The following is a 71,685-nucleotide window of genomic DNA, read 5'->3' on the forward strand; positions in this document are numbered from 1 at the left end:
GAGGTGGGTCTAGGGCTGTCAGAGGTGGGCCTAGGGCTGTCAGAGGTGGGCCCAGGGCTGTCAGAGATGGGCCTAGGACTGTCAGAGGTGGGCCTAGGGCTGTCAGAGGTGGGCCCAGGGCTGTCAGAGATGGGCCTAGGGCTGTCAGACGTGGGCCTAGGGCTGTCAGAGGTGGGTCTAGGACTGTCAGAGATGGGCCTAGGGCTGTCAGAGGTGGGCCTAGGGCTGTCAGAGGTGGGCCTAGGGCTGTCAGAGGTGGGCCTAGGGCTGTCAAATATGGGCCTAGGGCTGTCAGAGATGGGCCTAGGGCTGTCAGAGATGGGCCTAGGGCTGTCAGAGATGGGCCTAGGGCTGACAGAGGTGGGCCTAGGGCTGTCAGAGGTGGGCCTAGGGCTGTCAGAGGTGGGCCTAGGGCTGTCAAAGATGGGCCTAGGGCTGTCAGAGATGGGCCTAGGGTTGTCAGAGGTGGGCCTAGGGCTGTCAGAGATGGGCCTAGGACTGTCAGAGGTGGGCCTAGGGCTGTCAGAGATGGGCCTAGGGCTGTTAGAGATGGGCCTAGGGCTGTCAGAGATGGGCCAAGGGCTGTCAGAGGTGGGCCTAGGGCTGTCAGAGATGGGCCTAGGGCTGTCAGAGGTGGGCCTAGGGCTGTGGCTGGGACTGACGGGACTCTCTTTGTGGTGCTGCTTGGTCTGGGCCTGTGTTGGGTGGGTGGGTGCTTGTCTCTTGTTGGTCTGGGCATGTGTCGGGTGGGTGGGTGCTTGTCTCTTATGCATCTGGGCCTGTGTCGGCGGGGCCTGCCTATACTGGGCCTGGATTTGGTGGGCCTGGATGTGCTGCATTTGGGCCGGGGTCTGGGGGGGTTGAGGGTGTGGTGTGTTGGAGCTAGATCTGTGTGTAGGCCTGATAGCACTTTCTCTACAGTTCTGTGTCTGCTGGTGTTGTCGGACGTCGCTCTGGGCCTGTAGCTGGTGGTTCTGGACCTGTTTTGGGAGGGGATCAACCTCTGTCAGGTAGGTGTGGGTCTGGTAGGCCTGTTTTGGGAGGGTATGAACCTCTGTCAGGTAGGTGTGGGTCTGGTAGGCTTGTTTCGGACGGGCCTTGGCCTGCTGAGTGTGGGATTGTGTCTGGTGAGGGTGTGGGGTGCTGGGGCTGGGCCCGGATCTAGGCCTGGGCCTGGGCCTTGGTGGTCTGGGCCTGACGGCAGCCTCTCTGCAGTCCTGTGTCTCTGAGCTGCTGCTGCTACTCATGTATACCTTCATCTCAGACACTATGTGGCCAGTGTATTCCTGCCTGTCAGTCTCCCTCACGACCCTTCCTCCTTCCCTCCCACTCTTTACACCTCCCCTCTCACTCCTTCCTCCCCGTCCTCCTCCCTTCCCCTGCCTCTTCACCTCCTTATGGGCCCTTTGAGGGGCTTCACATGTCCAATCCCTTCCCCCTCCACTTCCCTTATAGGGGGCCCTTTGTGGGGACTGTGAGATACACACTGAGATCTTACTGTCCTCAGGGGTGTTACAGTTCCCTATAGAGAAGACCTCAACTTCCGCTCTATCATTGTCTTCTCTATCTCCCTTTCTCATCCTCTCCTCCTTCCGCTGGCGGCTGGATGTTTGCTCCTGCACTCTGCAGACCTCACCGTCCTCCCTGTCTCGGTCCCACCTCTTTCCCCCTCTCATTCTCTCTCCCTCTCTCATCCTCTCCCCCTCCCTCCCTCCCTCTCTCATTCTCTCTCCCTCTCTCATCCTCTCCTCCTCCCTCTCTCTCTCCCTTGTCCTCTCCCCCTCCCTCTCTCCCTCTCTCATCCTCTCCCCCTCCCTCTCTCTCATCCTCTCCCCCTCCCTCTCTCCCTCTCTCATCCTCTCCCCCTCCTTCTCTCCCTCTCTCATCCTCTCCCCCTCCCTCATCAACTCCCCCTCCCTCTCTCCCTCTCTCATCCTCTCCTCCTCCGTCTCTCCCTCCCTCATCCTCTCCCCCTCCCTCTCTCCCTCTCTCATCCTCTCCCCCTCCCTCTCTCCCTCTCTCATCCTCTCCCCCTCCCTCTCTCCCTCTCTCATCCTCTCCCCCCCTCTCTCTCTCATCCTCTCCTCCTGCCTCTCTCCCTCTCTCATCCTCTCCCCATATTTATCCTGGTGGCTGCTGGGTGTTTTCTCCTGCTCTCTGTCCTCTGTCTCCTCAGAATCCTCCTCTGTGTATGTGGTCACATCCCGCTCTTCCTCTGTTTCCCCCATCTCATCTGGGAAATTCTTCTCTTTCTGCCCTTCCACCTCCTCCTGCCCCTTCTGCCCCTCCACCTCCTCCTTCTGCCCCTCCACCTCATCCTCCCCCTTCTGCCCCTCCACCTCCTCCTGCCCCTTCTGCCCTTCCACCTCCTCCTGCCCCTTCTGCCCCTCCACCTCCTCCTCCCCCTTCTGCCCCTCCACCTTATCCTCCCCCTTCTGCCCCTCCACCTCCTCCTTCTGCCCCTCCACCTCATCCTCCCCCTTCTGCCCCTCCACCTCCTCCTGCCCCTTCTGCCCCTCCACCTCCTCCTTCTGCCCCTCCACCTTATCCTCCCCCTTCTGCCCCTCCACCTCCTCCTCCCCCTTCTGCCCCTCCACATCCTCCTGCCCCTTCTGCCCCTCCACCTCCTCCTCCCCCTTCTGCCCCTCCACCTCCTCCTGCCCCTCCACCTGCTCCTGCAACTTCTGCCCCTCCTCCTGCCCCTTCTGCCCCTCCACTTCCTCCTGCCCCTCCACCTCCTCCTCCTGCACCTCCACATTCCCTTTCTCCTCCTCGTCTCCAGCCTTGGAGGCATGACATGGATTGTCACTGAACTGATGCTCAGATGAGATACAGGGATTTGTATGTGTCTCTAGTCTTTCATTATACATAACCATTTCCTCAGACTCAGGTCCGTACAGTGACCTGGTGTGTTTGCATTGTCCAGTGCTGCTCCCATCCCCCTCCAGGCTGTTCCCCTCCACACTACCCTCCACATAGGTACCATCCTGACCTTCTACATAGGAGTCATCCTTGGGGCAATAGGTACCATCCTCACATTCCACGTAGGTTCCGTCTTCGTGTTCTATGTAAGTTCTGTCTTCACATTCCACGTAGGTTCTGTCTTGGTGTTCCACGTAGGTCCTGTCTTGGTGTTCCACGTAGGTTCTGTCTTGGTGTTCCGCGTAGGTTCTGTCTTGGTGTTCCGCGTAGGTTCTGTCTTGGTGTTCCGCGTAGGTTCTGTCTTGGTGTTCCACGTAGGTTCTGTCTTCACATTCCACGTAGGTTCTGTCTTGGTGTTGCACGTATGTTCTGTCTTGGTGTTCCGCGTAGGTTCTGTCTTGGTGTTCCACATAGATGCCATCCTCAGTCTCTACATAACTTCCATCCTGAGGCTCAGGATAGTGTTTGTAGTACCTCACCTGCATACTCTGGTCTTCCACCTGTAGTACCTGATCAATGTCTTGCTCCACACCCTCCGCGTCCGAACCCACGTTGTCATACTCTGAGCAGCTGTCTTCCTCCTCCTCCTCTTCCTCCTCATCCATGCTGTCAGGGATAATGGTGTCACCGGGCTGGTTCAGCGGAGGCTCAGAGGAGACACTAGCTGTAGCAGGGACAGGAAGAGGTGAACCGGAGGGACTAATCAGACATGGCTGGTTAGGATTGGCACTGGTAAGGACAGGTGGTGGTTTAACAGTCCTGGGCTTGCTCTCCTGACTGGATGGGGAGTCAGAGGTGGGCATGGTGCTGGGGCTGTTTGGACTCTCTCTGCAATGCTGCTGGGGATGGGACTGGGCATCTGGCTGCTGAGGGTAGTTCTGGGCCTGAGTCAGGTGGCTGTAGGCTTGGTTTGGGTGGGCCTGTGTTGCACTCGCAGGGACAGGGACAGGTGCTGCAGGCCCAGGGGTCCTCTCGTCATTGTTATTGTCCAGCTCCTCAATGCTGGTGCTCTGAGAGTGCTGAGGATGGTCCTCACTCTTCAGACTCCGAGGCCCATTATGAGGTCCTTCAGTTGGGCCTTTGCTGCTCAGACTCATCAGTAGGCTCATCAGTCCTTCATCAGTAGGCTCCCCTGTGGATAAGGGGCCAAGGCAGGGCGGAGGGCCCTTACTCCTCAAACTCTGTGGTCTTTCTTTCTGAGGTCCTTCATTATGAGGTCCTTCATTAGACTCTTCTGTGGATCCTGTGGGTCCAGGGCAGGGTGGAGGGCTGGTGGCCAATATTCTCCTAATAGTCCCTGGCTTTTTCTCTATGAATCCAGCATGGCCAGGGCAGGATGGAGGGCTGGGCCCCAGGATTCTGGTGATCTTCTCTGACTTCCTCCCATGAGCCATGGCTCAGGCTGGCCCATCAAATCCCCCACCACACTATCCTCAGTCCTAAAATAAGACCGCAATGAACCCATGGTCAAATTATTATCGGAATTGCATATCGGGTTTACAAGCTAAATCTATGCCTAAAATCGTTTACTGGTTCTATTTACATAGCTAGACCAAATAAGAGTGTATGGGGAACGCATGCAATCCTCAAGTGAGCTCAAATGGGTTATTCGTCTAAAACTGCGTCACTACACATCTGCGTTCAATAATACCCGCCAAAACCACACACATCTAAATGCGAACTGTCCCTGTCCATGGTGCTGAACCGTACAACGGATGATTGATGCTATTTGCAGTCGGCCTTTTTTTTGTTGATCATTATGACGTTGCAAATGCTGTTGCAAATGCTGTTGCTATTGCGGATCGTATAAGATCTCGTGCGAGATTCTTCCATTGAACATTGCAGATAATCAAAATGATAAACGATTATGCCAAACTTTTGCCGCAACTGCAGGGGTAGCGTTAGAAATATGTTCTTTTGAGCACAGGACAGGAAAACGCACGCATTCGTTCTATCTCAACCTATTTCTTAAATCGGATCCGGGTTTTCATGCACTCAGCATCTTTTGTCTGTCTCCCATAAAACGCAGATATGTTTTTCTCATCCATTCTCTGAAAACCGCTAATCGTCACATTCAACCAAAGCGTTGTAAATCTATGGGCGACAAAAACAAACCGTTTACCTCTTATAGGCATAATTAACAACGACCTTGATTTGATTGATTTCTCATTGAGACTGCACCACGCTGGTGGTGTGCTATAAGCTAATCAGGCTGGTGGTGTGTTATAAGCTAATCAGGCTGGTGGTGTGTGTGTGTGCGTGCCATGATTATTTGTGCCATAGAACCAAATCTTTATGATAGAGACCTGAGATAGCGAGTTGCAAGCTGATCTGTTTCTATTAAAGTTTAATAATCCAAATAATATAAGCTGATATCCGACTTACCAGCATTGACTGATGATCAGGATCTTCGCTACTTTTTAAATTCTTGCCTGTGTCCGGATCAGAGATTTGCCTTAGAAAAAAAAAACGGGAATCTGGTGAATTTAGAAGAAAAGAGAAAGGCGCAAGCAGCCCTGGAACATGTGTAAGGAATACCCCAGGCAGGCATCTCTATTCTCTCCTCAGCCTCTGTATGCTTCAGTACGTGGGTTGGGAAACACTGTTGGGGGTACCGGAGGACCAGGGTTGGGAAACACTGTTGGGGATACTGGAGGACCAGGGTTGGGCTGGAGGACCAGGGTTGGGCTGGAGGACCAGGATTGGGGGTACTGGAGGACCAGGGCTGGGAAACACTGTTCTGGGTCATCTGATCTCATTAAAAGTATCCTTCATGAGACTGAACAGAAATCAGTGTCAAAGTGAGAGTCCTATAAACATTACGGCCATTTGTTTCCTAGGGGTTAAAAACATTTAATATCCAGATGCTCAATTAGCCCATGCATTCTGTCTATTTTTTGTATTTTAATTAGCATTTCTACAGAAGCGCTAGGCTACACCTCCTAGGCCTAGTATTTAAGACAATTAATAACAATGATTATTTTTTTTAATGTTGTGCTATTATTTTGTGAAAGCACACATTGACCTCCATTTTCAACCATCTATGAAAATCCACCAATATCGATGGGATGTGTAATCTATTCGCCTACTTTAGTCTACTCTAGATATGCATCTGACATCCTTTGGCTCGGTTGCACATGAACGCAAAACAGGCTGTTCATGTAACAACAAAACCCCCCGGGGCTACTCAACTAGCTTCATTTAATCTAAACCTCATAGTAATGTTTATTAACAATAACACAATGTGGAACCAGTATGACAGTTTCTCTGTCTGACGCCTGCAAAGAGAACTAGCTAGTCGTCTCAGGTTGTTGGAGATTAACCAGCGCAGTCGCACATTGCCCATTCTGAATGAAAGATCCGTGGTGAACGACACTGGTGACACTAGTAAGTGGATGGAGCTATACTATTAAAGGACTTATACCATTATGACGTCACTGTGACATTGTTCTAAAGAATATCTGGTACTGATGTATTTATGACCATGTTCATCAAGTATGTTTCTCTCACTGTCACACAGTACAGAAATATGTCTGAGTAGTAGTTGGGAACTGTAACTTTTGATTCTCTATCTCTCTCTCTCTCTCTCTCTCTCTCTCTCTCTCTCTCTCTCTCTCTCTGTCTCTCTCTGTCTCTCTCTGTCTGTCTCTCTCTCTCTCTGTCTGTCTCTCTCTCTCTCTCTGTCTGTCTCTCTCTCTCTCTCTCTCTGTCTCTCTCTGTCTCTCTCTGTCTCTCTCTGTCTGTCTCTCTCTCTCTGTCTCTCTCTCTCTCTCTCTCTCTCTCTCTCTGTCTCTCTGTCTCTCTCTCTCTGTCTCTGTCTCTCTGTCTCTGTCTCTCTCTCTCTCTCTCTCTGTCTCTGTCTCTGTCTCTCTGTCTCTCTCTCTCTCTCTGTCTCTCTCTCTCTCTCTGTCTCTGTCTTTCTGTCTCTGTCTCTCTCTCTCTCTCCCCCCCTCTCTCTCTCTGCCTCTCTCTCCCCCCCCCCCTCTCTCTGTCTCTCTGTCTCTCTCTCTCTGCCTCTCTCTCCCCCCCCCCTCTCTCTCTCTCTCTCTCTCTGCCTCTTTCTCTCTCTCTCCCTCCCCCCTCTCTCTCACCCTCCTCTCTCTCTCTCTCTCTCTGCCTCTTTCTCTCTCTCTCCCCCCTCTCTCTCTCTCTGTATCTTTCTCTCTCCCCCCCCTCTCTCTCTCTCTCTCTATCTCCCTCTCTCCCCCGCCCCCTCTCTCTCTCTCTCTCTCTCTCTCTCTCTCTGTCTCACGTTACATATTGGTGGTGGACACACATTTTAGCAAGTTACTGTCACGAGAGCGACAGAATGGAGTATCAGCACCTGTTTTTCTAAGACAAAACATAAAAACGACACCACAACAGGTGAAACACCACAACAGGTGAAACACCACAACAGGTGAAACACCACAACAGGTGAAACACCACAACAGGTGAAGCACCACAACAGGTGAAACACCACGACAGAAAATACTACTGCACTATTAGGTATTACTGCACTGTTAGGTATTACTGCACTATTAGGTATTACTGCACTATTAGGTATTACTGCACTGTTAGGTATTACTGCACTGTTAGGTATTACTGCACTATTAGGTATTACTGCACTGTTAGGTATTACTGCACTGTTAGGTATTACTGCACTGTTAGGTATTACTGCACTGTTAGGTATTACTGCACTGTTAGGTATTACTGCACTATTAGGTATTACTGCACTGTTAGGTATTACTGCACTGTTAGGTATTACTGCACTGTTAGGTATTACTGCACTGTTAGGTATTACTGCACTGTTAGGTATTACTGCACTGTTAGGCATTACTGCACTGTTAGGTATTACTGCACTGTTAGGTATTACTGCACTGTTAGGTATTACTGCACTGTTAGGTATTACTGCACTGTCGGAGCTAGGAATACAAGCATTTCGTGACACCCGCAATAACATCAGCTAAATATGTGTATGTGACCGATAGAATTTGCTTTGACTTGGTAGAGGGAAGAGCAGTCGATTGATTTTACCAGGGTCGATTAAACCACCATTTACTTCAAATAAAAGGCCTGCAAGAAATCTTTTTTTCTGTTTTATATTAAAAGCATCACTTATCTCATGTTTTCTCTCAGCAACATTGTTTAGACCCTGACACACAACTTTCTTAGACAGGGAGGCAAATGAATTTCCGCGCTTCAGTGCATTAAGCCTCGATCACACCGACAGTGTTATTGCATTTTGGTACACAGGAAGTACATTCATTTCCAATGGGACACTGTGTATTTCTATTTATTATGGACCCCCCCATTGGCAGCAGCTGCTCTTCTGGGGGTCCAGCAAAATGAAGGCAGTTTATACCATTTTAAAAAAAAACATTACAATACATTCACAGATTTCACAACACACTGTGTGCCCTCAGGCCCCTACTCCACCACTTCCACATATCTACAGTACAAAATCCACGTGTACCTGTGTGGGTAGTGCGTATGTTATCGTGTTTGTGTATGCCTGTGTCTGTGCCTATGTTTGTGTTACTTCACAGTCCCCGCTGTTCCAATAGGTGTATTTTTTTAAATCTGATTTTAAATCTAATTTTACTGCTTGCATCAGTTACTTGATGTGGAATAGAGTTCCATCCTTTTTGTGGCACCTGACCACATGACTGAACAGTAGTCCAGGTGGGACCAAACTAGGGCCTGTAGGACCTGCCTTGTTGATAGTGCTGTTAAGAAAGTAGAAACTAGAGCCTGTAGGACCTGCCTTGTTGATAGTGCTGTTAAGAAAGTAGAAACTAGGGCCTGTAGGACCTGCCTTGTTGATAGTGCTGTTAAGAAAGTAGAGTAGCGTTTTATTATGGACAGACTTCTCCCTATTTTAGCTGCTGTTGTAGCAATATGTTTTGACCATGGCAGTTTACAATCTAGTGCTACTCCAAGTAGTTTAGTCACCTCAACTTGCTCAATTTCCACATTATTTATTACAAGATTTAGTTGAGGTTTAGGGTTTAGTGAATGATCTGTCCCAAATACAATGCTTTCAGTTTTAGAAATATGTAGGACTAACTTATTAATTGCCACCCATTCTGAAACTAACTGCAGCTCTTTGTTAAGTGTTGCGGTCATTTCCGTCGCTGTAGTAGCTGACCTGTATAGTGTCGAGTCATCCACATACATAGACATACTGGCTTTACTCAAAGCCAGTGACATGTCATTAGTAAAGATTGAAAAAAGTAAGGGGCCTAGACAGCTGCCCTGGGGAATGCCTGACTCTACCTGGATTATGTTGGAGAGGCTTCCATTAAAGCTGTTAGACAGGTAACTCTTTATCCACAATATAGCAGGGGGTGTACAGCCATGACACATACTTTTTTCCAGCAGCAGACTATGATCGATTATGTCAAAAGCCGCTCTGAAGTCTAACAAAACTTAGCGACAGGCTGTCTCAGAAGCAGCAGATCTACTATTCTATTCTATTATGTCAGCTGGTAGAGGTGAAGGGCCCTGTCTATGTGGCTGGATAAACTGGGGGTCGGTGGAAAGGTGTGACACGTGGTGGTGACCGGGACCAGAGGGGCTCGGCTGGAATAAGAAGACCCTTTTAACACTACTGAACGGAGCTGCGCTGAGCTGTACTGTGTGATCATGCATCCATTTGTACCCTTTACATTTACCGAGCTGAGTTTTTACTAGACTAGCCTGGTTGGGCCCAGATGAGCTGCAGAGACTGGGAGCTGACATAGAGGTGTGTCACATCACTGCCATCGAGGCTTGAATAGGACGGATGAGCTTGGCAAACACCTGCCTTTGACCTTTGACCTTTGACCCGTCTCACTGAAGTACACACTCAGGTTCACAATTCAATGAAACTGACCTTAAACAGTTAGCACTTTAGAGTTTGTTGTAGGACAGACAGGGAGAGAAGAAGAAAAAAAACATGATGAATTCAGTGTTTCCCCTATATTAATTTAGCAGCGGCGCACCGAATTGAGGATCCTAATGTTTGGTTTACTCAGTGTATATATATTTACTTATTTTTATTCTGCAGAGACGGTCTTTTAAGCTGAGAGTGACAAGTTACAACATCAGATCGCCCGAGAAATCACAAAGGTAACTAGCTAGCTAGCTTGTAATCCTACTTTTTGAAACCTTACCTAATACACTATCTGCTACAATGTATCACTCCATGGTGATGGGGAAGAGAGACTCCTCATCAATATGACATTTGTAATGTCTTTATTGTTTTGAAACTTCTGTATGTGTAATGTTTACTGTTAATTATTATTGTTTATTTCACTTCTGTATATTATCTACCTCTTTTGCTTTGGCAATGTTAACACATGTTTCCCATGCCAATAAAGCCCATTGAATTGAATTGAGATATATAAATATATAAATATATATATAGATAGAGAGAGAGAGAGAGAGAGAGAGACTGAAAAGAGAGACTCCTCATCCCTAGGTCTGCGTCTGACGTCAGGACGTTAAACACTGAGAGAGAGAGAGAGCGAGAGAGAGAGAGGGAGGCGGGAGGCAAGGAAGAGGAGAAAGAGAGCTGCGATAAACATTGTCACAGAGTGAGTCTAAAGTAGGACAATAAAGGGGATCACGGTATCAATGCTCGAACAATGGACTTAGCAGATATGTTCATCGTCAAATTCCTCTATTTCATCTACTTAATAAATTACACCCAAGGTGAGTAGGAGCATTTTGCATGTATTCTGTAGAGCGAAGGAATAACGGCCAAGAAGGCTAGTAGGCTAGGTTAGCTAAGAAAACTTAACACAACGGACCAAGGCCTGGTCGTTGTGAAGATATCGTTTGTCCTTTTTTTGTTGACAAACCAACAAGCTATATAGTTGTCGAAATATTTTTATTTTAAGTTTGGCAAAAAGCTAGTTTTGTTTTAAAATGCTGGTTTATCATGATGGTTATGTGAAGGCTAACGCTAGCTAGCTCGCTGAGGTGCCATTTGTTGTGAGAATATGAAGAAGGATTCTGCGACCATCGGATTTTTCTTGCAATATTATGGAGTGTTTTAGGCCAATATTGTTTATGCACAACGTCAATAGTAAAAAAAAAAAAAGTGCAATTATGGGGCTGTCCCACTTTCTGTCAGTAATTAACTAGTTAGCCCGCTAATTTAGCATCAGTTTAGCAGCAACAATTAGCTAGTTAGCCGTATTGCTTGATGATTAAATCAAATCAAATGTTATTTGTCACATACACATGGTTAGCAGATGTTAATGCGAGTGTAGCGAAATGCTTGTGCTTCTAGTTCCGACAATGCAGTAATAACCAACAAGTAATCTAACTAACAATTCCAAAACTACTGTCTTGTACACAGTGTAAGGGGATAAAGAATATGTACATAAGGATATATGAATGAGTGATGGTACAGAGCAGCATAGGCAATGTATGGATTAACGTTCCTAGCTAGCTATGCCTTTTGACATCTTGTCATTTTTGCATTTTCTTTGTTTGTTGTTGGCCCAAAGTCAATGGATCTCGAAAGAGAACATATATTCGATCTTTGTTATTAACTTACTTACTAGCTAGCTATGTGGTAGCTAGCATCCTAGGAGGATCTAGGGACATCCTAGGGACATCCTAGGATATCAGGTAGACTAGTGGTTAGAGCTTTGGACTAGTAACTGAAAGGTTGATGGATTGAATCCCAGAGCTGAAAAGGTAAAAATCTGTCGTTCTGCCCCCTGAACAAGGCATTTAACCCACTGTTCCCCAGTAGGTCGTCATTGAAAATAATGATTTGTTATTAACTGACTTGTCTAGTTAAATAAATAAAATAGTAAAAAAAATAATATACGTACAATATATGTTGTAACTCTTCGATGGATACAGTAGAAAGATACAATAGTATACATGTGAATCCAACAATTTCCTGATTTTCATTGACAAGTTCGGATCAAGAAATCTATAGAGGCAACTCACTGTGTTGTTTTCAATGAGATGTCGTTCTTGTTCACATGACGCCACTGCATCATCCTTGCATCAGTTAGAAATCACCCTGCATCGAACTAATTGCTCAAAGAAGTGATTTTTAACAGCTTTGATTGAATGTTGTGTTTCATGGTTCACACACAGCCTGAGATGCATTCTTAAGGAGACTGACTACACCTCTACTCCTTAACGTCCTAGCATTTTTTTGATTTGATATCTTCGGAGGGTAGACTGGCGCTAGCAGCCAAAACAGCCAAGTACTCAATCTAAACGTGAATTGATTCCAAATAGCGATACAGTTTTAACCCTTTTAATTTCATATAATGCTAAATGTACTGTACACCAGTGGTGTCAGGTGGGATGACCACGCTCTAACCACCAGGCTACCCTGCCACCCCTCCACTCTAACCACTAGGCTACCTGCTCTAACCACTAGACTACCCTGCCACCCCTCCACTCTAACCACTAGACTACCCTGCCGCCCCTCCACTCTAACCACTAGACTACCCTGCCGCCCCAGGTGGGATGACCACGCTCTAACCACTAGACTACCCTGCCACCCCTCCACTCTAACCACTAGGCTACCCTGCCGCCCCTCCACTCTAACCACTAGGCTACCCTGCCGCCCCTCCACTCTAACCACTAGACTACCCTGCCGCCCCTCCACTCTAACCACTAGGCTACCTGCCGCCCCAGGTGGGATGACCATGCTCTAACCACTAGACTACCCTGCCGCCCCTCCACTCTAACCACTAGACTACCCTGCCGCCCCTCCACTCTAACCACTAGGCTACCCTGCCGCCCCTCCACTCTAACCACTAGACTACCCTGCCGCCCCTCCACTCTAACCACTAGGCTACCCTGCCGCCCCTCCACTCTAACCACTAGACTACCCTGCCGCCCCTCCACTCTAACCACTAGACTACCCTGCCGCCCCAGGTGGGATGACCACGCTCTAACCACTAGGCTACCCTGCCGCCCCTCCACTCTAACCACTAGACTACCCTGCCGTCCCTCCGCTCTAACCACTAGACTACCCTGCCGCCCCTCCACTCTAACCACTAGACTACCCTGCCGCCCCAGGTGGGATGACCACGCTCTAACCATTAGGCTACCCTGCCGCCCCTCCACTCTAACCACTAGGCTACCCTGCCGCCCCAGGTGGGATGACCACGCTCTAACCACTAGACTACCCTGCCGCCCCTCCACTCTAACCACTAGACTACCCTGCCGCCCCAGGTGGGATGACCACGCTCTAACCACTAGACTACACCTGCCGCCCCTCCGCTCTAACCACTAGACTACACCTGCCGCCCCAGGTGGGATGACCACGCTCTAACCACTAGACTACCCTGCCGCCCCTCCACTCTAACCACTAGACTACCCTGCCGCCCCAGGTGGGATGACCACGCTCTAACCACTAGACTACACCTGCCGCCCCTCCGCTCTAACCACTAGACTACACCTGCCGCCCCAGGTGGGATGACCACGCTCTAACCACTAGACTACCCTGCCGCCCCTCCACTCTAACCACTAGACTACCCTGCCGCCCCAGGTGGGATGACCACGCTCTAACCACTAGACTACCCTGCCGCCACTCCACTCTAACCACTAGACTACCCTGCCGCCCCGCCACTCTAACCACTAGGCTACCCTGCCGCCCCTCCACTCTAACCACTAGGCTACCTGCTCTAACCACTAGACTACCCTGCCGCCCCTCCACTCTAACCACTAGGCTACCCTGCCGCCCCAGATGGGATGACCACGCTCTAACCACTAGACTACCCTGCCGCCCCTCCACTCTAACCACCAGGCTACCTGCTCTGACCACTAGACTACCCTGCCGCCCCTCCACTCTAACCACTAGGCTACCTGCTCTAACCACTAGACTACCCTGCCGCCCCTCCACTCTAACCACTAGGCTACCCTGCCGCCCCAGGTGGGATGACCACGCTCTAACCACTAGACTACCCTGCCGCCCCTCCACTCTAACCACCAGGCTACCTGCTCTAACCACTAGACTACCCTGCCGCCCCTCCACTCTAACCACTAGGCTACCCTGCCGCCCCAGGTGGGATGACCACGCTCTAACCACTAGACTACACCTGCCGCCCCTCCACTCTAACCACTAGACTACCCTGCCGCCCCAGGTGGGATGACCACGCTCTAACCACTAGGCTACCCTGCCGCCCCTCCACTCTAACCACTAGGCTACCCTGCCGCCCCAGGTGGGATGACCACGCTCTAACCACTAGACTACCCTGCCGCCCCTCCACTCTAACCACTAGACTACCCTGCCGCCCCAGGTGGGATGACCACGCTCTAACCACTAGACTACACCTGCCGCCCCTCCGCTCTAACCACTAGACTACACCTGCCGCCCCAGGTGGGATGACCACGCTCTAACCACTAGACTACCCTGCCGCCCCTCCACTCTAACCACTAGACTACCCTGCCGCCCCAGGTGGGATGACCACGCTCTAACCACTAGACTACACCTGCCGCCCCTCCGCTCTAACCACTAGACTACACCTGCCGCCCCAGGTGGGATGACCACGCTCTAACCACTAGACTACCCTGCCGCCCCTCCACTCTAACCACTAGACTACCCTGCCGCCCCAGGTGGGATGACCACGCTCTAACCACTAGACTACCCTGCCGCCACTCCACTCTAACCACTAGACTACCCTGCCTGCCCCTCCACTCTAACCACTAGGCTACCCTGCCTGCCCCTCCACTCTAACCACTAGGCTACCCTGCCGCCCCTCCACTCTAACCACTAGACTACCCTGCCGCCCCTCCACTCTAACCACTAGACTACCCTGCCACCCCTCCACTCTAACCACTAGACTACCCTGCCGCCCCTCCACTCTAACCACTAGACTACCCTGCCGCCCCTCCACTCTAACCACTAGACTACACCTGCCGCCCCAGGTGGGATGACCACGCTCTAACCACTAGACTACCCTGCCGCCCCTCCACTCTAACCACTAGACTACCCTGCCGCCCCTCCACTCTAACCACTAGGCTACCCTGCCGCCCCTCCACTCTAACCACTAGGCTACCCTGCCGCCCCTCCACTCTAACCACTAGGCTACCCTGCCGCCCCTCCACTCTAACCACTAGGCTACCCTGCCGCCCCTCCACTCTAACCACTAGGCTACCCTGCCGCCCCTCCACTCTAACCACTAGGCTACCCTGCCGCCCCTCCACTCTAACCACTAGGCTACCCTGCCGCCCCTCCACTCTAACCACTAGGCTACCCTGCCGCCCCTCCACTCTAACCACTAGGCTACCCTGCCGCCCCTCCACTCTAACCACTAGGCTACCCTGCCGCCCCTCCACTCTAACCACTAGGCTACCTGCCGCCCCTCCACTCTAACCACTAGACTACCCTGCCGCCCCTCCACTCTAACCACTACGCTACCCTGCCGCCCCTCCACTCTAACCACTACGCTACCCTGCCGCCCCTCCACTCTAACCACTAGACTACCCTGCCGCCCCTCCACTCTAACCACTAGACTACCCTGCCGCCCCTCCACTCTAACCACTAGACTACCCTGCCGCCCCTCCACTCTAACCACTAGACTACACCTGCCGCCCCAGGTGGGATGACCACGCTCTAACCACTAGACTACCCTGCCGCCCCTCCACTCTAACCACTAGGCTACCCTGCCGCCCCTCCACTCTAACCACTAGGCTACCCTGCCGCCCCTCCACTCTAACCACTAGGCTACCCTGCCGCCCCTCCACTCTAACCACTAGGCTACCCTGCCGCCCCTCCACTCTAACCACTAGGCTACCCTGCCGCCCCTCCACTCTAACCACTAGGCTACCTGCCGCCCCTCCACTCTAACCACTAGACTACCCTGCCGCCCCACTCTAACCACTAGACTAGGTGGGATGAGCTATAGGAAGATGGTCTCATAGTGATGGCTTAAATGGAACACGGTATCAAACATATGGAAACTACGTTTGACTTATTTCTTTAATTCCACTCCAGCCATTTACAATGAGCCCGTCCTCCTATAACTCCTCCCACCAGCCTCCACTGCTTTACACTGTTTTAACGGGCTTTATCACAGTTTCAGCCGACAGTAGTTTTTTACAGTTACAACACGTTTCTGGGAGCCTTCTTCCGTTACACACAGGTGTTCAGAGCATGCTAATTAGTAAAGGTGGTCCCTCTGTGGTCCGTCTGTCTGTTCCTGTAAACACGTGCTGTAACATGGAGATAGGGCCTTGTGGGAACACTAACCCTATAAAGGTGTGTATCGATGAGACCTTTTTTTTCAATATTTTTTTTTTTAGAAAATGATTTCTCGCTGATATGAATGATACAGTCTTTATGCTTCCAAAACTGTACCGTGTGTATCGATGAGACCTTTTTTTTTTTTACATTTTTTTTTTAGAAAATGATTTCTCGCTGATATGAAAGATAGTCTTTATGCTTCCAAAACTGTACCGTGTGGCTCTTAACGAAACTCCTGGACACAGAAGACGCCTTCGTCCAATGACTCTTTCATGTGATGTCATGGAACTGGGAGTCATGATCTAGGGCTAACCCATTCATAGAGGTCAACTACCTTTCAGTGCCAAACGTTATTGATGAAGGTATCTTCTTCCCTGTGTGTGGGGGGCTTTGGTTCAGATCTCCAACGCTCAGTGTGAACACACATCGCTATCTTCTTCCCTGTGGGGGGGACGACTTTGGTTCAGATCCCCAACACTCAGTGTGAACACACATCGCTTGGAAACATAAGGCACATATCTTTTACATCAGCGAGAAATAATTTTCTTAAAAATAAACAAAACACTACACAATTTTAGAGAGAAGTGTTCTCACACTGCCATATCTCCACGTTACAGTGCGTGTTTACAGAAAACAAGAGGTGCTAACTAGTAGGGATCATCTTTCCCCTTCAAGATGATTCGATACGTGTATAGATAGATATACATGGGCTGTGATACGATACAGGGACGATACATTTTAGTTCGAAATGATTTGGTTTGATTAGCTGTATAGTATTTAACCTACCTACCTACCTGAATGAAATCATGAGCTGAAACAGATCGTACAGTAGCTGAGAGCAGGCACGGGATTTAACACCTGCTCCTGTAAGTGATATCACACCTGAGTTCAAATACTTTGTGTCCTCTAGCTTGCCTGAGGTGGTAGATGGACATTGTTTGCTGTTTTGGGACTATTCTATTGGTCCATTAAGGCAGGCAATCTCAACCGAGCACAGAGACAGTATTTGGAATGATTTCAAATAGTGTTTGAAGCCAGGTCTGAGTGATACTAATTCAGTTGTAATCCATTAGGCCTTATGTTAAAGCCTTATTATGCGATCCGGGTGGTTTTATATCTAGGGTTGAGAGTGAGATTGCTGTGACTGTTTTGCCTAGCCAGGCCTTTCACGGATGGAGATATATAAATAGACCTACATTCTGTTTCTATAATAGAATCGAGTTCTATAATAGATTCTAGTTGTGTAATAGATTGCATTTCTATATTAGATTGTATTTCTATATTATATTTTGTTTCTATAATAGATTCTAGTTCTGTAATAGATTGCATTTCTATAATATATTCGATTTCTATATTCGATTCTGTTTCTATAGTAGATTCTGGTTCTACAATAGGTTGTATTTCTACAATAGGTTGTATTTCTACAATAGGTTGTATTTCTACAATAGGTTGTATTTCTACAATAGGTTGTATTTCTATAATAGGTTGTATTTCTATAATAGGTTGTATTTCTATAATAGGTTGTATTTCTATAATAGGTTGTATTTCTACAATAGGTTGTATTTCTACAATAGATTGTATTTCTACAATAGGTTGTATTTCTACAATAGGTTGTATTTCTATAATAGGTTGTATTTCTATAATAGGTTGTATTTCTACAATAGGTTGTATTTCTACAATAGGTTGTATTTCTACAATAGGTTGTATTTCTATAATAGATTCTATTTCTATGGATGTAGACTAGGCTATATGCTCAGTGAACTACCACTCCTTTGTAGGACTACCACTTCTTTTGCTCGTTTTATGTAATTTTGAGGGGGGGGGGGGGTAAATCCAGACGTTACGGTGGCCTCCACAAGTCAGGACTCCTATGTAATTACACACAGAATGTTCGCATGTACGGGACTAAGTAGACTATGTGTAATGTGTTTCCAGGCCTTGGTAGAATAAATTGGGGATCATGAATGTTATGATGGTGCTATCATGGTATCGTTATAGGCTGTTATGTTTTTTTATATGGTTTGTTGATATAGTTAGGCCTAGAAGAGGAAGAAACATGTGATATAATTAAGCAATAAGGCCCAAGGAGGTGTGGTATATGGACAATATACCACGGCTCACGGTTGTTCTTAGGCAAGACGCAACGCGACACAGCCCTTAGCCGTGGTATATTGGCCATATACCACAAACCCACGAGGCGCCTCAATGCTATTATAAACTGGTTACCAATTGTAATTAGAGCAGTTAAAATAAATGGTCTGATATACCATGGCTGTTAGCCAATCAGCATTCGGGGCTCGAACCACCCAGTTTATAATTGTAGTTAATATTCAGTTTACACAGCCTGTCTTGTCATCTTCACAGGTTACCATTATGGGAACCCCCTGAACAAGTATGTTCATCACTATGAGGGTCTCTCCTATAACACCTATGAGATACATGAAAAGCACCTGAGAGCCAAGAGGGCCCTCCACCACCAAGACGCGTTTCTCCATCTAGACTTCCATGCACACGGAAGGTAGGCCTACGTCTCCCAGACCTTTTTTTTTACTCTCTGTGTGTGTCTCTCTGTGTGTGTGTCTCTCTGTGTGTGTGTCTCTCTCTCTGTGTGTGTGTCTCTCTCTCTGTGTGTGTGTCTCTCTCTCTGTGTGTGTGTCTCTCTCTCTGTGTGTGTGTCTCTCTCTCTGTGTGTGTGTCTCTCTCTCTGTGTGTGTGTCTCTCTCTCTCTGTGTGTGTCTCTCTCTGTGTGTCTCTGTGTGTGTCTCTCGCTCTGTGTGTCTCTCTCTCTCTCTGTGTGTCTCTCTCTCTTTCTGTGTCTCTCTGTGTCTCTCTCTCTGTGTCTCTCTCTGTGTCTCTCTCTCTGTGTCTCTCTCTCTGTGTCTCTCTCTCTGTGTGTCTCTCTCAACGCGTCTATAACAGAACCGTTCGGTTCTCAATAACATAGGCCTATTTGTAGTTTCAATGAAAGTTGTTAAGCTTTGTTTTCATCTGATTATTTTCAGAAAACATTTTAGAGAATTATTAATATCCTCTACCTTCTAAATTAGCCTTCCCAGGCTTCGTGGGAGAGCATGGTTTCTCTCATGGTCTCGACCGGGTCCCTAGGTAGGCCATCTGGCTGTTTGTTCAGTTTTATTTAAAATCATTTAAAATATTTAATCTGTGCTTAATGGTCATTAAACATCCAGTAGGGGGTTGGAGGCTATTGGCCACTCCCCTTTGCGATATTACAGAGGATTTGAATAAAGTTCAGCGTTCCCCCTGGGACTTAGGGGCTGTTTTTCTGCAAAGGGACCAGGACGACTGATCCGTGTAAAGGAAAGAATGAATGGGGCCATGTATTGTGAGATTTTGAGTGAAAACCTCCTTCCACTTTAAACGTCCACTGTTTTGATTCGCAACTTCAGAACTAACAACTGGCTTTTGACCGGACTCTACCGTCTGATGGGAAGTACGAAATAAAACACATTTACTCAGTAAAATAAAGTTTTTAATTGAAAACATGTTGTTAATCTTTTTTGTGGTAATTTTTTATGTTTGGCAAACTGTTTTTATAAAAGCAATAAGAGCCTGGAAGCCGGGGGTTATGGGGATCACTCCCTCCTAAAGGTTTTTTCCCAGCTTTTTTGGTTTCACCCTGGTCCTTAGAACAGCCCTGAGCCGGCTGTTATCACACGATAAACCCCCGGGGTTCTTATTCCTTATTGCTTCATTATTCGTCAATTGTACACATGGTCGAACCGAAATGTACCTTCCTCTTTATCCCTACCCCTCCGAATGACACGGATACACGTACAGGTTGGAGAGGTGTCTGTCCCTATGCCATGTACACCTCTTTTGGAGATTTATTTTTAGGGAGAAGTCACTGATGTTGACCAACTCAAAATTCTCTCCTTTTTTACTGTTAGTGTTTGAGGAGCTTTACAGAACGTAATGAATTTCGTTCTTCAATTATTTACAGTGCTACTTTTTAGAGTTTTTATTTTTTTAACATCGTTTAATATGCAGGAAAGACGCAGTGTTTTTTTTTTTTCAAGGTGACCTCATTTTTGCTGTTGGAGTTGGAAATAATATTCACTGCCCTTGTACGGTAACAAAAAATAGATTTTTAATTTTCTGCTGGGCCAATACCCTTGTCTTTTTATCCCTCTGCCTCTCTCTCTCTTTCATTTTCATTATTTTTCCCCCGAGTCCTGTGAAACATCGGTCAAGTTCCATCCAGAGGTTTTTTTTTATTATTCTTATTGATTTATTTGACCTTTTTAAAAAATTTATGTTATCAGGTAGGACCTATGTTATTATGAGCACCAACACACTCTATAATAATAACCTGAATCATAGAAATAGATTATATAGAACGGAAATTCTATAGTTTATATTTCTATGATCCGGAGACTCACTCTCGGGCCTGAAGGCACCACGTTTTAGTGCCACGTGTTAATAACATAGTACAGGAGAAAAGGGGTTTGAGATGAGACTCTTCTCGCGAGCCATTGAAACACCATTTAACTGAAACGTTGAATCTCAGTGGGTGTATTCAGAATTTAATTGTTGTCCTCCACATTTATGTTTGTTTGTTGTTGCTCTAAATTGTAATAAAAAACACCAGCTGTTTTATGAAGGTTGTTTCAGGACGTGTCTTCCAGACAGCTACTGGGGATTCTTATAAATGAAACTAAACATATGTATCTATCTATATATCAGGTGATTGTTTGTTTATTTAATATGTCAATGTATTTGTATCTGTCCCTCCTCAAATAAAACCATACAGAATTTTTATTTTACAAGGCAAGTCAGTTCAGAACAAATTCTTATTTTCAATTACGGTCTAGGAACAGTGGGTTAACGGCCTGTTCAGGGGCAGAATGACAGATTTGTACCTTGTCAGCTCGGGGGTTTGAACTTGCAACCTTCCGGTTACTAGTCCAACGCTCTAACCACTAGGCTGCCCTGAATGACTGAATGACTTGGTACTAAACCTCCTCTGTTTCCATCTGTCAGACACTTCAACCTGAGGATGAAGAGAGACACCAGTCTGTTTGCGGAGGACCTGAAGGTGTCTGTAGGAGGCCAGGAGGTGAACTATGACACCTCTCACATTTACACAGGAGAAATATATGGTGAGCCTGGAGGACGCTTCACCTCATATATCTGTTTTTGTGTTCCTTCTATGTGTTATATACAGTGCCTTGCGAAAGTATTCGGCCCCCTTGAACTTTGCGACCTTTTGCCACATTTCAGGCTTCAAACATAAAGATATAAAACTGTATTTTTTTGTGAAGAATCAACTTCACAATCAACCCCTTAAGTTAAAAATCAACCCCTTAAGTTAATACTTTGTAGCGCCACCTTTTGCTGCGATTACAGCTGTAAGTCGCTTGGGGTATGTCTCTATCAGTTTTGCACATCGAGAGACTGACATTTTTTCCCATTCCTCCTTGCAAAACAGCTCGAGCTCAGTGAGGTTGGATGGAGAGCATTTGTGAACAGCAGTTTTCAGTTCTTTCCACAGATTCTCGATTGGATTCAGGTCTGGACTTTGACTTGGCCATTCTAACACCTGGATATGTTTATTATTGAACCATTCCATTGTAGATTTTGCTTTATGTTTTGGATCATTGTCTTGTTGGAAGACAAATCTCCGTCCCAGTCTCAGGTCTTTTGCAGACTCCATCAGGTTTTCTTCCAGAATGGTCCTGTATTTGGCTCCATCCATCTTCCCATCAATTTTAACCATCTTCCCTGTCCCTGCTGAAGAAAAGCAGGCCCAAACCCTGATGCTGCCACCACCATGTTTGACAGTGGGGATGGTGTGTTCAGGGTGATGAGCTGTGTTGCTTTTACGCCAAACATAACGTTTTGCATTGTTGCCAAAAAGTTCAATTTTGGTTTCATCTGATCAGAGCACCTTCTTCCACATGTTTGGTGTGTCTCCCAGGTGGCTTGTGGCAAACTTTAAACGACACTTTTTATGGATATCTTTAAGAAATGGCTTTCTTCTTGCCACTCTTCCATAAAGGCCAGATTTGTGCAATATACGACTGATTGTTGTCCTATGGACAGAGTCTCCCACCTCAGCTGTAGATCTCTGCAGTTCATCCAGAGTGATCATGGGCCTCTTGGCTGCATCTCTGATCAGTATTCTCCTTGTATGAGCTGAAAGTTTAGAGGGACGGCCAGGTCTTGGTAGATTTGCAGTGGTCTGATACTCCTTCCATTTCAATATTATCGCTTGCACAGTGCTCCTTGGGATGTTTAAAGCTTGGGAAATCTTTTTGTATCCAAATCCGGCTTTAAACTTCTTCACAACAGTATCTAGGACCTGCCTGGTGTGTTCCTTGTTCTTCATGATGCTCTCTGCGCTTTTAACGAACCTCTGAGACTATCACAGTGCAGGTGCATTTATACGGTGACTTGATTACACACAGGTGGATTGTATTTATCATCATTAGTCATTTAGGTCAACATTGGATCATTTAGAGATCCTCACTGAACTTCTGGAGAGAGTTTGCTGCATTGAAAGTAAAGTAATAAAAATAATTTTGCACGCCCAATTTTTCAGTTTTTGATTTGTTAAAAAAGTGTGAAATATCCAATAAATGTTGTTCCAGTTCATGATTGTGTCCCACTTGTTGTTGATTCTACACAAAAAAATACAGTTTTATATCTTTATGTTTGAAGCCTGAAATGTGGCAAAAGGTCGCAAAGTTCAAGGGGGCCGAATACTTTCGCAAGGCACTGTATGTATGCTATGTATGCTACATTTAATGTTCCTTCTATGTGTTTTATATCTAACCCTGTCCTGTATGCTACATTTAATGGATGGGTCCAGGTAGTCCCTCCCTCAGTCTGTTTCTTCTTTTGGGGGTCTATTGTATACTGGCCTCCACTCCAGCTGTTCTAGGGGTTTTGCAGATTAAGCTTGATTCTGGATTGAGAATAGGGTGTTGAGGTCTGGTATCACACGACTAAATGACCCCTGCTTTCTCTATCTCCAGGTGAAAAGGGCACACTGAGCCATGGTTCGGTGGTGGAGGGCAAGTTCGAGGGCTTCATCCAGACGTACCAGGGGAAGTTCTACGTAGAGCCAGCGGAGAGATACCTGAAGGACCGGGACGTTCCCTTCCACTCCGTTATCTACCACGAGGACGACATCAGTGAGTACTGTGGGGGTGTGTGTGTGTGTGTGTGTCAAAGACCTACCCTTCCACTCTTTACACCCAATCCTGCTTCTGTCCCTATACAAACACACTGGCTTTGGTGTACCCTTTTGTCATATTTTAATTGTGTGAGTGCATGCTTGTTCCTGTTGCATCTGGAGGATAGAGACTGGCTCAGTGCTGGCCCCTAGGGAGAGGAGACACTCATTAGCTGAGGGACTGGGTGTATTAAAAAAAAAAAAAAAAAAAGCCCTCTCAATCTGATTGGCCTTCAGGCCCGTCAATCAACCGCTGATGCCGACCAATCAACTCCAGCTCAGCTGTTCTCCACTGTTCATACCGGACCTTATTCCTTTGTTCCATGGGCTATCAGTAGGCAGCAGTGGGTGATGAGGTGGGGTCCTGGTGAGGTCCTGGTGACTCGCCTCCGTTCTATTGGCAAATGTCCAGTCACTGGAGAATAAGATGGATGAGCTTTGTTCCAGAGTCTCTGATCAGAGAGACTTAAAAAGCTAAAAATATTCCATGTCTTATTGAAACGAGGCTGGATCGGACTGCAGCTTCGGGGAAAACGAAAGGACAGTGAGGGGGTTTTTTTCTCTTTTTTTTCTCTCTCATAAATAATAACTGATGTGCTGCTTCTATACCCCATAATGACAAAGCAAAAACAGTTAAAAAAAGAATATATATATATATATATACACATTTTTTTTTATAAAACTTAAACAGCAACAGTTGAAATCGGAAGTTTACATACACTTAGGTTAGAGTCATTAAACCTCGTTTTTCAACCACTCCACAAATTTCTTGTTAACAAACTATAGTTTTGGCAAGTCAGTTAGGACATCTACTTTGTGCATGACACAAGTAATCTTTCCAACAGTTGTTTACAGATAGATTTTTTTCACTTATAATTCACTGTATCACAATTCCAGTGGGTCATAAGTTTACATACACTAAGTTGACTCTGCCTTTAAACAACTTGGAAAATTCCAGAACATTATGTCATGGCTTTAGAAGCTTCTGCTAGGCTAATTGACATCATTTGAGTCAATTGGAGGTGTACCCGTGGATGTATTTCAAGGCCTACCTTCAAACTCAGTGCCTCTTTGCTTGACATCATGGGAAAATCTAAAGAAATCAGCCAAGACCTCAGAAAAGATTGTAGACTTCCACAAGTCTGGTTCATCCTTGGGAGCAATTTCCAAACACCTGAAGGTACCACGTTCATCTGTACAAACAATAGTATGCAAGTATAAACACCATGGGACCACGCAGCTGTCATACCATTTAGGAAGGAGACGCGTTCTGTCTTCTAGAGATGAACGTACTTTGGTGCGAAAAGTGCAAATCAATCCCAGAACAGCAGCAAAGGACCTTGTGAAGATGCTGGAGGAAACGGGTACAAAAGTATCTATATCTACAGTAAAACGAGTCCTATATCGACATAACCTGAAAGGCTGCTCATCAGCAGCCTTTCAGGTTATGTCGATATAGGACTCATTTTACTGTAGATATAGATACTTTTGTACCTGTTTCCTCCAGCATCTTCACAAAAAAAAAAAGCCAGACTACGTTTTGCAACTGCACATGGGGACAAAGATTGGGCTTTTTGGAGAAATGTCCTCTGGTCTGATGAAACAAAAATAGAACTGTTTGGCCATAATGAACATCGTTATGTTTGTAAGAAAAAGAGGGAGACTTGCAAGCCAAAGAACAACATCCCAACCGTGAAACACGGGGGTGGCAGCATCATGTTGTGGGGGTGCTTTGCTGCAGGAGGGACTGGTGCACTTCACAAAATAGATGGCATCATGAGGGAGGAAAATTATGTGGATATATTGAAGCAACATTTCAAGACATCAGTCAGGAAGTTAAAGCTTGGTCGCAAATGGGTCTTCCAAATGGACAATGACTCCAAGCATACTTCCAAAGTTGTGGTAAAATGGCTTAAGGACAACAAAGTCAAGGTATTGGAGTGGCCATCACAAAGTCCTGGCCTCAATCCTATAGAAAATGTGTGGGCAGAACTGAAAAAGTGTGTGCGAGCAAGGTGGCCAACAAACCTCACTCAGTTACACCAGCTCTGTCAGGAGGAATGGGCCAAAATTCACCCAACTTATTCTGGGAAGCTTGTGGAAGGCTACCTGAAACGTTTGACCCAAGTTAAACAATTTAAAGGCAATTCTACCAAATACTAATTGAGTGTATGTAAACTTCTGACCCACTGGGAATGTGAAATAAATACAAGCTGAAATAAATCAGTCTCTCTACTATTATTCTGACATTATTTCACATCTTTAAAATGAAGTGGTTATCCTAACTGACCTAAGACAAGGAATTTTTTACATGGATTAAATGTCAGAAATGGTGAAAAACTGAGTTTAAATGTATTTGGCTAAGGTGTATGTAAACGTCTGACTTCAACAGTAGATACTACCTCATCAAAGGAACCTTTATTTACATAAGTATTCAGACCCTTCTGCTATGAGACTCAAAATTGAGCTCGGGTGCATCCTTTTTCCATTGATCATCCTTGAGATGTTTCTACAACTTGAATGGAGTCCATCTGTGGTAAAATCAATTGATTGGAGACGATTTGGAAAGGCACACACCAGTTCCTCTGTGGAGATGGTTGTCCTTCTGGAAGATTCTCCCATCTCTCCGTCAATCAGGCCATTATGGTAGAGTGGCCAGACAGAAGCCACTCCTCAGTAAAAGGCACATGACAGCCCGCTTGGAGTTTTCCAAAAAGGCACCTAAAGACACTCAGACCATGAGAAGCAAGATTCTCTGATCTGATGAAACCAAGATTGAACTCTTTGACCTGAATGCCAAGCGTCACGTCTGGAGGAAACCTGGCACCATCCCTATGGTGAAGCATGGTGGTGGCAACATCATGCTGTGGGGATGTTTTTCAGTGGCAGGGACTGGGAGACTAGTCAGGATCAAGGGATAGATGAATGGCGCAAAGTACAGTGAGATCCTTGATGAAAACCTGCTCCGGGGTGCTCAGGACCTCAGACTGTGGCAAAGGTTCACCTTCCAACAGGACAATGACCCTAAGCACTCAGACAAGACAAGACAGGACTGAATGTCTGGCCCAGCCAGAGCCCGGACTTGAACCCGATCGAACATCTCTGTAGAGACCTGAAAATAACTGTGTGGGGACTCTCCCCATCAAACCTGACAGAATTGGGGAGGATCTGCAGAGAATAATGGGAGAAACTCCCCAATTACAGGTGTGCCACGTGTGCAGCATCATACTCAAGAAGACTCGAGGCTGTAATCACTACCAAAGGTGCTTCAACAAAGTACTGAGTAAAGAGTCTGATTACTAATGTAAATGTGATATTTCAGCTTTTTATTATAATACATTTGCAGACATTTCTAAAAACCTGTTTTGCTTTGTCATAATGGGATCTTGTGTGTAGATAGATGAGGAAAAACTGGGACTTTGAAAATAATTTCTGCAAAAAAAAAAATTTGAAATAATATTTTTTTAATTGTATTATTTAACCTTTATTACTAGGCAGGTCAGTTAAGAACAAATTCTTATTTACAATGACGGCCTACGAATGCCCATTGTCCAGCGTCGTCCGGGTTTGGCCGGGATAGGCCGGCATTGTAAATAAGAATTTGTTCTTTACCTACTTAAAAAATAATAATAATAATAATAATATAATATATATATATATATTTCTTCCCACATAATGTCTATTCCATAGCATCTACTCGTTGAAGGTTTTAAATGTGGTTGTTTTTTACTCTTTTCGACATTGTAGAATAATAGTGAAGACATCAAAACTATGAAATAACACACGGACTCATGTAGCAACCAAAAAAGTGTTAAACAAATCAAAATATATTTTACATTTGAGATTCCTCAAAGTAGCCCCCCTTTTCCTTGATGACAGCTTTGCACACTCTTGGCATTCTCCTTGCCCACAAGGGTGATGATCTCAGAGAGACATCAGGGATTGTAACATACTCGGTTTCACGGAAACATGGCTCTCTCGGGATATACTGTCCCCGTTCATACAGCCAGCTGGGTTCTCAGTACATCACACAGACAGGAATAAAGAACTCTCTGGATGTACTGTCCCCATCCATAGAGCCAGCTAGGTTCTCAGTACATCACACAGACAGGAATAAAGACCTCTCTGGATGTACTGTCCCCATCCATAGAGCCAGCTGGGTTCTCAGTACATCACACAGACAGGAATAAAGAACTCTCTGGATGTACTGTCCCCATCCATAGAGCCAGCTGGGTTCTCAGTACATCACACAGACAGGAATAAAGAACTCTCTGGATGTACTGTCCCCATCCATAGATCCAGCTGGGTTCTCAGTACATCACACAGACAGGAATAAAGAACTCTCTGGATGTACTGTCCCCATCCATAGAGCCAGCTGGGTTCTCAGTACATCACACAGACAGGAATAAAGACCTCTCTGGATGTACTGTCCCCATCCATAGAGCCAGCTGGGTTCTCAGTACATCACACAGACAGGAATAAAGAACTCTCTGGATGTACTGTCCCCATCCATAGAGCCAGCTGGGTTCTCAGTACATCACACAGACAGGAATAAAGACCTCTCTGGATGTACTGTCCCCATCCATATAGCCAGCTGGGTTCTCAGTACATCACACAGACAGGAATAAAGACCTCTCTGGATGTACTGTCCCCATCCATAGAGCCAGCTGGGTTCTCAGTACATCACACAGACAGGAATAAAGAACTCTCTGGATGTACTGTCCCCATCCATAGAGCCAGCTGGGTTCTCAGTACATCACACAGACAGTAATAAAGAACTCTCTGGATGTACTGTCCCCATCCATAGAGCCAGCTGGGTTCTCAGTACATCACACAGACAGGAATAAAGACCTCTCTGGATGTACTGTCCCCATCCATAGAGCCAGCTGGGTTCTCAGTACATCACACAGACAGGAATAAAGACCTCTCTGGATGTACTGTCCCCATCCATAGAGCCAGCTGGGTTCTCAGTACATCACACAGACAGGAATAAAGACCTCTCTGGGAAGAAGAAAGGTGGGGGTGTATGTTGATGATTAACTACTCATGGTGGGATTGTGATGATGTACAGGAACTCAAGTCCTTTTGTTCAACTGACCTAGAATACCTCACAATCAAATGCCGACCGTATTACCTCCCAAGATAATTATCTTAGGTTATAGTCACAGCCGTGTATATTCCCCTTCAAGCCGATACCACTACGGTCCTCAAAGAACTACACTGGACTTTATGCAAACTGGAAACCACATATCCTATTTATTGTAGCTGGGGATTTTAAAAAGCTAATTTTGAGGAAAACGCTACCTAAGTTCTACCAACACATTGACAGTAGTACTCTTTCTGGAAAAACACTGGACCACTGCTACTCTCCCTCTCGAGATGCCTACAAGGCCCTCCCCTGACCTCCCTTCGGCAAATCAAATCACAACTCCATTTTGCTCCTCCCTTCCTATAGGTGCCAGTGTAGACAAAGAGGCAGATGATCATGCCGACGGTGACCGCACCTCCCCACAGGTTCTTGAGTTCACTCCTTCTCACGCTGTTAACGCTAATCAACATTTCGCCTACAAGGCCCTCCTTCTGGGCTTTCCTCCTCCGTGGCCGACTAGTAAGACATTTAAACGTATTAACCCTCGCAAGGCTGCCGGTCCAGACAGCATCCCTAGCCACCACCTCAGGGCATGCGCAGACCAGCTGCCTGGATTGTTTACAGACATATTCGATCTCTTCCTATCCCAGTCTGCTGTCCCCACTTGCTTCAAGATGTCCACCATTGTTCTTGTACCCAAGAAAGCAAAATGTATTTAACCTTTATTTAACTAGGCAAGTCAGTTAAGAACAAATTATTATTTACAATGACGAACTACCGGGGAACAGTGGGTTTAACTGCCTGTTCAGGGGCAGAACAACACATTTTTACCTTGTCAGCTCTGGGATTCAATCTAGCAACCTTTCGGTTACTGGCCCAATGCTCTAACCACTAGGCTACCTGCCGCCCCTCACTAGGCTACTTGCCGCCCCTCACTAGGCTACTTGCCGCCCCTCACTAGGCTACTTGCCGCCCCTCACTAGGCTACCTGCCGCCCCTCACTAGGCTACCTGCCGCCCCTCACTAGGCTACCTGCCGCCCCACTAAAGGTAAATGAACTAAATGACTAGCTCTCACTTCTGTCATCATGAAGTGTTTCAAGAGGCTAGTTAAAGATCATATCACCTCTACCTTACCTGATACCCATGGCACTGCACTCTGCCCTATCCCATCTGGACAAGAGGAATACCTATGTAAGAATGCTGTTCATTGACTATAGCTCAGCATTCAACACAACAGGCCCTGGGTCTGAAACCCGCCCTGTTCAACTGGGTCCTGGACTTCCTGACGGGCCGCCCACAGGTGGTGAAGGTAGGAAACAACACCTCCACTTCGCTGATCCTCAACACTGGGGACCCACAAGGGTGCGTTCTCAGCCCCCTCCTGTTCACCCATGACTGCGAGGCCATGCACACCTCCAACACAATCATCAATATTTCAGACAACACAACAGTAGTAGGCCTGATTTACCAACAATGAGGAGACAGCCTACGGGGTGAGGGCCCTGGGAGAGTCTTGACAGAAAAATAACCTCTCACTCAACGTCAACAAAACAAAGGAGCTGATCAAAACAGCAGGGGTTCCTCGGCGTTCATCACTGACGATCTGAAATGGTCCACCCACACATAGTGTGGTGAAGAAGGCGCAACAGCGCCTCTTCAACCTCAGGAGGCTGAAGAAATTTGGTTTTACAGATGCACAATCGAGACCATCCTGTCGGGCCGTATCACCGCCTGGTACGGCAACTGCACCGTCCTCAACCGCAAGGCTCTCCAGAGGGTGGTGCGGTTTGCCCAACGCATCACCAGGGGCAACCTACCTGCCCTCCATGGCACCTACAGCACCGGATGTCACAGAAAGGCAAAAAAGATCATCAAGGACATCAACCACCCGAGCCACGTTCTGTTCACCCCGCTATCATCCAGAAGATGAGGTCCGAAGTGGTCTCTCTGGCCATCTCAAGACCATCAGACTGTTAAATAGCCATCACTGCCCAGGTTCCACTCTGTTATGCAACCCTGCACCTTAGAGGCTGCTGCCCTATATACATAAGCTTGGCCACTTTAATAATGGAACACTGGTCACTTTAATAATGGAACACTGGTCACTTTAATAATGGAACACTGGTCACTTTAATGTTTCCATACTGCTTTACTCATCTCATATGTATATACTGTTTTCAATACTACTGTTTTCTATTCTACTGTATTTTAGTCAACGCCTCTCTGACATTGCTCAATCTAATATTTATATATTTCTTAATTACATTCTTTTAATTTTAGATTTGTGTGAATTGTTAGATACTACTGCACTGTTGGAGCTAGGAACACAAACATTTCTCTACACCATCTGCTAAATATGTGTATGTGACCAATCAAATTTGATTTGATTTGACATATGCTGAGCAATTGTTGGCTGCTTTTCCTTCACTCTGCAGTCCAACTCATCCCAAACCATCTCATTTGGGTTGTGGAGGCCAGGTTATCTGCCCTTCCACAGCCTGGAGGTGTGTTGGGTCATTGTTCTGTTGAAAAACAAATGATAGTCCCACTAAGCGCAAACCAGATGGGATGGCATATCGCTGCAGAATGTTGTGTTTGCAATGCTGGTTAAGTGTGCCTTGAATTCTAAATAAATCACTGACAGTGTCACCAGCAAAGCACCATCACACCTCCTCTTCCATGCTTCACAGTGGGAACCACACATGCAGAGATCATCTGTTCAACTACTCTGCGTCTCACAAAGACACAACGGTTGGAACCAAAAATCTCAAATTTGGACTCATCAGACCTAAAGGACAGATTTCCACCAGTCTAATGTCCATTGCTCGTGTTTCTTGGCTCAAGCAAGTCTCTTCTTATTATTGGTGTCCTTTAGTAGTGGTTTCTTTGCAGTAATTCCACCATGCAGGCCTGATTCACGCAGTCTCCTCTGAACAGTTGATGTTGAGATGTGTCTGTTACTTGAACTCTGTGAATAATTTATTTGGACTGCAATTACTGAGGCTGGTAACTTCAATGAACTTATCCTCTGCAGCAGAGGTAACTCTGGGTCTTCCTTTCCTATGGCGGTCCTCATGAGAGCCAGTTTCATCAGAGCGCTTGATGGTTTTTTGCGACTGCAACTAAAGAAACTTTAAATTTTCCAGATTGACTGACCTTCATGTCTTTTAAAGTAATGATGGAGTGTCGTTTCTCTTTGCTTATTTGAGCTGTTCTTGACATAATATGGACTTGGTCTTTTACCAAATAGGGCCATCTTCTGTATACTCACCCCTACTTTGTCACGACACAACAAGGTGTAGAGTGAGTAAGATTGTATATGAGAGTTTTAGTGGAAAATGTTATCTAAACAATTCATGTCCATCTCTCTCTCTCTCACCTAGACTATCCCCATAAGTATGGTCCGGAGGGGGGCTGTGCCGACCACTCAGTGTTTGAGAGGATGAAAAGGTACCAAGCCACTGCCATAGAGAAGCCAGACAAGGTGATTTAACACACTTTTTTAAATTATTTTTTTAACGTTTTTTTTTGTTAGGGTTGAACAATTTTTTTGGTAACTTTCCTCAAAAAAATCCCTAGGTTTTCCCAGAATTCCCAGTTGGAAAATTCCCTTGAATCGGAAGGGGAATATGCAAGGACATTTGGTATCGTTCAAACCAGGATTTTCTGGAAAAGCTGGTTAGTTTTGGAAAAGTTACTGGAATTGTTTAGCCCTACACATTTATACGATAGTGGTTCTCAAAGTAAGGAGCCGTAAGCGTGGGACTGGAAGGGAAACAAACACAGTATTTATCTAATTAACTCATAGCTTTGTTTCCTCTATTGAGCGATGTGATGATACTCCATGTAAGTATTTTTTAATAGGACTGGATACTAACATACTGCATATTGCATCAACTTCTTGCCTCAACATCTCACCTGAGATTCAGCCGTAAGGGGTTTATAACACTATAACGTTATATAAGATAGCGGGTTTATTATTATCCCCAATGGAGAAATGTTGGTACAATACAGTCTACAATAACGATATTTAAATCCCTTACATCTCCTTCCTCATTCTCCTCCTCTTCATCATCCCCCTCCTCCTCCCAGGGGCTCCATTCTGAGGAGGTGTCCAGTGACCCGGTGTTGCTGAGGAAGAGGAGGATGGCTCAGATAGAGAAGAACACCTGTCAGCTCTTCATCCAGACAGACCACCTCTTCTTCAAGTACTACAAGACCAGGGAAGCTGTTATCGCACAGGTGTGCTGAATGACACACACACATACACACACACACACACACACACACACATACATTAGTCCTCAATAACACCAAGTGGATTATGGGAAAACATGTCATCAATGCTTTCAGACAGTTTTTTTTTCCATTCCATAATAATGATGTGAATACTGATGTATGTTGTGTGTCTCTCAGATTTCTAGTCACGTCAAGGCTATAGATGCCATCTACCAGGGAACAGACTTCATGGGCATCCGCAACATCAGCTTTATGGTCAAGAGGATACGGGTGAGTCCCTCCCTGCCTAGTTGTTTGACCTGGCATCAATCAAATTAAATTATATTTCTAAACCCCTTTTTTAAAAAAACAAAAACAGCTGTTTTAGCGATTCAAAGTCTCCGCTGTCCCTCGGGCCTCTTCTTCTCTTTAAACTCGTTGTTAGTTCAGCAGTCATCACCATCACTTCCTGTTGTCTGTCATGACGTCACTTCCTGTTTCCACGTCCTCATTTCAACACAACATTTGACCACTCCCTGCTCCAGATCAACACCACTACAGATGAGCGGGACCGGTCCAACCCGTTCCGCTTCGCTAACATCGGCGTGGAGAAGTTCCTGGAGCTGAACTCTGAGCAGAACCATGACGACTACTGTCTGGCCTACGTCTTCACGGACAGGGACTTTGATGATGGTGTCCTGGGCCTGGCCTGGGTCGGAGCTCCTGCAGGTCCATAAGACTTCCCTTTTCACTATTTACACCCTTTTAGATCAACGGCAGATATTACACGCCGGAATGACAGTATCTGACTGCTTCCGTTGTCATGGAAGCAGTCAGTCTTTCTGTCTTATGAAATTAGCCCCATTTCCTGTCTTTTTTTTATGATTGATCATCTCTCCTACTTTTCCCCCTTTTTGTTTTTCTGAGTCTTTTTTATTTGATGAACTTGTTTGTTATCCAGTTTTGTATTTCCGAATTGGGTTCATCATTATGTGTTATTAAAGGATTACATCCTACCCCATCACTAATACTTGACTGTGTGTGTCCACAGGAAGTTCTGGAGGGATGGACTGGCCCTCACTAATACCTGTCTGTCTGTCTGTGTGTCCACAGGAAGTTCTGGAGGTATGGACTGACCCTCACTAATACCTATCTGTCTGTCTGTGTGTCCACAGGGAGTTCTGGAGGGATCTGTGAGAAGAGTAAGCTGTACTCTGACGGGAAGAAGAAGTCCCTGAATACCGGCATCATCACAGTGCAGAACTACGCCTCCCACGTCCCCCCTAAAGTCTCACACATCACCTTCGCACATGAAATAGGACACAACTTTGGCTCGCCTGTGAGTTAGATTCATTATTTATTTAACTCGGCAAGTCAGTTAAGAACAAAATTCTTATTTTTACAATGACCCCCAAGGCCCACACCTAACCCGGACGACGCTGGGCCGGTTGTGATACAGCTTGGAATCGAACCAGGGTCTGTAGTGACGCCTCTAGCGCTGAGATGCAGTGCCTTAGACCGCTGCGCCACTTGGGATAACCTAGGCTGATGATGGGAGATTTGGCAGCCCAAATCTTCTTCTTTTTTCTCACTAATTGGTCTTTTGACAATATTTGAAAATATGAGAATAAAAGATGAGAATTGGCGTGCCGTGTAAACGCAGCCATAGAGCTCTCTTCTTTCTGTGTGTTGTCTCTGTTCATCTGCTGTCGTTACTCGATGTAGAGATGCAACAGGAAATGTAATGTCTGGGAGTTGTAGTTTTTGGTGTTTTGTGTAAACTGTTACGAGCCTGTGGATCTTTTTTTTTTTCTTGAGGGTCAATTTATAAAACTTTTATTTTGAAGTCATACATGAGACTAGGCTCTCTTTTACAGATGAGTCCTGCATACAATGCAACATTACAAAACATATTAAGAAAAACATATTTTTATTTATTTAACTAGGCAAGTCGGTTAAGAACAAATTCTTATTAACAATGACGGCCTACACCAGCCAACGCTGGGGCCAATTGCGAGCCGCGCTATAGGACTCCCAATCACGGCCGGTTGTGATACAGCATGGATTTATCAGAGGTCTCCGATCATTACTAAACTGACCTGCTTCCAGCCTGCTTCCGGGTTAAGAAACACGGTTTGGCGGGTCATGTTTCGGGGGACGCATGACTCGACCTTCGCCTCTCCCGAGCACATTGGGGAGTTGCAGCGATGAGACAAGATTGTAATTGGGGACCAGAACATCTCATTTCAGAGAGCTCTGTGAGTTGTTCTACATAAAGGGCGCAAGATAAAAACTAAAATCAGCATTCCCCAACTCTGTGGAGACCGAAGGGGTCTCTAGTGTTATCCAAGCCTGAGACCGGGTTTGGTCATGTGTACGTCTAAATTGAATTAATGATGATAGATAAAGTTACATTACAGCCTTCTAAAATGTATTTAATATTTTTTTCCCCCTTATCAATCTACACACACTACCCTAATAATGACAAAGCAAAAAAGCTTATTTTTGCTAATTTATTCAAATAAAATTTAAAAAAATCATATTTACATAAGTATTCATACCCTTTACTCAGTACTTTGTTGAAGCACCGTTGGCAGCGATTACAGACTCGAGTCTTCTTGGGTATGACGCTACAAGCTTGTTACACCTGTATTTGGGGAGTTTCTCCACGTTCTTCTCTGCAGATCCTCTCAAGCTCTGTCAGGTTGGATGAGTTCAAATCCCAGAGCTGACAAGGTACAAATCTGTCGTTCTGCCCCCTGAACAGGCAGTTAACCCACTGTTTCCTAGGCCATCATTGAAAATAAGAATTTGTTCTTAACTGACTTGCCTGGTTAAATAAAGGTAAAAAAAAGGGGGGGGGGGTGGTTATAGGATATGAGACCAAGTAGGACCCCACTGCTGAGAGGGAGACATAAGAAAGCCCGACTGCAATTTGCCAAAACACACCTGAACATGCCAAAATCCTCCTGGGAGAATGTCCTGATGAGACCAAATTAGAGCTTTTTGGTAAAGCCGTAACACCGTCTCTATGTTTACAGAAAACAAAATGAAGCCTTCAACTAAAAAAACACCTTCCCTACAGTCAAACATGGAGGAGGTTCAGTGACCTTTTTGGGGTTGCTTTGCTACCTCCGACACTGGGTGTCTTGGACATGTGCAGGGCATCATGAAATCAGGAGAATACCAAGGCATTTTGGAGCGCAATGTCTGACCCCGGTGTCAGAAACCTGGTTCTCCTTCGAAGGTCGTGGGTCTTCCAGCAGGACACTGACCCCAAACACACTTCAAAAACCTGGTTCTCCTTCGAAGGTCGTGGGTCTTCCAGCAGGACACTGACCCCAAACACACTTCAAAAAGCACCCAGGAATGGTTCAAGACAAAACACTGGACTGTTCTGAAGTGGTCAGCATTGAGTCCAGATCTAAATCTCATTGAAAACTTGTGGAGAGATCTGGAAACAGCAGTTGGGAGAAGGCACCCGTCAACTGGAGCAGTTTGACCAAGAGGAGTGGGTCCAAACTGCCAGCACAGAGGTGCAGGAAGCTCATTGATGACTATAGGAATCGCTTAATTGCAGTTATTTATAATTTATTTATCATTAGTCATTATAAATTATTTTAAGGCCTCCCAAATGGCGCAGCGGTCTAAGGCACTGCATTGCAGTGTTGCGGCATCACTACAGCCTGGGGTTCGATCCCAGACCGTGAATGGGAGTTCCAAGGCGCTGCGCACAATTGGCGCTGCGCACAATTGGCCCAGCGACGTCCGGGTTAGAGGAGGGTTTTTCCAGGAGGGGCTTGGCTCATTGCGCTCTAGCGACTCCTTGTCGCGGGCCGGGCGCCTGCAAGCTGACTTCGGCCATCAGTTGAGCTGTGTTTCCTCCGACACATTGCCAGGTTCCGGGTTAAGAAACACGGCTTGGCGGGTCATGTTTCGGAGGACGCATGACTCGACCTTCGACCTCTCCCGAGCACATTGGGGAGTTGCAGCGATGAGACAAGATTGTAATTGGATCGCAATTGTAGGGAAAAATTATAATGGTAAAATAAATTAATTTATATCTGGGTTATAGGAACTTAAATGCATTTTGTTTGCATTGACCACTAACTTTAGCCTCAATAGTGACCTTTGCAGTCCTTGAAAATCAGATTTAAAATTTGAAAAGTATTGGCCAACCGATGGAGCACTGCATCATTGTATTTACAGCATTACCAATGTTATTTATATAGATTGTAAACACTAGTGGGCCGAGTATTGAACCTTGGGGAACCCCTTTTATGTAGCATCATTGTATTTACAGCATTACCAATGTTATTTATATAGATTGTAAACACTAGTGGGCCGAGTATTGAACCTTGGGGAACCCCTTTTATGTAGCATCATTGTATTTACAGCATTACCAATGTTATTTATATAGATTGTAAACACTAGTGGGCCGAGTATTGAACCTTGGGGAACCCCTTTTATGTAGCATCATTGTATTTACAGCATTACCAATGTTATTTATATAGATTGTAAACACTAGTGGGCCGAGTATTGAACCTTGGGGAACCCCTTTTTATGTAGCTCAAAGAACTCAGATTTCACCCCAATCTACCTTGATGGCCTGAGTTCTGTCATTGAGATAATTATGAAACCATCGGCAAGCATCAGTACCCAACCCTACCAGGGACAGCTTATTCAAAGGAATAACGTTGTGTACACACATGGGAGTACAATTCTTTCTATCTTCTAAGGCATTTGCAATGTAATTTACAACAAACATGGTAGCCATTTGTAGTACTATGTTTAAATCTATTCTAAAATCTAATTTGTCTCCATCCTCCTTACAGCATGACTCGGGGTCGGAGTGCACCCCGGGGGAGTCTAAGGCCCAGGATAAGAAGGAGAAGGGGAACTACATCATGTACGCCCGGGCCACATCAGGAGACAAGCTCAACAACAACAAGTTCTCCGTCTGTAGTGTCAGGAACATCAGCCAGGTCCTGGAGAAGAAGAGGGGAAGCTGCTTTGTCGGTATGTTTTTAACTGGTGTCTATGGTGTTTAAAACTGCTTTGTCGGTATGTTTTTAACTGGTGTCTATGGTGTTTAAAACTGCTTTGTCGGTATGTTTTTAACTGGTGTCTATGGTGTTTGAGATTAGCCCTTAGTTTGGAAGTGTACTGTGTAGGGGTTGCAGAATTCTGGAAACTTCCAAGATTTTTAGGAAATCGCTGTTGGAGGATTCCCAGAATCCTTCAACCTGGATTCCTGGAAAGCCTTGGAATTTTGGTAAAGTATGAAATGTTTGGAAATCTACGCTGTGTCACAAATCAAATGTGTTATTTTAAATGTAATTTCATTACGTGTGTGTTCTATCTGCCTCCTCATGCAGAGTCAGGCCAGCCCATCTGTGGTAATGGGTTAGTGGAGCCAGGGGAGGAGTGTGACTGTGGATACAGCGATCAGTGCAGAGACCAGTGTTGCTATGACGCCGGGCAGCCTGACAACAGGAAGTGTAAACTAAAACCCAACAAAGTCTGCAGGTAAGCTAAGGTGGCCCTTTTTTTTAAAGCTGCGATACAGTACAATTCAGTTCTAGTTTTTTTTTTCCTAACCTGTGGTGCAGGAAGTGACACACACTAAGGGAAAGAATCTCCTGCACACTTAGTTACCATGCAAATGTCATGGGAATTAAATTACTAAAATTGCCATGGATTAAAGTGTACAGAGGCTTATTTCTGTCATTTAGTTATTTTAACCTTCCCCCCCCCCCCCCCCTCTCTCTCTCCCTCCCCCAGTCCTAGCCAGGGCCTGTGCTGTACTCCTGAGTGCTTCTATAAGGGTCGTAATGAGAAGTGTCGTGAAGAGTCTGAGTGTGCCCATCAGGGCATGTGTAACGGGGGCACGGCCCAGTGCCCCACCTCTGAACCCAAGGCCAACTTCACCGCCTGCCACGGAGAGACTCAAGTCTGCCTCAACGGGGTGAGTGGATACCTGGCTTCCTGTAGTGTGTAGTTAAATACCTGGCTTCCTGTAGTGTGTAGTTAAATACCTGGCTTCCTGTAGTGTGTAGTTAAATACCTGGCTTCCTGTAGTGTGTGTAGTTAAATACCTGGCTTCCTGTAGTGTGTAGTTAAATACCTGGCTTCCTGTAGTGTGTGTAGTTAAATACCTGGCTTCCTGTAGCGTGTAGTTCAATACCTGGCTTCCTGTAGCGTGTAGTTAAATACCTGGCTTCCTGTAGTGTGTAGTTAAATACCTGGCTTCCTGTAGTGTGTAGTTAAATACCTGGCTTCCTGTAGTGTGTAGTTAAATACCTGGCTTCCTGTAGTGTGTAGTTCAATACCTGGCTTCCTGTAGTGTGTAGTTAAATACCTGGCTTCCTGTAGTGTGTAGTTAAATACCTGGCTTCCTGTAGTGTGTAGTTCAATACCTGGCTTCCTGTAGTGTGTAGTTAAATACCTGGCCACCTTCAAGGTTGTGGTCAAATTCCATTTCAATTCCAGTCAATTCAGAAAGTATTCCAAATGTTCCTCATTGAAGAGAATTGGAATTTCAGTGTACTTCCTGAATTTCAGTGTACTTCCTGAATTTCAGTGTACTTCCTGAACCCCAACCCTACTGTCTGTCTGTACCAATTTATCAGTCACCACATATGAAGTTCCCTCCCTCACAGGAAAACATTATAAAGGCTGAGTGCTAATTCAAATCAAATTGTATTGGTCACATACACATGGTTAAGCAGATGTTAATGTGAGTGTAGCGAAATGCTTGTAGTTGAAACAATAACAAAGTGGCCGCCTCTGTTTGGGTAAAAAGCTGACGGATCGGACTGGATAAATGTAACCACTCTCAAATTCATGGACAGGGCTATGGATGCAAGGACTGACCATACATGATACAACCATTATATGTAGTTGAACCGTGTTATGAGGCTCTACAGTGTTTGTTTACGTTGGCATTGTTTACAAACATTGGGGTCAAACCGACTTCTATGTCGGGTTCTGATGTGGTACGACAGTTGAGGAATTTACAAGTTCTATTCTTCAACAATCAATGGGTCATCAATTCATAAGTAAAAAAATGGATGGAGCAACTAAGCATCTAGTAGCTAGCTAAGAAACTAGCTTTAATTAAAAAATGGATGGAGCAACTAAGCATCTAGTAGCTAGCTAAGAAACTAGCTTTAATTAAAAAATTGATGGAGCAACTAAGCATCTAGTAGCTAGCTAAGAAACTAGCTGTAAGCAAAAAATGGATGGAGCAACTAAAGATCCTAGCTTTAATTATTGATTCCTTGATGCTGCTTGACTGTAATATTTTATACTTCATCTCAAATACCAGGAACCTTTTTTTATTTTATTCACTTACAAATGCCTGTGTTTGCTCGAAATTCAAGTTTTAGCTACAACATGTCTACAATTCCAAAATAAAATACACCTTAAATATAAAAGTAATTTGAGTTTGACCTCGTCCCTACCATGTGCCGCCTTCTCCAGGGGTGTTCTGGATCCATCTGTGAGAAGTATGGTCTGGAGGTCTGTACCTGTGCCAGCGTGGAGGGCAAGGACGAGACTGACGAGCTGTGCCACGTCTGCTGTGGCGAGAAGAGTGAGTCCTGCTTGTGTGTGTGTGTGTGTTGCCGTCTCAGGTCACTCTACCCCAAAGAGCGTGAGCACTACTCTCTTAACCGGATTCCTGACATTAACATTCTGTTTTAGGGGCTTATTTCAGTATTATTATGTCCTGACGTTAGCATTAACATGTTTTAGGGGCTTATTTCAGTATTATTATGTCCTGACGTTAACATTAACATGTTTGAGGGGCATATTTCAGTAGTATTATGTTCTGACATTAACATTAACATGTTTTAGGGGCTTATTTCAGTATTATTATGTCCTGACGTTAACATGAACATGTTTTAGGGGCATATTTCAGTATTATTATGTCCTGACGTTAACATGAACATGTTTTAGGGGCATATTTCAGTATTATTATGTCCTTTTCAACAGGGTTGCAAAATTCTAGATACATTCCCGAAGTTGCTGTGTTTTTCAGCATTCCGAGTTGGAGCATTCCCTCGTGATTCTGGGAATACTCCAATCCAGGTTTTCTGAAAAACCAAGCAACTTTTCTGGAATTTTTCAGCCTTACTTTTACCACCTTGTATAACAACCACATTGTATGACAAGGTTTTTAAAGGGCTTTGAGATTATTTATGTAATGAATAGTTAGAGCGTCAGATCAGCAACTCATTGGCTGATGGATCGAATCCCCTGAGCTGACAAGGTAAAAATCTGTTGTTCTGCCCCCTGAACAAGGCATTTAACCCACTGTTCCCCGGTAGGCCGTCATTGTAATTAAGAATTTGTTCTTAACTGACTTGCCGAGTTAAATAAAGGCGAAATAAATGACTAGTGCTATAAAAGTTATTATTAGTTGATTGTCTTGTCTTGCAGTGAACCCCAACACCTGCAGCAGTACAGGCTCAGAGAAACTGGCCCGGTTCTTCAATAAGAAAATCACCACGCTGCCTGCGGGGTCTCCCTGTAACGACTTCAAGGGCTACTGTGACGTGTTCATGAAGTGTCGGCTGGTGGACGCGGATGGCCCTCTGGCCAGACTGAAGAAGGCCATCTTCAACCCTGAGCTCTATGAAAATATTGCAGAGTGGATAGTGGTACGTAGCTTACTGACTGACTGAGTGGATAGTGGTACGTAGCTTACTGACTGACTGACTGAGTGGATAGTGGTACGTAGCTTACTGACTGAGTGGATAGTGGTACGTAGCTTACTGTGACTGAGTGGATAGTGGTACGTAGCTTACTGAGTGGATAGTGGTAGGTAGCTTACTGACTAACTGAGTGGATAGTGGTACGTAGCTTACTGGATAGTGGTACGTAGCTTACTAACTGACTGAGTGGATAGTGGTACGTAGCTTACTGACTGACTGAGTGGATAGTGGTACGTAGCTTACAGAGTGGATAGTGGTACGTAGCTTACTGACTGACTGAGTGGATAGTGGTACGTAGCTTACTGACTGAGTGGATAGTGGTACGTAGCTTACTGGATAGTGGTACGTAGCTTACTGACTGAGTGGATAGTGGTACGTAGCTTACTGACTGACTGAGTGGATACTGGTACGTAGTTTACTGACTGAGTGGATAGTGGTACGTAGCTTACTGAGTGGATAGTGATACGTAGCTTACTGACTGCCAGAGTGGATAGTGGTATGTAGCTTACTGACTGACTGAGTGGATAGTGGTACGTAGCTTACTGACTGACTGAGTGGATAGTGGTAGGTAGCTTACTGACTGACTGAGTGGATAGTGGTAGGTAGCTTACTGACTGAGTGGATAGTGGTACGTAGCTTACTAACTGACTGAGTGGATAGTGGTACGTAGCTTACTGACTGACTGAGTGGATAGTGGTACGTAGCTTACTGAGTGGATAGTGGTACGTAGCTTACTGACTGAGTGGATAGTGGTACGTAGCTTACTAACTGACTGAGTGGATAGTGGTACGTAGCTTACTGACTGCCAGAGTGGATAGTGGTACGTAGCTTACTGACTGACTGAGTGGATAGTGGTACGTAGCTTACTGACTGATTCTGTCAGATGACCAGAAAAGATCATATCATATTCCCATGAATGTAATTCCGACTTACTCTGTATTTCACTGATTTTGAAAAAAATTAATCAGTCAGACGCATAAAGAAAATTATAGGAAGGCAAAGTGTTTTGAACTAGTTCACGTGTCTGAAGGTAGAATTCTGCCTGTCAACATATTGTTCAACACTTTTATAAGCCATAAGCACATTTTCCCTACTTCCACTCAAGCTACAACTAGCACTGCAGCAGCATGAGCATAGCAACACGTTTCTATAAGCTTTGTGGTCGAGAAGCTTGTGTTGTTGTACTGAACTAAAATATAAACTCAACATGTAAAAAGTGTTGGTCCCATGTTTCATGAGCAGAAATAGAAGTTCCCTGAAATGTTCAATATGCACAAAAAAGCTTATTTCTCTCAAATTTTGTGAACCAATTTGTTTACATCCCTGTTAGTGAGCATTTCTCCTTTGCCAAGATAATCCATCCACCTGACAGGTGTGGCATATCAAGAAGCTGATTAAACAGCATGCTCATTACACAGGTTCACAAAATTATAGGCCACTCTAAAATGTACAGTTTTGTCACACAACACAATGCCTTATATGTCTCAAGTTTTGAGGGAGCGTGCAATTGGCATGTTGACTGCAGGAATTTCCACCAGAGCTGTTGCCAGAGAATTTAATGTTAATTTCTCTACCATAAGCCGCCTCCAACGTCGTTTTAGAGAATTTGACAGTACGTCCAACCGACCAGTCAGACGCATGCATAAAGAATACCATGGAGGATAACTCCAAAACAATTGTATTTTCGTTGTGGACTCTAGTGGACAGATTGTTGTTAAAGTTGTGTGTTTAGTGGACAGATTGTTTTTAGAAGTTGTGTGTTTATGAAAAATGTATCTCCATTTCTTTGTGTGTTTCTTCTGCTTCCAGGCTCACTGGTGGGCAGTGCTATTGATGGGTATCGCTCTGATCATGCTGATGGCTGGCTTCATTAAGATCTGTAGTGTCCACACTCCCTCCAGCAACCCCAAACTGCCCCCACCCAAACCACTACCAGGTGAGTCTTGGCACCCCCTCTAGCAACCCCAAACCACTACCAGGTGAGTCTCGGCACTCCCCCTAGCAACCCCAAACCACTACCAGGTGAGTCTCGGCACCCCCTCTAGCAACCCCAAACCACTACCAGGTGAGTCTCCACACCCCCTCTAGCAACCCCAAACCACTACCAGGTGAGTCTCCACACCCCCTCTAGCAACCCCAAACCACTACCAGGTGAGTCTCCACACTCCCTCTAGCAACCCCAAACCACTACCAGGTGAGTCTCGGCACTCCCCCTAGCAACCCCAAACCACTACCAGGTGAGTCTCGGCACCCCCTCTAGCAACCCCAAACCACTACCAGGTGAGTCTCCACACCCCCTCTAGCAACCCCAAACCACTACCAGGTGAGTCTCCACACCCCCTCTAGCAACCCCAAACCACTACCAGGTGAGTCTCCACACCCCCTCTAGCAACCCCAAACCAGGTCAGGAGCAGAGAACTACAACAGTATGAGTGTTGTCAGAAATGACCAGGTCGCCCTTAAAATAGAGGAGTTTTAACCTCTATGGATGTACCTGGTGAAATTAAGGTTAAAAGAGAAATGCCTGTGAAAAGACGGGAATGTTCAGCTAAACCAGTGGTCACCGACCTTTTTCCGAGTCAAGATCACTTCCCGGGTCAAAAGCCCAGATCTCCCGCTCAGATTTAGTTTTAACTAGTGATGCACCGATATGACATTTTTGGCTGATACCGATATCTGATATTCTCCTTGCCCAAAAACAACGATACCGATAACCGGTATTTACAATTTTAGCGGCCTTTTAAGCATTCTAGTACAGTCAAATAGTGAGACCACTGCGTCCATGTGTGTGTGTTAAGGCACTGCATCTCAGTGCAAGAGGCGTCACTACAGTCCCTGGTTCGAATCCAGGCTGTATCACATCCGGCCGTGATTGGCAGTCCCATAGTGCGGCGCACAATTGGTCCAGCGTCGTAAATAAGAATTTGTTCTTAACGGACTTGTCTAGTTTTTATAAAGGTCACACATCACACACACACCACACTGACTCAAAAGTGATTTTGTTGGCATCTATTTATGTCCCCATGACCAGTAAAACATCATCAAAACCTTTTTTATTTCACTTACTTGCTGTGCTGTTTCATTGTTCAGTCGTTTCATTGTCAACCAGGATTTCTACGGAAAACGCCGTTTGGGTCTTTGCGTGTCAAACAAGATACACGTCAAATAACACTACATCTGTTTCAGTAGCTGTAGTTCGCTAGCTAACTATATATAGCTCGGTGTCATCATCTAAAATAACATAATAATAATAATAATCATTGCTAAGAATAATGAAAATGACTGCAGGTTCTACTGGTCATTGTTTTCAGGTTGGTTGTATTGGTGTTAGCTAGATACCAAGCTAAAGCTAGCTACCCCAGAAGTTGCGGTCGAACAAATGATGCTTTATTACCAACGTGGTAATGTGTAAACACATCGTTCGTGGCCGGTGTTTTGCTTGTTTGCAGACTTTCTTTGTCCAGCTTTGACAGTGCTACTGTATCTTTTTTTGACACGCAAAGACCCAAACGGCGTTCCGTAGTACGTCGTGAAGCTAATAGCAGTGACGCTATTACTGTGTAACTCCTGTAGGGCAACATCTGAAAAATGTGTACCGGTGCTCGACCAGTCGGCGAAAGCCAACATCACCCACGACAGAGAACGGTTGATTGTAAAAAGGGCAATGAATTCCATTATCTTGGCTTTAATGGATTTCGCCTTTGAGTAGCCTCGCTGAAATGTTCTTACTCTTTCAAGTGACTGCTGGACTTGTTGACTGCTCGATCCACACAGCAGACATTGTGGGCGAGGTTAGGAATGATGTGTTGCTCTTATCGCGCCACATTTTACGTGGCGTCATTACGTCATGTACCTTCGTTATACAGGTATGTCAGCTTTGATGTCGGTTTTACAAATCGAGGCATTAAACTAGACATCGGGCCGATACCGATGTTGTCATTTTTAGCTAATAATATCGTCCGATACCGATATATCATGCATTCCGATATATCATGCATATCACCCTGACTTTAAAAATTAAAAAAACGTAAACCTTATGCAACATTGACCTATTTAAAAACAGTTCTGTAGAAATTAGGATTGTGCAGTAGGCTTATAGGCCCAATACATTATTACTGCATATTGTCTGTGCTTGAATTGCCCTGCCAGTGTTGGTTGTTTCTTTCTTCTAAGACCTGCAAAGGTATATGATCACACTGGTAATAGATCGTTTGTTATATTACTTGTGAAGCACAGCTAAGTGATAATGTAATTTATTTATTTTTATTTTACCCCTTTTTCTCCCCAATTTCGTGGTATCCAATTGTTAGTAGTTACTATCTTGTCTCATCTCTACAACTCCCATACGGGCTCGGGAGAGACGAAGGTTGAAAGTCATGCGTCCTCCGATACACAACCCGACCAAGCCGCACTGCTTCTTAACACAGCGCACATCCAACCCACACCAATGTGTCGGAGGAAACACCGTGCACCTGACTGCTTCTCACTTGACTCACCGTCCCGCCCCTCTCCGCTCTGAGAAAAGGGTACACAGTCTTCCAGCTGATGGCGCAAATCAAGTCTCCCTGCATGCGGCAATTCATTTTGTTACTCCTATGACCAGAGAGAGTGAAATCATCCTCTGTTTTAAAAAAGACAAGCTGGAAGATGCCAATAATAAATAAATAAAATATAAATGCAACAATTTAATTGATTTTACTGAGTTACAGTTCATAGAAGGAAATCAGTTAATTGACATATAAATGCATTAGGCCCCAATCTATGGATTTGACATGACTGGGAATACAGATATGCATCTGTTGGTCACGGATACTTTACAAAAAGGGTAGGGGTGTGGATCAGAACACCAGTCAAAACCAGGCACACTTCTCCAGCATACAGGTGGCCATCGAATGTGAGCATTTGCCCACTGAAGTCGGTTACGACACCAAACTACCGTAGGGTCAAGACCCGGGTGAGGACAACGAGCATGCAGATTAGCGTCCCTGAGACGGTTTCTGACAGCTTGTGCAGAAATTCTTCAGTTGTGCAAATCCACACATTCATCAGCTGTCCGGGTGACTGGTCTCAGATGATCCCGCAGGTGAAGAAGCCGGATGTGGAGGTCCTGGGCTGGCGTGGTCACACGTGGTCTGCGGTTGTGAGATCGGTTGGACGTACTGCCAAATTCTCTAAAACAACGTTGGAGGTGGCTTATGGTAGAGAAATGAACATTACATTCTTTAGCAACAGCTCTGGGGGACATTCCTGCAGTCAGCATGCCAATTGCACACTATTTCAAAACTTTGAGACATCTGTGGCATTGTGTTGTGACAAAACTGCACATTTTAGAGTGACATTTTATTTCCCCCAGCACAAGGTGCACCTGTGTAATTATCATGCTGTTTAATCAGCTTCTTGATATGCCACACCTGTCAGGTGGATGGATTATCTTGGCAAAGGAGAAATGCTCACTAACAGGGATGTAAACCAAATTTGTGCACAAACTTTGAGAGAAATAAGCTTTGGATCATTTCAGGGATCGTCTATTTCAGCTCATGAAACGTGGGACCAACATTTTTTACATGTTGCGTTTATATTTTAGTTCAGTACAACAACACAAGCTTATCGACAACAAAGCTTATCGAAACACGTTGCTATACTCATGCTGCTGCAGTGCTAGTTGTAGCTTGAGTGGAAGTAGGGAAAAGGTGCATTTTATGGCTTATAAAAGTGTTGAACAAGATGTTGACAGGCAGAATTCTACCTTCAGACACGTGAACTAGTTCAAAACACTTTGCCTTTCTATAATTTTCTTTATGCGTCTGACTGATTAATTTTTTTCAAAATCAGTGAAATACAGAGTAAATCGGAATTACATTCATGGGAATGTGATATGATCTTTTCTGGTCATCTGACAGAATCAGTCAGTAAGCTACGTACCACTATCCACTCTGGCAGTCAGTAAGCTACGTACCACTATCCACTCTGGCAGTCAGTAAGCTACGTACCACTATCCACTCAGTAAGCTACGTACCACTATCCACTCAGTCAGACAGCGCTAAATAGCGACTTAAACATGAATTTACTCATAACAACAGCAGCTCTTTGCTTTATTCATGGTCTGAAACGTTTTAATCTCACAGTATCAACTTTTGCTGTGTGTACTTTTTTTTTTACAGTGTCTGGATTCAGGAAACTGTGCAGACAAGGTGATCTGAGATTTCTGATTAGCCAGCGGTAGGCCTATAGGTGTACTTGATTTGCTCTCTGGGCCTGCCAGGAAGGCACAGTTCTACCTTCAGACACATGAGCTGGTTCAAAATGGGAACACTTTGCCTTCCTAGTGCTAGGGCTGTTGAATCAAGTGCACTTACCGCCAATAGTGCGGAAATAGTATAAAACATTTGAATGCGAGGCTTTATCCTTGGGTTTTTACAGAAATGTTTGTTGATCAACCAGTCAATCGCGATCGACTTGTTGTTGACCAATGTGCTAGACTAACCTCTCTCTCCCTCTTACCCCAGGCACGTTGAAGAGGAGGAGAGCCCAGCAGCAGGCCAGGGAGGCCCAGGTGCACCAGTCCCAGTCGCACCATGGAGGTGTCGGTCACGGCCAGCACCACCCTGTCTCTGGGGGCCAGCGGCAGCAGCCCTCACGCCAGCCTCAGCCCCAGAGGCACCACCGCAGCCAAGGTCAGCCTAGAGAAAACTACCAGATGGGCCAGATGAGACGCTGAGCTGCTGAGACACTGGGGTTCGGGGTGGGGGGACGCTGTTCCCTCCATCGCCTGCTCCTTGCCTTGCCTTGGCTCCTCCTTGTGCCTATTTATGTCACTGCTGGGATTGAGATTTGAACCCATTTGTTGGTATTTGATTGAACCCATGTCTCCAGGGTGGAAATCCCACCTCTTCACCATTTAAACCTAGAGGATATTCTTAGATGTTTTATGATTTAGGATCGATGGAATTGAGGGAAAGAAAAGGGAACAACACTTTTAGTTTTTACACACTTGTTTATCTAATGGTTAAGGCGCTGTGTTGCCACGTGGGAGACCCGGATTCAAATCACACCGGTTTACACCTAACAGTGGGATAAAACACGTGCTTCGCTCCACCCAAAGAACAGCCTAAACTGGTTGTTTATACCATCCCCATACGTCAGACCCTCCATCTGCAAACAGACAATCAGGAAGGAGTTGAGAAAGCTCAAAGACCCCCTCCAACTACCACCACTAGAGCTGCAGCACAGCTGACCTCTTTAAATAAAGACCTCCTCCAACGACCACCACTAGAGCTGCAGCACAGCTGACCTCTTCAAATAAAGACCTCCTCCAACGACCACCACTAGAGCTACAGCACCACTGACATCTTTAAATAAAGACCTCCTCCAACGACCACCACTAGAGCTGCAGCACGGCTGACCTCTTTAAATGAAGACCTCCTCCAACGACCACCACTGGAGCTGCAGCACAGCTGACCTCTTTAAATAAAGACCTCCTCCAACGACCACCACTAGAGCTGCAGCACGGCTGACCTCTTTAAATGAAGACCTCCTCCAACGACCACCACTAGAGCTGCAGCACGGCTGACCTCTTCAAATGAAGACCTCCTCCAACGACCACCACTGGAGCTGCAGCACAGCTGACCTCTTCAAATAAAGACCTCCTCCAACGACCACCACTGGAGCTACAGCCCAGCTGACCTCTTCAGTCTTCATCCAGCTGTTTTCTGGGGCTCCACCTTTTGGAGTGAGATCTGACATTTTGTCATTCTGTGGATGGAAGTGACCATCAGCATTGCAGTGTGGATGGAAGTGACCATCAGCATTGCAGTGTGGAGTGGAAGTGACCGTCAGCATTGCAGTGTGGAGTGGAAGTGACCGTCAGCATTGCAGTGTGGAGTGGAAGTGACCGTCAGCATTGCAGTGTGGAGTGGAAGTGACCATCAGCATTGCAATGTGGAGTGGAAGTGACCGTCAGCATTGCAGTGTGGAGTGGAAGTGACCATCAGCCGTTGCAGTGTGGAGTGGAAGTGACCATCAGCATTGCAGTGTGGAGTGGAAGTGACCATCAGCATTGCAGTGTGGAGTGGAAGTGACCGTCAGCCGTTGCAGTGTGGAGTGGAAGTGACCATCAGCCGTTGCAGTGTGGAGTGGAAGTGACCGTCAGCATTGCAGTGTGGAGTGGAAGTGACCATCAGCCGTTGCAGTGTGGAGTGGAAGTGACCGTCAGCATTGCAGTGTGGAGTGGAAGTGACCATCAGCCGTTGCAGTGTGGAGTGGAAGTGACCATCAGCATTGCAGTGTGGAGTGGAAGTGACCATCAGCCGTTGCAGTGTGGAGTGGAAGTGACCATCAGCATTGCAGTGTGGAGTGGAAGTGACCATCAGCCGTTGCAGTGTGGAGTGGAAGTGACCATCAGCATTGCAGTGTGGAGTGGAAGTGACCATCAGCCGTTGCAGTGTGGAGTGGAAGTGACCATCAGCATTGCAGTGTGGAGTGGAAGTGACCATCAGCCGTTGCAGTGTGGAGTGGAAGTGACCGTCAGCATTACAGTGTGGAGTGGAAGTGACCATCAGCCGTTGCAGTGTGGAGTGGAAGTGACCATCAGCCGTTGCAGTGTGGAGTGGAAGTGACCATCAGCATTGCAGTGTGGAGTGGAAGTGACCATCAGCCGTTGCAGTGTGGAGTGGAAGTGACCATCAGCCATTGCAGTGTGGAGTGGAAGTGACCATCAGCATTGCAGTGTGGAGTGGAAGTGACCGTCAGCATTGCAGTGTGGAGTGGAAGTGACCGTCAGCATTGCAGTGTGGAGTGGAAGTGACCATCAGCATTGCAATGTGGAGTGGAAGTGACCGTCAGCATTGCAGTGTGGAGTGGAAGTGACCGTCAGCATTGCAGTGTGGAGTGGAAGTGACCATCAGCCATTGCAGTGTGGAGTGGAAGTGACCATCAGCATTGCAGTGTGGAGTGGAAGTGACCATCATCCGTTGCAGTGTGGAGTGGAAGTGACCATCAGCATTGCAGTGTGGAGTGGAAGTGACCATCAGCCGTTGCAGTGTGGAGTGGAAGTGACCGTCAGCATTGCAGTGTGGAGTGGAAGTGACCGTCAGCATTGCAGTGTGGAGTGGAAGTGACCGTCAGCATTGCAGTGTGGAGTGGAAGTGACCATCAGCCGTTGCAGTGTGGAGTGGAAGTGACCATCAGCATTGCAGTGTGGAGTGGAAGTGACCATCAGCCGTTGCATTTTTTTTTTCTCATTTATTTGAATAGAGTTCCAAGGAGTGGAGGAATGGTTCCATCACATGTAGCTTTAGTTGTGTGGTTTTTTTCTCTTTCCATTTGCAAAGTCCCTCCTCCTGAGTGAGAACACACACATGTTCCAAGGCTCCTGGTTGGTTGAAATGTTTTGTCAGCCATTTTAGCCAGAAATGAAAGAGATTTGCTGGACACAACGTTTCAAACTCAACAGCAAAAAGACACAAGGCTCTTCTCTTTGTTTCTCCATGCAGACTCTCAGAGACAGTCTGACTGACTGTCTCTGACTGACTGTCTCTGACTGACTGTCTCTGACTGACTGTCTGTCTGTAAAGATTTTCAGTGTAACATAACATGAGTGAAAAAACACAACTATTTCTTCTACTGTAAATGTACATATGATTCTTTACTGATTTTGGTTAGTACTGTACTCTCAGGACAGTAACACAAATGAAGCTCTCTGGAAGGGTGTATGGGTAAGTGGACTGGACACTGAAGTTGGGAATTTTAACAGCATTTCAGCAATCAAGTTCTCGTTTTGCTGCAATCATGGAATCCTATGGATGGAATTCTCATAGTGTTTAGATTCCGGAGGTTCCAGAGGTAAGGTCACCACCATATCTCACTACTTCTCACCTTTTGTGACGTTCAAGAGCTCCCTCATCTCTTCATCTGGTATTTTTGCTAATAACTTGTTGTGGTCGCGACGCGATGGGAAGTTCACTTAGTTTTTACACACTTTTCTTGTTTTGTCCCAGTTTATTTTGTATATATATATATATGTGTGTTTTGATGCAGTAGAATGAATAGAACAAAGAACCACTAATTAAAAGCTGACTCTGTCACGGCACTGACGGCAGGCTAAGCTAAGCTAAGCTTGGCATAGGGTCCATCCAAAATAGCACCCTATTCCCTATTTATCCCTGGTCCAAACTAGTGCACTATGTATAGTTGAAGTCGGAAGTTTTACATACACTTAGGTTGGAGTCATTAAAACTCGTTTTTCAACCACTCCACAAATTTCTTGTTAACAAACTATAGTTTGGGCAAGTCGGTTAGGACATCTACTTTGTGCATGACACAAGTCTTTTTTCCAACAATTGTTTACAGACAGATTATTTCACTTATAATTCACTGTATCACAATTCCAGTGGGTCAGAAGTTTACATACACCAAGTTGACTGTGCCTTTAAACAGCTTGGAAAATTCCAGAAAATGATGTCATGTCTTTAGAAGCTTCTTATAGGCTAATTGACATCATTTGAGTCAATTGGAGTCGTACCTGTGGATGTATTTCAAGGCCTACCTTCAAACTCAGTGCCTCTTTGCTTGACATCATGGGAAAATCTAAATAAATCTTCCAAGACCTCAGAAAATAAATTGTAGACCTCCACAAGTCTGGTTCATCCTTGGAAGCAATTTCCAAACACCAGAAAGTACCACGTTCATCTGTAAAAACAATAGTATGCAAGTATAAACACCATGAGACCACACAGCCGCCATACCACTCAGGAAGGAGACGCGTTCTGTCTCCTAGAGATGAACTTGCTTTTGGTGCAAAAAGTGCAAATAAATCCCAGAACAAAAGCAAAAGATCTTGTGAAGATGCTGGAGGAAACAGGTACAAAAGTATCTATATCCACAGTAAAAACGAGTCCTATATCGACATAACCTGAAAGGCCGCTCAGCAAAAGAAGCCACTACTCCAAAACTGCCATAAAAAGCCAGACTACGGTTTGCAATTGCACATGGGGACAAAGATTGTACTTTTTGGAGAAATGTCCTCTGGTCTGATGAATCAAAAATAGAACTGTTTGGCCATAATGACCATCGTTATATTTGCAGGATGAACACCATCCCAACCGTGAAGCGCGGGGGTGGCAGCATCATGTTGTGGGGGTGCTTTGCTGCAAGAGGGATTAGTGCATTCCACAAAATAGATGGTATCATGAGGCAGGAAAATTATGTGGATATATGTCACGACAGTAGGTATCCTACGCACATACTTCCACACAAAACAGTAGGTGAGTTTTATCTCCATAGTTCTCACCACTGTGTATCACTGCCTAGCCGACAGTTCCATTCCCCCGAGATTAGGGAAACCTTGAGAAGTACTCCCTGTCCTCATAAGTTTTCTCAGAGTTCCTGCCAGGTCGGTTCAAACACAGTTTAACTGTTCTCGGTATCTTTCTTTCTTCGGCCCCCACATACAAATCCACATTCAAATCCTGAGCTACGCCTTGCTCAGACAGTCTGTGTATTTCCACTATACAGATACATTGTTTTAATCTAATTCTGATTAAAACTACACACATCATCAGATTATAATTTTATGATTCTAATCAATTTCATAAGGTGGAGTGGAATTATTTAATCATTATCTTTCAACATTTAAATTATTTTAACAATATATTTGATGCAACATCTCAAGACATCAGTCAGGAAGTTAAAGCTTGGTCGTAAATGGGTCTTCCAAATGGACAATGACCCCAAGCATACTTCCAAAGTTGTGGCAAAATGACTTCAGGACAACAAAGTCAAGGTATTGGAGTGGCCATCACAAAGCCCTGACCTCAATCCTATAGAACATTTGTGGAAAAAAAAGTGTGTGCGAGCAAGGAGGCCCACGAACCTGATTCAGTTACACCAGCTCTGTCAGGAGGAATGGGCCAAAATTCACCCAACTTATTGTTGGAAGCTTGTGGAAGGCTACCTGAAACATTTGACCCAAGTTTAATAAGTTTAAGTTTAAAAGGCAATGCTACCAAATACTAATTGAGTGTATGTTAACTTCTGACCCACTGGGAACGTGATGCTGAAATAAATCAGCTATGATTCTGACATTTCACATTCTAAAAATAAAGTGGTTATCCTAACTGACCTAAAAAAAACAGGGCATTTTTACTAGGATTAAATGTCAGGAATTGTGGAAAAAACGAGTTTAAATGTATTTGGCTAAGGTGTATATAAACTTCCGATTTAAACTGTAGGTGTTAGGGTGCCATTTCGTATGTACACTTACTTTAGTACAAAGAGGTTATTAAAGACACATTTCTAGGTTTACGTGAGTGTGGAAATACATTGAAAATCAATTCCAATATGGGAAAAAAAAGAGTTAATTTTCAGATCAAAAGTCTGACAATGTACAACGTGGCCGTGCAGTCATGTTTTTATTTAATTTAAATGTGACCATTGTTGATTGACTGTACTAGGCTGTAAGGTGTGTAATATTTTTTTTTTTTGTCTGTTACACAATTAATCATTAACTGATCATGTTCCTATGATAGCTGGGGGTTGATTTTAGTTTGGTATTTTAACCACTACAACAAACAGGAGTTATTCCAAGACGATCGCACATTCTAATTGTCCACTTTGTTTAGAGCTTGTTCCTAGATTGAAAGGTTCATTTTTGTCCCCATGCATTGATCACTTGCCCTGTAAAAAAAAAAAAAATGTGTGTGTGGGATGATTGGGTTGTGTTGATTTGGGCACCAAAACGGACGAAAACAGAATGCAACGGTGGAAGGACTACCTGGGATCTTCCAATAAGAAACGCGTTCTTTTTTTTGTTCATTTGGCGTTGCAAAAATGGATTTTAAAACGTTTTCATATTTTTTTGTTGTTGTTGCTGTGTGCCCTAATGACATAACCCTGTTCTGTTTAAAAGACTGTGTCCCCTACAGAGATGAGTGTCTTTGTGACCCTTTACATTAGTTAACACGAGTGTTGTTGTGCCATACTTTATGAACTAAGTCTTTTTATATTTTTTATCTGTACTTTTTTATGTAGGAAAAGCCAGTAGGGAGGTCTCTAAAAGCTATGCACTAGTTTGAATGGACAAATGGAAGACTCGTAGCAGAAACCGTCCTGGGACCGGGTTGTCTCTAACTCCTCTGGTGTAGTCGTCATGCCAAAACAGTCATTTGACTATGACTGACCATAGAAGTTGGTCGTGTACCTCTGCTCGGACGTTGCAGACGAATGCCAGATCTTACAAAGCCCGGATAGATATTTTAAGTACGCGCTATAACCACATCATATGTTATAGCAACTGGTGCCTGACGACACAGTCTGATGTGGTACGTAACCATTGGTTCACGCAACATCTGAAGAACAAGGAGCGTAGGAGACTGGTAGTGGGACTGTTTGACCTCCGGTGTTTTGACCTCTGCCCTTAATACTACAAAGGCAGTGGACTAGGTTGATTTTAGATCAGGGATGGGCAACTTTGATGGGGGGGGGGGGGGGAGCCACATAATGTAAACTTATCATGAGGGGCGGCAGTGGCTCTCTGGTCTGTGTACCCACACTCAAACCCATATTCATGCAGTCCGAGCCGGCCCTAGCCTTTTTGGGTCCCTAAAGTGAAATGTTGTTTTGCGAGCAAAACATATTAACGCCCACTTGACAGCAGAGAGAAATCTTAATTTCCTGCAATTCTTCACATTGTGCGATGGGGCGTAGACGATGTTGCCGTTTTTAAAGCACTACCCACGGAGTTTGTTGTTTTACTACGGTGCGCAACATGGTTCAATGTACCAGTTAATCAGCTAAATCTACTTTTTCATTTAATTTGTTTTATTTATTTGGAGCTAGAATTAGGATTGTGTATATTGTGCTAACGCTAATGCATTAAAATTGATCTGTGGTGCCCGTCCCTGGCCTAGATCATGTAAACAGCTTCAAAGCTAACTGACTTGCTTTCCTTTTCTGGGTCATGATCACATGTACTCTTTTCACACTATCGTGCAGACTCCAACCGTTCTGGGTCAGAACCGTTATTTTCACATTGTCCTTTCCAGCCCGGTTCCAGCAACAATGGTGGATGTGTAACCAGGCCAGGGCAGTATATCTTGCTTTGGCTTGGCTTGGCTCGGTTCAGCTCGGTTGTGTGAAAACACGTCATGGGCTCTGTAGGGGACTTTCTCACATTGAATCTCATCGTGGAGTTTTTCTGTAGAAAATGAAGCCGTTTTAAAAACCATACTACTGGCTAGTACACTCACAGTACACTCACAGTACTCTCACAGTACACTCACAGTACACTCACAGTACTCTCACAGTACTCTCACAGTACACTCACAGTACTCTCACAGTACACTCAGTACTTGGGAGGATTTAGAGTTTTTATTTGAAGATTTAAAAAATAGAATTTCGATACGTCTGTTGCTTTCTTTTTTTTGTATTATAAATCCAGAGAAACTGTTCAGAGATGTTCATACACTATATATACAACAGGATGTGGACCCCTCCCCCTCCCCCTTCAAATGTGTGCTTTTGGGTATTTCATTCACAACTGTTTGGGGTAGGCTCTTTTCCTGTTTCAGCAATGCGAGGTTCATACTGAAATAATTGTCAAGATCGGTGTGGAATAACTTAACTGGCCTGCACAGAGCCCTGACCTAAACCCCATCGAACATATTTTGGGATGAACACCGACTACGAGCCAGGCCTAATCCCCAAACATCCCAACCTCACTAATGCTCTTGTGGGCTGAATAGAAGTCCTCGCACCAATGTTCCAACATCTAGTGGAAAACCTTCCCCAGAAAGGTGGGATGCTGTTGTAGCAGCAAAGGAGGTCCCAGGGCCATATTAATGCCCATGATTTTAGAATGACATGTTCAACGAGCAGGTGTCCACATACTTTTGGCCATGCAGTGTATGTGATAAATCCTCCCTTTCTCAATAACACTTGATTTGAAGGGTACTTATATATATATAATAATTACATAACATTCATCAATCATAAGCACACATTCATATTAAATACTTACACACTGCTTATGAATGTTAAAAGGTCCTTTTTATTTAGGTACCCTTAAAATAAAAGTGTTACCAACCTTTTTGAGTTATTTATGTTCTTATCTATGCTAATTGAAATGGGATTCATTTTAAATATTTGTACTGGTTCTTTTTTTTTTCTCCGTCATGAAAATGTTTAAAACAATTAATTGTGATGGACTAACTGTGAATTCGTAAATTCGCTCTGGCTATCTACTCCGATTTCAGAGCACTCTTGAGTGTGTCAGAGCACAGAATAACTGCTGAAATGCCCGTGTTAGTAAACGTCAGCCAAAAAAGCGTGATTACATTTGTCACCAACGCTCTGGATAACGTGAGAAAAAAAACCCTAACCAGCTCTGCTAGGGCGAGTAAAATGGTCAGAGTGAGGTGTTCTCTCATTTTTGTCTGGAAGTAGCTAGCTAATTTTAGCTGGTTAGCTTGTGTGCTTGACTGCCGTTGTGAGGCCAGAACGCTCGGATCATTCCTATTCCTCGGCCGGATGTGCGCTCGCTCTGAACGCTCCGTGAGCCAAACGCTCTCAATTTACGAACGCCCAGAGTGTGGCGCTCTCTGCCACTCCAGAGTGAATTTACAAACGCATCCTAAATCTTTCATTCATTGTCATTTCATTGTGTCTGTTCTCCTGTGCATGGTTTGGATTAGAAGAACAACCACACAATAAATAATGCCAGAAAAATGTACTTTATTTTTTATTTTGTAATCTTCATGGGTAAAAAAAAGAGAAGTTTCTAGATATAAAACATGCACTGAAATGTCAAAAATTGAGTTGAATATGTTGTAGGTGAAATGATGTAGACCGAAAGAACACGAGATGATTAAAACGTTTAAAACTGTCTGGTTTTAATGTTCACTGTGTTTTATACAGTATCAAAAAATGTTTTCACTTTGAACATTTTTACTAAAAATTTCAAAAAATGTATTGTGCAAAGAGATGTAATTTTTTTGGAGTACTTGAAATGCATTAATTAAAAGACTCGTTTAAAATACACCGGATCCAGGATTGACTTTTTTTCTTCTGGAATGTTCATCAGCTCTTCTATTAGAATGTTCATCAGCTCTTCTATTAGAATGTTCATCAGCTCTTCTATTGGTGTTTCATTGTCATTTCTACACAATTCAAGAATGGACTGACGGTCTTTTTAATGGGAATACAATCTGAGACTGACGGTCTTTTTAACGGGAATACAATCTGAGACTGACGGTCTTTTTAACGGGAATACAATCTGAGACTGACGGTCTTTTTAATGGGAATACAATCTGAGACTGACGGTCTTTTTAATGGGAATACAATCTGAGACTGACGGTCTTTTTAATGGGAATACAATCTGAGACTGACGGCATTTTTTAATGGGAATACAATCTGAGACTGACGGTCTTTTTAACGGGAATACAATCTGAGACTGGCGGTCTTTTTAATGGGAATACAATCTGAGACTGACCCTTTTTTTTAATGGGAATACAATTTGAGACTGATTATTTTTTTTAACGGGAATACAATCTGAGACTGGCGGTCTTTTTAATGGGAATACAATCTGAGACTGGCGGTCTTTTTAATGGGAATACAATCTGAGACTGACCCTTTTTTTTAATGGGAATACAATCTGAGACTGACCCTTTTCTTAATGGGTATACAATCTGAGTTTTGGCCCGTCTTGCATGTTTCTATTTGGGGAGACCCCTGGCCAGATCATTTCAACTCTAAAATCACGTTGATATCCCAGATATCCATACGATAGAGTGGGTATTACAACTGATGTCATTATAATTTATGATGTACATTATCTATGTATTGTAAATCATGACGTAACAGAAACCTGTAGGATGGTGTCCATACTCTGTGTTTTTCACAGAAACCCCCGGTCCATAGCACATACATGTGCTGTGTCCTTGATTGTCAATACAGATCCTCAATACAGTGATTGGCTGTTGGCATGTGCACACTGACTGAATGAACTTTCACCCACAACAGTTGAGTGGGTTCAATAAACAGTCTAGCAGGAGCAGTAGCACAGTGCCATGCCTCTAGCTGTTCATTATGTATCTACTGAACTGGAGGCTGTGCTGGTCTGGCCAAATTCCACAGAACATATTAGCATGAAACCACAGACCAGTTTTGTGTTAACCTTCCACTTTGTGTACTCTGTGGGGGAGGATCTCAATTTGTTTTTCCTCGACTACTTGTGTCCTCTGTCCTTGCCTGCTTTTTAAAAAATGCCCAAGGTAATGGAGGAGCGGAGGCAAGGAGAGGAAACGTGGAAATAAATGCGCTTGTATGAAATGAGAATCTCCTTCTGTCATATGTTTGGCTTATGACACTGAGAACAAGGAGTGGAATATTAGCACAAACTGATTGGTACCCAGGCTAAGAATAAACACACTACTTCTGGTTCTCCTGGCAGAGTTCTGTACTGAGTACTGGGTTTTGGAGATGATAATGGGTGCTGGACTGTCTCCCAGACAGGAGTGGTTAGAAGCCAGCCCAGATCTTGACATGTCAGCCTCTTGGCCCTGAACATCTCCTGGGAGTGGTAGAACAAAATAAACACAACTCTTCATATTAAAGAAAAAATAACGACTTTTCAAAATCAATGCAAAAAAATATACTTATTTTCCACCATAATTTGCAAATAAATTCATAAAAAATCCTACAATGTGATTTTCTGGATTTCTTTTCTCATTTTGTCTGTCATAGTTGAAGTGTACCTATGATGAAAATTACAGGCCTCTCTCATCTTTTTAAGTGGGAGAACTTGCACAATTGGTGGATGACTAAATACTTTTTTTGCCCCACTGTATTTGTACTTTGGATTCAATTTACATGGCAACAATACAAAATGAAAAACAGAACGAAAGTACAAGTAAACAATAGTATCACATTATATACTGGGTTGTTCAAGCCCTGAATGCTGATTGGCTGGGTGGTTCGAGCCCTGAATGCTGATTGGCTGGGTGGTTCGAGCCCTGAATGCTGATTGTCTGGGTGGTTCGAGCCCTGAATGCTGATTGTCTGGGTGGTTCGAGCCCTGAATGCTGATTGTCTGGGTGGTTCGAGCCCTGAATGCTGATTGTCTGGGTGGTTCGAGCCCTGAATGCTGATTGGCTGGGTGGTTCAAGCCCTGAATGCTGATTGGCTGACAGCCGTGGTATATCAGACCAGTCACTCCGTGTTGCGTCGTGCTTAAGAACAGCCCTTAGCCGTGGTATATCGGTTGTATAGCACACACCCCTTCTGGCCTTATTTCTTAATTACACAACAAACTCTTTAACCACCATACATAGAATTCATGAATTGTAAATCATAACAGTTGTTTTTGTTTGGGATTTCTCCCGTTTTCTTTGAATACATAAATGTTATCTTTCAATGTACGGAGTATGAAGCGTATGGTCAAAATTGAGATCTATCTAAGCCTATATTGAAGCTTTTCTGCAATTACAAACGTTACTACAACAACCAAATAACATAATATGGCCCTGGGTTAACTGTTAGCATGAACCTCTTGTTTGAAACCAATTATAATTGATATAAAACTGACAGCGGTGTGATGGAATAACACATACATCATATTATAAGGGCTCTTTTCCAATGTTGTTGCAGATTGCTACTTATAGAACCTCCTTAAGAACTAACCATTCTGTATCTTTACCTATAAACAATTTACTGGGTGAACCGTGTGCTACCTCTATTCAATAACCTGTTCTACAGTGTTTCTCCATGTAGCTAAACTATTGGAGCTGCTATCAGCAATGAGCTATAAGGCATTGCACTGTGATCAGTCACTCGTACGTAGCATACCGGTCTGGTTACTAAATGTAATAACAGGCTATAACCCTTCTACTCCCACTACCACAGGGTTGCACCATGGCACACTGAGAGAGCAAGGCTGTCCTTGATGTGTGTGTGTGTGTGTGTGTGTCTGTGTGTGTGTGTGTGTGTGTGTGTCCAAACATGATGTCACACTACCAGTGATCTGAACCAGACAGAAACATTTTTATTTTATATCTAACTGAATGAATCCTCGTAACTCATGGCAATCATCTCGGATTTGTCTTTGAGACTGCTGTCCTCCTCCAGACCTTCATTCTTCTCTTCTTCCTCCTCCTCTTCTTCTTTCGCCTCGTGGGGTTTCTCTGGCTCTTTGTGATGCATCTCGACAAACAGGAAGTAGACCAGGGCCCCGACCACGCCCCCTAGCATCGGCCCCGCCACCGGGACCCACCACCAGTAGTCTGCCGTGCTGCACAGAGAGAGAGAGACACAGAGAGACTGTCACGTTCTGACCTTTATTTCCTTTGTTTTGTCGTTATTTAGTATGGTCAGGGCGTGAGTTGGGGTGGGCAGTCTATGTTTGTTTTTCTATGTTTTGGGTATTTCTATGTTTCGGCCTAGTGTGGTTCTCAATCAGAGGCAGGTGTCATTAGTTGTCTCTGATTGAGAATCATACTTAGGTAGCCTGGGTTTCACTATTAATTTGTGGGTGTTTGTTTCCGTGTGAGTGTTTGTCGCCACACGCTACTGTTACGGGTTTCGTTTTCATCACATCGTTTATTGTTTTGTATTTCAGTGTTCAGTTCGTTTTTTATAAATCGTCATGAACACTTACCCACGCTGCATCTTGGTCCGATCCTTACTCCTCTTCAGACGAAGAGGAGATCTGCCGTTACCGAAACACCCACCACAAAAGGACCAAGTGGCGTAGTAACAGCAGCAGCAGCGAACACAAGACTCCTGGACTTGGGAGGAGATTATGGACGGTAAAGGACCCTGGGCACAGCCAGGGGAATATCGCCGTCCCAAGGCAGAGCTGGAGGCAGCGAAGGCAGAGAGGCGCTGGTATGAGGAGGCAGCACGCCAGCGCGGCTGGAAGCCCGAGAGGCAGCCCCCAAAATGTCTTGTGCGTGTGCATAGCCCGGGGCGGTACATTCCAGCTCCTCGTATCGGCCGGGCTAGAGTGGGCATCGAGCCAGGTGCCATGAAGCCGGCTTTACGCATCTGGTCTCCAGTGCGTCTCCTCGGGCCGGCGTACATGGCACCAGCCTTACGCATGGTGTCCCCGGTTCGCCAGCACAGCCCAGTGTGGGCTATTCCACATCGCCGCACTGGCCTGGCTACCCGGGAGCATTCAACCAGGCCTGGCCCACCCATGGCTGTGCCCCTGCCCAGTCCATAGATTTGGGCAAAATTCATTTATTTCAATTGACTGATTTCCTTATATGAAATGTAACTCAGTAAAATATTTGAAATTGTTGACAAACCTTCAAAGGAGTGGATTTTGTTATTTCAGCCACACCCGTTGCTGACAGGTGTATAAAATTGAGGACACAGCCATGCGATCTCCATAGACAAACATTGCCAGTAGAATGGCTTTACTGAAGAGCTCAGTGACTTTCAACATGGCATTGTCATAGGATGCCACCTTCCCAACAAGTCAGTTCATCACTATCCCTGCCAGAGCTGCCCCAGGTTAACTGTAAGTGCTGTTATTGTGAACTGTAAACATTTAGGAGCAACAACGGCTCAGCCGTGAAGTGGTAGGCCACACAATAGAATGGGACCGCCGAGTACTGAAGTGCGTAAAAATCGTCTGTCCTCGGTTGCAACACTCACTACCGAGTTCCAAACTGCCTCTGGAAGCAACATCAGCACAATTTTATTTATTTTTTTATTTTATTTTACCTTTATTTAGCCAGGCAAGTCAGTTAAGAACAAATTCTTATTTTCAATGACGGCCTGGGAACAGTGGGTTAACTGCCTGTTCAGGGGCAGAACGACAGATTTGTACCTTGTCAGCTCGGGGGTTTGAACTCGCAACCTTCCGGTTACTAGTCCAACGCTCTAACCACTAGGCTACCCAATAACTGTTTGTCGGGAGCTTCATGAAATGGGTTTCCATGGCCGAGCAGCCGCACACAAGCCTAAGATCACCATGAGCAATGCAAAGCGTTGGCTGGAGTGGTGTAAAGCTCGCTGCCATTGGACTCTGGAGCAGTGGAAATACGTTCTCTGGAGTGATGAATCACGCTTCACCATCTGGCAGTCTGAAGGATAAATCTGGGTTTGGCAGATGCCAGGAGAAAACACTACCTGCCCCGATGCATAGTGCCAAGTGGTGGAGGAGGAATAATGGTCTGGGGTTGTTTTTCATGGTTCGGGCCCCTCAAGTGAAGGGAAATCTTAACGCTACAGCAGGCAATGACATTCTAGATGATTCTGTGCTTCTAACTTTGTGGCAACTTTGGGTGTGGCCCTTTCCTGTTTCAGAATAACAAAACCCCCGTGCACTAAGCAAGGTCCATACAAAAATGGTTTGTCGAGATCGGTGTGGAAGAACTTGACTGGCCTGCACAGAGCCCTGACCTCGACCCCATCGAACACATTTGGGAAGAATTAAAAGGCTGACTGCGACCCAGGCCTAGTCACCCAACATCAGTGCCTGACCTCACTAATGCTCTTGTGGCTGAATGGAAGCAAGTCCCCCTGCATCAATGTTCCACCATCTAGTGGAAAGCCTTCCCAGAAGAGCGGAGGCTGTTATAGCAGCAATGTTCCACCATCTAGTGGAAAGCCTTCCCAGAAGAGCGGAGGCTGTTATAGCAGCAATGTTCCTACATCTAGTGGAAAGCCTTCCCAGAAGAGCGGAGGCTGTTATAGCAGCAATGTTCCAACATCTAGTGGAAAGCCTTCCCAGAAGAGTGGAGGCTGTTATAGCAGCAAAGGCGGGGTACCAACTCCATATTAACGCCCATGATTTTGGAATGAGATGTTCAACGAGCTGTTCAGGCTGGCTACTTGCACATATATTCCTGTATTTGAATTTAAAAAAAAAGGTTTATGTTGATACATTGATGCTTATGGACAAAAAAAATAAAAAATCCTTAAGTCCTCAATGACACTGTCCATGCAGCTAACACACACTGGAGTCATAAATACCCATAAACAAGGAAATGTTTCCTTATCATACAAGGCTCTCCAGACAGATTTAAAAATACATAGGCTGTTTTTGCATTGATGATGCATGTATGTATTGAAGCCAAGTGTAGCTTAGTGGTTAGAGCTTTAAAGGTTGCTGGATCGAATCCCCTGCGCTGAAAAGGTACACATCTGCCGTTCTATCCCTGAACCCACTGTTCCTAGGTGGGTCATTGTAAATAAGAATTTGTTCTTAACTGACTTGCTTAGTTAAACGGAAAAACGTGTGGGGGAAAGGTAGAGAAGACGACGAGATGCTTCTAACCAGGGGGGCGAATTGCATAAGGTGTGAATTGGGGGAGGTTGTGTGTGTGTGTGTGTGTGTGTGTGTGTGTGGGTGTATAAGAAATCCTGAGATACTTTAAAACCTTGCAGATATACAGCCTGTTTTACATCATTTATTTCACACAAGTTAGTTATGAATAAACCTTTATTCATGTATAGGTTAATTACATTACGAAAGGAAAAGTGATGCAGCACACAACATAGTTATGGACTGATTTATGATTTATGAAAAGTGAAAACATTTTCTCCTGTAACTGCAGTTCTACAATGGCCACTGGAGGGCAGTGTAATGCAAAGGGTTATGAAATCCACAGATGGGCCCAAACCCACACTTGGTTTGCACATGGAAATATTGTTTCAATGAGAAACTTCTGTAACGCTTTTCTTCATTCCTCACTGTGATTTTACCGGCCCTTTGTGAGAATCAGGAAATCCGTTTTTGACTTGACTGCTTGTATTCTTTTCACCAGGCTGTCAGAGCATCACAACATGTCACCAAGGATAAGAAAAAGTGGAAGGAGCTCGTTGAGACCTCGTGTCCCAGTGGGAATGAAGAGCTCGTTGAGGCCTTGTGTCCCTCGTGGGAATGAAGAGCTCGTTGAGACCTCGTGTCCCTCGTGGGAATGAAGAGCTCCTCGAGACCTCGTGTCCCTCGTGGGAATGAAGAGCTCCTCGAGACCTCGTGTCCCTCGTGGGAATGAAGAGCTCCTTGAGACCTCGTGTCCCTCGTGGGAATGAAGAGCTCCTCGAGACCTCGTGTCCCTCGTGGGAATGAAGAGCTCGTTGAGACCTTGTGTCCCTCGTGGGAATGAAGAGCTCCTCGAGACCTCGTGTCCCTCGTGGGAATGAAGAGCTCGTTGAGACCTTGTGTCCCAGTGGGAATGAAGAGCTCGTTGAGACCTTGTGTCCCAGTGGGAATGAAGAGCTCGTTGAGACCTTGTGTCCCAGTGGGAATGAAGAGCTCGTTGAGACCTCGTGTCCCAGTGGGAATGAAGAGCTCGTTGAGACCTTGTGTCCCAGTGGGAATGAAGAGCTCGTTGAGACCTCGTGTCCCAGTGGGAATAAGCCGGAGTACTATAAGTAAGTAAGTTAGTGCATCTTTCAGTCAGAGTTGATGTCATCCTCACAGACAGTATCACCAGCCTTCTCGATCATCAGGAGCGGGGCTGATTTCTGTTGCTTACGCCTGGGGGGGGAGCACATTTCCGTAGAAGCATTGTATATTTCGACAATAATGCAGGGTACAAAAAAACTAGTCATAAATGAAAGATCCTTACCAACACACTGTTGTATTTAACTCACCTCATCTCTGAACGCAGGGCGTTGAGCTGGCTGAGGATCTGATCGTTGGTCTCTATCTGTTCGTCCAGATCTCTTTGTAACTTCCTCTTAGAGTTTTCCAGACGTTCTATCTCCTCCTCGGCCCCATCCATCTGTCTCTTCGCGGTCTTCAGCCTCTGGTTCAGCTAGGAGAGGGGGGTTACATAGCAAATCGTTTTAACAATGCATTAATGTGTTTAACAGTGTTCCCCTTCAACTTGTCCTCGAACCAGAGACCCTCTGAACACCCGAGAAACTGTCACCCATGAAGCATCATTACCTATCACTCCACTAAAAGCCGCGGTCCTGGCGGAGCGAAGGAAACAACTACTTTCAAGTTCTCAAAGTGGGTGACGTCACTGATTGAACGCTACTAGCGCGCACCGCTAACTAGCTAGCTTTTTAGTACTTGGCTACTTTAGTGCTTGTCTGTCGTCAGCTTCTGGGTCAGCTATAAGAGGTGTATTGTCTGTCTTCAGCTTCTGGGTCAGCTATAAGAGGTGTATTGTCTGCCTTCAGCTTCTGGGTCAGCTATTAGAGGTGTATGGTCTGTCTTCAGCTTCTGGGTCAGCTATAAGAGGTGTATTGTCTGTCTTCAGCTTCTGGGTCAGCTATAAGAGGTGTATTGTCTGCCTTCAGCTTCTGGGTCAGCTATTAGAGGTGTATTGTCTGTTGTCAGCTTCTGGGTCAGCTATAAGAGGTGTATTGTCTGTCTTTGGCTTCTGGGTCAGCTATAAGAGGTGTATGGTCTGTCTTCGGCTTCTGGGTCAACTATAAGAGGTGTATTGTCTGTCGTCAGCTTCTGGGTCAGCTATAAGAGGTGTATTGTCTGCCTTCAGCTTCTGGGTCAGCTATAAGAGGTGTATTGTCTGTCTTCAGCTACTGGGTCAGCTATAAGAGGTGTATTGTCTGTCTTCAGCTTCTGGGTCAGCTATAAGAGGTGTATTGTCTGTCGTCAGCTTCTGGGTCAGCTATAAGAGGTGTATTGTCTGCCTTCAGCTTCTGGGTCAGCTATAAGAGGTGTATTGTCTGTCTTCAGCTACTGGGTCAGCTATAAGAGGTGTATTGTCTGTCTTCAGCTTCTGGGTCAGCTATAAGAGGTGTACATTAGGAAGGATCTCCGTGAATTGGCCAATGAAAAGTCCTCAATGGATGTGAATTACTTTGACTCGCCTGTGTCTTCCTGTAACTATGGTAACACTTTTATCTGAATTTGCCACTTAACTTTCAGAGAAACATAAGAGATGTCGTGTCATCTTAAAACATTTGTAATGTCACGTTTATGATGTACACTTCAAATAATTGTTAAAGTAACTGTTTGAATGAACTTGAAAGTTGTTATGCTTCACCGGGTGCTACAGGCTTTGGTTTATACATTTAGGAGGTTGGACGCACCGAATAGTGCCACCTCGTTAGTCAGAAGGTGTTTCACCCGTGCTGGCCCAGGTGTGACAAATAAGAGTGGCTGGCCCAGGTGCCAAATAAGAGTAGCTGGCCCAGGTGTGACAAATAAGAGTAGCTGGCCCAGGTGTCAAATAAGAGTGGCTGGCCCAGGTGCCAAATAAGAGTGGCTGGCCCAGGTGCCAAATAAGAGTAGCTGGCCCAGGTGCCAAATAAGAGTGGCTGGCCCAGGTGTCAAATAAGAGTGGCTGGCCCAGGTGTCAAATAAGAGTGGCTGGCCCAGGTGTCAAATAAGAGTGGCTGGCCCAGGTGCTAAATAAGAGTGGCTGGCCCAGGTGCCAAATAAGAGTGGCTGGCCCAGGTGCCAAATAAGAGTGGCTGGCCCAGGTGTGAAATAAGAGTGGCTGGCCCAGGTGCCAAATAAGAGTGGCTGGCCCAAGTGCTAAATAAGAGTGGCTGGCCCAGGTGCTAAATAAGAGTGGCTGGCCCAGGTGCTCCAGTTGTCTTGAGATGTGGGAGGGTCAACCTCTTTAGTTGTCTCGGCCTATTTGAGTTCTAGAAAAACATTCCTTTGTGTGTTTCTTCCTGTCTAAGTTCGGTGTTGGGGTTTTCTTTTGTTTGCCTCTTCTAGGGCAAATTTAGCGGGCGCTCATTGTGGGTGTCTTTTAGGTTACAGTTGTTGTGGCTAGTCAACTTTCATGAGTGTCTTTCAGAACCCCTCCTAAAACAACACCGTTTAGTTTTGGTTTAGAGGTCAGTGACTCTGTAAGCTCCTCCTCCTCCTGTTTGAGTGACATGTTTGGTTTTGGTTTAGAGGTCAGTGACTCTGTAAGCTCCTCCTCCTCCTGTTTGAGTGACATGTTTAGTTTTGGTTTAGAGGTCAGTGACTCTGTAAGCTCCTCCTCCTCCTGTTTGAGTGACATGTTTAGTTTTGGTTTAGAGGTCAGTGACTCTGTAAGCTCCTCCTCCTCCTGTTTGAGTGACATGTTTAGTTTTGGTTTAGAGGTCAGTGACTCTGTAAGCTCCTCCTCCTCCTGTTTGAGTGACATGTTTAGTTTTGGTTTAGAGGTCAGTGACTCTGTAAGCTCCTCCTCCTCCTGTTTGAGTGACATGTTTAGTTTTGGTTTAGAGGTCAGTGACTCTGTAAGCTCCTCCTGTTTGAGTGACATGTTTGGTTTTGTTGCTAGGGAACGTAACACTGGTGTTCCTGGTTCTGCATAGATATGTGCTCATCGTCCACTTTACCTGGTCATTCTGGTTCTGCATAGATATGTGCTCATCGTCCACTTGAATCATCATCTCCTTCACTTTTCTCTCTAGTTTCCTGTTGGCTTGTTGCAGGTTGATGTTGTCTCTGAGAAGAAAATATGAAACCCTGTCAGACACTCATGATCACAGTCATCAGCTCTCCCCTCCACCTTACCTTTAATTTCCCTTCCACCTCTCATCTCCTCTCTCTGCAGCCTCAGCTCTCCCCTCCACCTCTCCTCTCTCTCCAGCCTCAGCTCTCCCCTCCAACTCTCATCTCCTCTCCCCTCCCTGCAGCCTCAGCTCTCCCCTCCACCTCTCCTCTCCTCTCCCTGCAGCCTCAGCTCTCCCCTCCACCTCCTCTCCCTGCAGCCTCAGCTCTCCCCTCCACCTCCTCTCCCTGCAGCCTCAGCTCTCCCCTCCACCTCCTCTCCCTGCAGCCTCAGCTCTCCCTTCCACCTCTCCTCTCCCCTCCCTGCAGCCTCAGCTCTCCCCTCCATCTCATCTCCCTGCAGCCTCAGCTCTCCCCTCCACCCTCACATCTCCCCCTCCCTGCAGGCTCAGCTCTCCCCTGCACCTCTCATCTCCTCTCCCTGCACCTCTCATCTTCTCTCCCCTCCCCTCCACCTCTCATGTCCTCTCCCCTCCACCTCTGATCTCCTCTCCCCTCCACCTCTCATCTCCCTGCAGCCTCAGCTCTCCACCTCGCATCTCTTCTCCCTGCAGCCTCAGCTCTCCCCCCACCTCCTCTCCCTGCAGCCTCAGCTCCCCCCACCTCTCATCTCCCTGCAGCCTCAGTTCTCCCCCCCACCTCCTCTCCCTGCAGCCTCAGCTCCCCCCACCTCTCATCTCCTCTCCCTGCAGCCTCAGCTCTCCCCCCACCTCTCATCTCCCTGCAGCCTCAGCTCTCCACCTCACATCTCCTCTCCCTGCAGCCTCAGCTCTCCCCCACAACTCATCTACTCTCCCCTCCACCTCTCATCACCTCTCCTCTCCTCTCCCCTCCATCTCACCTCTCCTCTCCCTCCAGCCTCCCCTCCAGCTCCTGGATCCTTCCCTCCAGTCTGGAAACCACAACATCCTGATTGGACCTCTGAGAGCCCTCTAGATGAGACACCCTACTCTTCAGGTCCTTATTCTGGAAGAGAACAATACCGGGTGAGCATGACATGTTGTATAAGAGGGTCAGGAAGCACTGGGTCATCATCATGACAGGTTCAATCGTCGACTGCAGAGAGAGATTGGTGATGTCACAGGGGTTAGAAGTTTACCTGTCTCTCCAGAGTGATCTTGTCACACTCCAGGTCCTGTTTGACTGCTCTTTCCTGCAGCAGCTCACCTCTTATCAGCTCCATCTGTCAGCAGAGAGAAAGAGACATGAATAGGCCTCCACTACACACTGCAGAAAACATTATTAAACTATTATGGACATGATGTCTGCTCTGTCTGTTTGCATTTCATTCTAGATCAGACAGCAAGTGAGCAGGGTCCCAAAAGACTATTCTCTACTGACAGTCAGTGACCCCGGCCGAGAGGAGGACTCTACTAACAGTTAGACAGAGGCCCCGGCCGAGAGGAGGACTCTACTGACAGTTAGTCAGTGACCCCGGCCGAGAGGAGGACTCTACTGACAGTTAGACAGAGGCCCCGGCCGAGAGGAGGACTCTACTGACAGTTAGACAGAGGCCCCGGCCGAGAGGAGGACTCTACTGACAGTTAGTCAGTGACCCCGGGCCGAGAGGAGGACTCTACTGACAGTTAGACAGAGGCCTCGGCTGAGAGGAGGACTCTACTGACAGTTAGACAGAGGCCCCGGCCGAGAGGAGGACTCTACTGACAGTTAGTCAGTGACCCCGGCCGAGAGGAGGACTCTACTGACAGTTAGACAGAGGCCCCGGCCGAGAGGAGGACTCTACTGACAGTTAGTCAGTGACCCCGGCCGAGAGGAGGACTCTACTGACAGTTAGACAGAGGCCCCGGCCGAGAGGAGGACTCTACTGAAAGGGAGTGTAAAGGGAGTGTAAAGGGACAGTAGAGGGAGTGTAAAGGGTCAGTAAAGGGAAAGTAAAGGGAGTGTAAAGGGACAGTAAATGGAGTGTAAAGAGAGTAAAGGGGCAGTAAAGGGGCAGTAAAGGGAGTGTACAGAGAGCGTAAAGGGAGTGTAAAGGGACAGTAAATGGAGTGTAAAGAGAGTAAAGGGGCAGTAAAGGGAGTGTACAGAGAGCGTAAAGGGAGTGTAAAGGGAGTGTAAAGAGAGTAAAGGGGCAGCAAAGGGAGTGTAAAGGGACAGTAAAGGGAGTGTAAAGGGACAGTAAAGGGAGTGTAAAGAGAGTAAAGGGACAGTAAAGGGAGTGTAAAGGGACAGTAAAGGGAGTAAAGGGGCAGTAAAGGGAGTGTAAAGGGACAGTAAAGGGAGTGTAAAGGGACAGTAAAGGGAGTGTAAAGGGACGGTAAAGGGAGTGTAAAGGGACAGTAAAGGGAGTGTAAAGGGACAGTAAGGGAGTGTAAAGGGAGTGTAAAGGGACAGTAAAGGGAGTGTAAAGTGACAGCAAAGGGAGTGTAAAGTGACAGCAAAGGGAGTGTAAAGGGACAGTAAAGGAGTGTAAAGGGGGAGTATAAAGGGAGTGTAAAGGGACAGTAAAGTAAGTGTAAAGGAACAGTAAATAGAGTGTAAAGGGACAGTACAGTGACAGTAAAGAAAGTGTAAAGGGACTGTAAAGGGACTGTAAAGGGAGTGTAAAGGGACAGTAAAGTGAGTGTAAAGGGACAGTAAAGGGAAAGTAAAGGGAGTGTAAAGGGAGTGTAAAGGGACAGTAAAGGGAGTGTAAAGTTACAGTAAAGGGAGTGTAAAGGGACAGTAAAGGGGCTGTAAAGTGACAGTAAAGGGACAGCAAAGGGACAATAAAGGGAGTGTAAAGGAACAGTAAAGTGAGTGTAAAAGGAGTGTAAAGGGACAGTAAAGGGAGTGTAAAGTTACAGTAAAGGGAGTGTAAAGGGAGTGTAAAGGGACAGTAAAGGGAGTGTGAAGTTACAGTAAAGGGAGTGTAAAGGGAGTGTAAAGGGAGTGTAAAGGGACAGTAAAGGGAGTGTGAAGTTACAGTAAAGGGAGTGTAAAGGAACAGTAAAGGGGCTGTAAAGTGACAGTAAAGGGACAGCAAAGGGACAATAAAGGGAGTGTAAAGGGACAGTAAAGTGAGTGTAAAGGTAGTGTAAAGGGACAGTAAAGGAAGTTTAAAGGGAGTGTAAAGGGATGGTAAAGGGAGTGTAAAGTGACAATAAAGGGACAGCAAAAGGGAGTGTAAAGGGACTGTAAAGGGAGTGTAAACGGACAGTAAAGGGAGTGTAAAGGGACAGTAAAGGGGCTGTAAAGTGACAGTAAAGGGACAGCAAAGGAACAATAAAGGGAGTGTAAAGGGACAGTAAAGTGAGTGTAAAGGGAGTGTAAAGGGACAGTAAAGGATGTGTAAAGGGACAGTAAAGGGAGTGTAAAGGGCCAGTAAAGGGAGTGTAAAGTGACAGTAAAGGTAGTGTAAAGGGACAGTAAAGGGAGTGTAAAGGGAGTGTAAAGGGATGGTAAAGGGAGTGTAAAGTGACAATAAAGGGACAGCAAAAGGGAGTGTAAAGGGACTGTAAAGGGAGTGTGAACGGACAGTAAAGGGAGTGTAAAGGGACAGTAAAGGGGCTGTAAAGTGACAGTAAAGGGACAGCAAAGGAACAATAAAGGGAGTGTAAAGGGACAGTAAAGTGAGTGTAAAGGGAGTGTAAAGGGACAGTAAAGGACGTGTAAAGGGACAGTAAAGGGAGTGTACAGAGAGCGTAAAGGGAGTGTAAAGGGACAGTAAATGGAGTGTAAAGAGAGTAAAGGGGCAGTAAAGGGAGTGTACAGAGAGCGTAAAGGGAGTGTAAAGGGAGTGTAAAGAGAGTAAAGGGGCAGCAAAGGGAGTGTAAAGGGAGTGTAAAGGGACAGTAAGGGAGTGTAAAGGGACAGTAAAGGGAGTGTAAAGGGACAGTAAAGGGAGTGTAAAGGGAGTGTAAAGGGACAGTAAAGGGAGTGTAAAGGGACAGTAAAGGGAGTG

General features: G+C 45.5%; 3 protein-coding genes across 3 annotated transcripts in view; 1 reads left to right on the plus strand and 2 right to left on the minus strand.

The window, feature by feature from the left end:
* The window catches only part of LOC139383204 (amyloid-beta A4 precursor protein-binding family A member 2-like), a 20,673-nt gene extending 19,093 nt beyond the window's left edge, over positions 1-1,580 (minus strand). Inside the window, exons 1-2 of the mRNA XM_071127674.1 lie at positions 451-1,580; positions 1-324 (exon numbers count right to left, since the gene is read on the minus strand). The exon at positions 1-324 is cut by the window's left edge and continues 352 nt beyond it. Of these exons, the coding sequence (XP_070983775.1) occupies positions 1-324; positions 451-1,580 (1,454 nt within the window). The remainder of the gene's footprint in view (positions 325-450) is intronic.
* Positions 1,581-10,445: 8,865 nt separating this feature from the next.
* Positions 10,446-48,565, plus strand: LOC139376479 (disintegrin and metalloproteinase domain-containing protein 10-like). The gene is made up of 16 exons (XM_071119115.1): positions 10,446-10,599; positions 18,482-18,635; positions 21,119-21,237; positions 23,116-23,274; positions 31,790-31,890; positions 32,499-32,648; positions 32,823-32,915; positions 33,170-33,353; positions 33,800-33,963; positions 37,460-37,643; positions 38,003-38,153; positions 38,409-38,592; positions 40,110-40,221; positions 41,070-41,290; positions 43,154-43,280; positions 47,851-48,565. Exons 1-16 carry the CDS (start codon positions 10,533-10,535, stop codon positions 48,060-48,062), a joined length of 2,382 nt encoding a protein of 793 aa, XP_070975216.1. The 5' UTR covers positions 10,446-10,532; the 3' UTR covers positions 48,063-48,565.
* A 15,224-nt stretch (positions 48,566-63,789) lies between these two features.
* LOC139383217 (cingulin-like protein 1) overlaps positions 63,790-71,685 on the minus strand; it is a 28,878-nt gene continuing 20,982 nt past the window's right edge. Inside the window, exons 16-20 of the mRNA XM_071127675.1 lie at positions 68,881-68,964; positions 68,623-68,747; positions 67,607-67,715; positions 64,943-65,106; positions 63,790-64,826 (exon numbers count right to left, since the gene is read on the minus strand). Of these exons, the coding sequence (XP_070983776.1) occupies positions 64,742-64,826; positions 64,943-65,106; positions 67,607-67,715; positions 68,623-68,747; positions 68,881-68,964 (567 nt within the window). The 3' untranslated portion in view covers positions 63,790-64,741. The remainder of the gene's footprint in view (positions 64,827-64,942; positions 65,107-67,606; positions 67,716-68,622; positions 68,748-68,880; positions 68,965-71,685) is intronic.

This window comes from Oncorhynchus clarkii, chromosome 2, assembly GCF_045791955.1.
Source record: "Oncorhynchus clarkii lewisi isolate Uvic-CL-2024 chromosome 2, UVic_Ocla_1.0, whole genome shotgun sequence".
NCBI lineage: Eukaryota > Metazoa > Chordata > Actinopteri > Salmoniformes > Salmonidae > Oncorhynchus > Oncorhynchus clarkii.

Excerpts from the sequence above, each read along its gene's own strand:
- LOC139376479 (XM_071119115.1), top strand. The coding sequence starts at position 10,533 with ATGGACTTAGCAGATATGTTCATCGTCAAATTCCTCTATTTCATCTAC. Across the intron at positions 23,275-31,789 it reads CTACCACGAGGACGACATCA|ACTATCCCCATAAGTATGGT; the intron begins GTGAGTACTGTG and ends TCTCTCACCTAG. Across the intron at positions 33,964-37,459 it reads GACACAACTTTGGCTCGCCT|CATGACTCGGGGTCGGAGTG; the intron begins GTGAGTTAGATT and ends TCCTCCTTACAG.